Below are 71758 nucleotides of genomic sequence, written 5' to 3'. Positions count from 1 at the left end.
AACATTTATAGACTATCTATAAAAAATTTATACGTCACTCGTAGTAATTTTTGTAAAATCCAGTATTTAAAAAAAAATTAAAATTTAAAGTGTTGTGTGTAATTTTTCCCAAGAACTTTGTGACAAATAAAATAGGGCATTGGTGGAAAATAACCCTTAATGGTGTGTGAAAGTAAGTAAATGTCTATGTTTTTAATTTTGTAGTAAAATAGTTTAACCACTTTTTTAATATTATAAATTACCGCACATGACCTTTAGCAAATTACTATTTTATTTTAAATATTTTAATATTATGATATATGTATATTAGTTTTGTTTAATTAGTTTTTATTTTAAAGCTATTTGGATTTTTTTTTCATTTTTTATGGGTTGTTGAATGATATACCATACCACAAAATACATATACTGAGTTGAAAAATAATATACCAACAACATTTACAAAATTATTACTAAAAAATATATATACTACGCTAACAAAATTATATACTACTATTAAAATGTATATACCATGATTCAAAAGTATATACTATCATTATGTATGATAAGATAGAACCTAAATATCATAAAAAAAATACCATAAAAAACATGTACACTAGTTAGAAAATAATATACCAACGACCTATAAAAAACTTAAAAAATAAATATAACTTTAAAATAAAAACTAATTAAACAAAATTAATATACATATGTCACTATATTAAAGTCATACCCTCTTAAATAAATAAATAAAATTATAAAAAATAACAATTTAGGTAATAAAATAGTCATAAAAATGAGAACATTAGCTTCTTGGTGCTATTTTTTTTTTTTTTGGTCATTTCCCATAATTTTTCAATAAAATACTTGAAAATATATAAAAAATTTACTTTTTTTTTTGCTTTAAAAATATTTACATAATTTAGGTGAGGAGAGAGTGATATTCTATATTTTGGTGTAAGCATACTAAACATTGGTTTATAGAATAAAACTCACACTCTTTCATAATCAACCGATTCCTTTCTTCTATGCCAATTTGGCTACTTTTGAGGTTTGCCAAATCCCATCTTTATAAAAATATACACATAAATAGATAAATAAATAGAGCATTCTTAGGGATTAAAAATCGTGTACTAAGTATGATTAGCGGTTTAGGGATTAAAAATCTTGGTTAAGATGTAACGTTTCATTAGAACGTATAATATATATATTAGGATCCCAAAATTATAATTTCAGAGTCTACTACAAGAAAATATTTACAACAGGCCGTTCTATGCGGCAAAACAGGGTTTAACCCTAGTTCCTTCTCAACCTCGGCCGTGGTGGACGAGCAGCTGCATATGTACACCTTATCACCTAAGCTCTCCAACTCAAGGATGGTCCAACTTTCTTTTGCCTCTACCTGCACCACATAGCACCCGTGAGCCGAAGCCCAGCAAAAAAACACAATATAACATGATATAATATCAACAATGTTCATAACGGTCACTAAAGACTTTCAGTCTGAACAAATAGGTGACAATCTCAAAAGTCACTAATATGGGGACATCACCCTTTAGCCATGTGACGATAGGATCACCATGGCTTAACAGATAGGTGAGCATCTCACTAGATTTAGCAGGATAGGTGCATGGTGATTAGTCACCAACATAACCTTTCTCATGACTCTAGAGTCATAACTATAGAACATCGTTCCTTAGCCATGTGACAAGTAGTCACCTGGGCCATATGCCCTGGCTCTGAATAACTAGTCTTAGACTAGACAAGCGCTTATAATTTTCGTCGACCTTCTGGTCGGTCCAGCATTAATACCCCATATGAGTCATTCAACGCTGATATCGATTAGATCTAATCTTCATTTGGCTCGGCGTTCGTGACGCTATGCCATTTCTGACTCTTAGGTCAGTAAAACACGACCAGTGTTCAACTCATTGTGAACTTGACTAGTAAATCACAGCTTCACAGATGGATCTAACACTGTTGCCGATTCTGACTAATAAGTCAATGCCACACACAAGTAAGCCATGCCACCAAACATGTATCACATATCCAATATCCATAACAAGGTATTCAACATGCTTACTTAACAAGTACTAGTACAATTAGGACTATGCACGAACACAGAGGCTCAAGCTCTGAACAACATCATACTCAATGTGTAAAGTATGTCCTATTCACATGTTTCTTGTGCATCATATGCATTATATTCAACAATCCAACATGCATCAATAATAGCCATGCATGTCATACTTAATAATCAACCAACATGCATCAAGAATAGCCATGCATGTCACATATACACAGGGTGCAGTTTTCTTACCTCAGATTCGAGCTAAAACCAATATAAGAACGATCAACCTTTAAGCCCTTAGCGGTCATCTAGTCATAACCAAATATGGGACACCATCAATAAAATGATCAACATAGGTTACCAAACCAAAATCTAGCCTCCGGAACAACAATCCAAACTAATCCAAGTAGTAGGAACACTCCCGAGGCCTATAGCTAAGTTCCCGGGGTCAAAACAAGCAAACAGGGTGAAAACAGGGCAAGGACTGCGGCCCCCATAATTTTCTGAGCCAAGGGCCGCGGCGCCCACAGGTTCACTTCCTCCACCTACTTCTTCATGCAAGGGCTGCGGCACCCCAAGAACAGGGCCGCGGCCCCCAACCTTGGGCCATTCCCAAACTCGATTTTTAACACTCCAAATCCTCCAAAATCATACCTAAACATTCCCCAATCATCAAATCAAAGTTCCCAAGCTTCCCAATACTCCATAACCCTCAAAACCCAAGGTTCAAACTGTTGGGGTTTTATGCCCTAATTAAAACCCAAATTCTTTGTAATCTCATTTTATTATCAATAAAAGAATAGAAATCATTTTTTGACTTGTTCAATCATTTTGCTCACATGTTTTATTTTCATGATTATTTGTTTAATATGAACTTCTATTAAATCCCGAGCATATAGTGTTGACGCCGTTTTTCGTCAACAGATAAAAGAATAGAGCACGTAAACAATTTAAGACAATGGCCAAAAATAAACAAACGAATCAAACACGGTTTTTTACGTGGTTCAGCAGTTAAATCTGCCTAGTCCACGAGTCTCTGTTATTAATCTCAAGATTATCTCTAAACAATTCTTTAGCAAGAATTCTCCAGAGTTTTCTCTCAAGGATTAGGATTTCGGTCCTCTACAATGGTGCATGCCTTCTCTATTTATAGAGAAGGATGTAGAATACTATCCCACATATTTTGGGTAGTTACTCTTTTGTGAATACAAATAAATGGCTTTAAATGCCAATAATCAGATATTAAAGGAAACGTCCCCCAAAGATCAGGGGGCGTATAACTGTAGTAAATAATATCCCACAATTCTTGGGGATTTACATCAACTAATGAGGACTACATCTCATAGTTATTACACTTGTTGATACTCAAGGTGGTTATGGTGTATCTTCAAGTCTCCAGCATTTCTGGTCTCATGTCATTGTGCGAGCCACTGACATCTCCCGAGCTAACGTTTCTTTCGAGATGGGATATCGAGCTCAAGAACCATGCTCCGAAGTTCCTGAAGATGAAGGTGTTTTCGGAGCTACCTTTCGAGATCGAGGTCATTTCGAGATCACCGCATTCGAAATCATACATCATACTTTGCAGGCTCGACTTACAACCCTAGATCACTAATCCTCACGAGACCATTTGTTGCGAACTCAGCTTTCGAGGTCATATTTACTATGGCTCGAAATCTGGGTATAACATTGCCCCCTCAAAAGTATTTGTTCGAATCCTAAGAGAAGGAAACTTTTGAACTACTCTTTTCGGGAACCATACCGTCACACTCTTGAAAATGGACACGTTCCAGATGGGTATTGCTCACTTTAGGTACTTGAGTACCTTGGGAACACGCCCACGATCGTTCGTCTGACAACTTTTCGGCGCCATCATGTCACCGATTCCCATCCATTCGATCTGTTGAGGAATTTAATCAACGCTCCTGATTAGTTTAGTTTTCCCACCTATATATACAGGACTCCCTCTTCGTCTTCTTCACGTTTGTTCGTCACAAGCCAGAAAAAAGAAAAACACCCCCCCTAAACTTCTTTCCACAGTTTATCCTCATTGCATGTTTTCTAGGCCGAAAAAACAAAAGAATCCTGGTTTGTACGAGTCAGTGAGTTCTTTCTTGCAACCTCTTCTCCACTCGACGATTTCGCTGCAATCACCACCACTGTGTAAGTACGCCATTTTTGTTGTTCTTTTTATACTGTGTTTGCTGTGTATGTTAGTATATGTTCTTAGCATGATGCGATAGGAGGTTTTGAACCGATAGGTTTTTAGGCTTTCTGGACTTCCACTCTGGATGTTCGTCTCTGGTTTATACCCAGTTTCGACGTTTGAATGTGGTTCCCATTTTCTGGGTTTTGAAATTCTTAGGCAGCGTTTCTTGTACATTAAGCTTTCGGATAAAAACATGGGTTTTGACAAATACACGAAACCCAAAAACGCTTTTCCTGGCTAACCGCCACTCTCCTTTCCCTTGAATTTCGGGACTTTCAAAAAAAAAATCATCCACGCTCCTTTTCCTTTCCTGTGGAACACACGCTCTGACTCTTTAGTAAGGGTCTAAATACTTAGTTTCTTGTCCTTAGATCTCCGAGCTTATCCATCGAGCTCGTGATTCTTGCATGCATGGCCCTCACCATTTTTTCTTTCTCGTTAGATGTCACATAATCCGGAAAGACGGTGGGGGTCATTACGAGCAATTCCTTACGAGCCCAAATCTCCGAGCCTGGAATCGATCTTTGCCCGGAACCAGCGTCGGATTAAAGAATACGAGATCGCACGCGAGCAAGAAGACATTCGAGCCCACTATCGTCGCCAGATAGACGAGGTCATCGAAAAGAAGAGAAGGGTTCTTCGGGAAGCCATCTATCCGGAGCCTAACCCTGGACCTAGGCCAGTTCCCCTCGACCCCGCATTAAAAGTCACGGTAGCATACCACCCGGGGGAACTTCAGTTTTCCTTAATGGCGGAGCCTTCGTCTTCGCAGCCTAGGAGGGAGATGTTTGAAGCCGAATTCTACCAGAGCTCGGTTACCACCTCCGACCAGATAACTGACATCCTGGCCATTCATGGCCTTAGCTCGTTGGACACACTGAAGTGTCGAGCTCCAACAAGGCATGAACGGAGCTGTTTTGCTCCTGGGGGCCGCGATTCCAGTGTGAAATACGCGGCCTGGAGCCAGGAACATATAAGGGCAGGAGCTTTGCTGCCCCTGAAGTCCTTTTTCAGAGACTTTATCGATTTCGTTGGGTTGGCTCCATTCCAACTCAACACCAACTCATACAGGGTGCTGTCTGCCCTGAGGTCTTTATTCCACGAGCTGGGGTGGATAGGACCTTCACCCCAAGAGATTTTATATCTCTTTTGTTTGAAGAGTAATCCCTCCCGAGCTCGGGGAGGAGATGGTTTCTACTATCTTTCGAGCTACCCCAAAGAGACAAAGATCTTTGAAGACCTTCCGAACCACCCCCCTGATTTCAAGAAGGCTTTTTTCTGGACAGACGGTCTGTTCCCGTCTCGACATCGTTCGTTTAGGCGGATTCGTAAGTATTCTCGTTACTTTCTATTTTTGAGCTAGAATTTTTGGCCCTTGAATCCATGTTTAGTTGAAGTGTATCTCGCCTTTCAGCTAACTTTCAGCGTCCCACCCCTGCCGAGACAATGAAGGAGCACAGAGAGAGCCTGCTCCAACTCCCTTACGGCAGGAGGTCTCTCTCATTTCTGCTACATGAGGACAAGCTGCGAGCTTGTGGGTTGTTGGGACAGGGCCAGTCAACCTCTGACTGGTCCAGTAAAAAATATGAACGCTGGGAGGAAGTGCCTCTGCCCACAGGCATCCTTCCTCCGAGGAGAGAAAGGAAAGCATCTCTCCCAATTCGCTTGAGAAGTCCGCGGTCGGGAAATGAGGCCAATGACGAAGCCTCGAGCTCGGACTCCGGAGGAGGTAAAACCCTTCCTACTTCGCGAATGTGGTCCCCCACTCTGTTAAAACACAGGCCCAATAGACTAGTCTCGTGCCCACAGGATAGATACCACTTCTACATATGGAGTTAGGTAGATGACTGCGTCCATAGGTTTGATAGTGGGCTCGGGAAATATGATACCATGTACACCACGGACGAGGTGTGGAATGGGATAGCGGTGCAGTATGGGACCAATGTCTATAGGGACCTCTCGGGGTTGTCACCAACTTATAGGGAAGGCACTCCCCCCGCCTCTTCTGAAGACGGGGGAATTTCATGGTCCCCAAGCTCGAGCTCGGGGAAGAGTCTCAGTTAGGTTTTTTCTTTGACTGGTTTACATCTTTTCCCAAAGTTATTATCATTGTTTAACTCATTGTCATTATGCAGGTGCCATGAATCCCGACCTCGACGCCGTGCTCTTTAGTGATGGGGGAGCTGGCGCCCAGAAGAGCAAACGCCCGAGGATACCAAAGAGGCCCGACCGACAGTCCAAGGTGTCTAAACGTCACGAGACGACTCCCACGGCCCAGATCACTGCGGACACCTCCAAGGAACCGACTGCCCAGGTCGATGGGTCAGGCTCTACTACATTCATCTCGCAGCTTCCCACCGAGACCCGGTTAATAGTTGCTCGGCCTCCGAAGAAACCTTCTACCTCAACGGTTCAGCTGCCAACGGCCCGAACTCATACTGAGGAATATGTACTTGATGGCGCCGCTGGGGCAGAAGGGGCGCTTCTCAGCTCGGACGTCCTTTCTCGGGTGGGTCAGAGCTTTTCTGGCTTTGGTGCCGACCACTGGGACCTCGTGCGCAAGGCCTCGGACTGCAATACTCTTTATGAGAAGAGTATCGAACTCTCCGCCGTGGTAGCCTTCTCAATTCTGTTTAGAGTATTTATGTCTTAGAGTATTTATGTCTCTGATTATAATTCTGATTCATTCTTTGTGTTTCAGGCCCTTGTTGTTTCAGCGCAACTTAACTACAAGCTGACCAACGAGGTGCAAACGAGCTTATCTCTGGCTCAAAAGTCGAAGGATCTCGAGCTGAAGATGATTGACGAGCTCAAAGACTCGAAGTCTGAAATTGAAAGATTGAAGACCCGTCTCGAGGAGCTTGAAAAGTCAAACGCTGAGCTCGAGAAGGCCAAAGCCAAGCTCGAAGAGGAGAAGTCTGCCACCTTCGATTTCATGGAGAGCGAGAAGACCCGCCTCCTGAATGAGTCTAAGGAGCAGAGGGAGAAAGCGGTCGACCAGGCCATGTACAAACTTTGGGCCGACAATGACGATCTTGACACCAGCTTCCTGGGTCCTCTCGAAGCCACATATGTTGAGCGGTGGAATGCCCGTCTTTTGGCAAGTACAGCTGCTCGAGAGGTGGCCCAGCAGGATAGTCATGCTATTCGTCCTGGAGGGTCTGGTGATATTGATGCTGAGAAGGCCAAGGATACTCCTCTTCCTTAAATCCGATCTCGGAGAGATCAGTTATCGGAGCTGCGTCCCCTCATTCTTGTAACTATTTAAATTTGTGCCCACGGGGCTGACTCATTTTCTTTAACTTTTTCTATTATATGCTTTACATTTCTTGGCTCGAAATATTTTGCATTTTTCTTGCATTGATGAGTTATGTTTATTTAATTCATACAAACATAGTTTAGATTTAGGCTCGAAATTCGATGCATTCATGCATAGTTTATTCGAATTATCCGCTTCCAACCTCGTTATTTATCAAGGTCGGACATTACTTTAACCATGAACTGAAAAGTACTTATATGGCATGTAATATGAATGATTTGGTTATATCTCTTCCTCACTTTTCCTCATCCTCAGTATCTTGGCTCCGAGGTTATGAGTTCGAAACTATTTTTCTAAGATATCCCAGCCTCGATTTCGACATATTTCGCAATAGGTTTAGGCTCCCATTTATCATTGATCGATAATTTGGCTGGTTTGTTCCAAATCTGTTGTTTGCACATCTGGTTAACTCCAAATATTTAGGTTTTTTGATGGTTCGGTTATGTCCGAACTATCTAAGCTCGCTTATTTGGACATGTCCAAATACTTTATGTTTTTGATGGTTCGGTTATGTCCGAACTATCTAAACTCGCGTACTTGGTTATGTCCAAATACTTTATACGTTTCTGATAACTCGGTTATGTCCGAACTATCTAAGATCGCGTACTTGGTTATGTCCAAATACTTTGTACGTTTTTTATAACTCGGTTAAGTCCGAATTATCTGAGCTCGCGTATTTGGTTATATCCAAATACTTCATGTTTTATTTATTACTTTTTATTTTTTAAGCTGGTGGTATGTATGCCAATGATGCCCCCTTAATATCCTATGAGTGTGACCATAGGTTATTAACTTAAGAGAGATTGCAGAAATGAAAAAAAAAAAATTACATGCGGAACAAAGTAGACATGTCATTCAAAAATAAAGAAACATAGATAGAAAATCATGGTTACAGGCAACACTTTTCCTATATTATTGATAATAAGGTCTAAGGTGTTCGCCATTCCATACTCGTGGTATCAGGCTCCCATCTAATCTTGCCAGTTTGTATACGCCAGGTCGGATGACTGATTCTATCTGGTACGGTCCTTCCCAGTTCGGCCCGAGTACTCCAGCCGATTGATCTCGGGTTGCTAAGAATACGTGTCTCAATACCAGATCTCCTACTCCGAACTTTCGACTTCGAACCCTTTTATTGAAATATCTTGTTGTTCGTTGCTGGTAAGCAACATTTTTCAGCTGAGCCTCTTCCCTTTTTTCTTCGATCAAGTCTAGGGTTTCTTCGAGCTGAGTATGATTGGAACTTTGGTCGTAAATCTGAGTTCGAATCGTTGGAATTTCGACCTCAATGGGTAACATTGCCTCGCAGCCGTATGCCAGAGAAAATGGGGTATGTCCAGTTGATGTCCGAGCTGTAGTTCTATATCCCCAAAGGACTTGAGGTAACTCCTCAGGCCATCGTCCCTTTGCTTCTTCCAACTTTTTCTTCAAAGAACTTTTGAGAGTTTTATTAACGGCTTCGACCTGACCATTCGCCTGAGGGTGAGCCACTGACGAAAAGCTCTTTATTATACCGTTCTTGTTACAAAAGTTGGTAAATAAGTCGCAATCAAACTGGGTTCCGTTGTCAGACACAATCTTTCTTGGCACTCCATATCGGCACACGATGTTCTTTATCACGAAATCTAGGATCTTCTTCGAAGTTATGGTCGCCAGTGGTTCAGCCTCCGTCCATTTTGTGAAGTAATCAACCGCGACCACAGCATACTTTACTCCTCCTTTGCCAGTTGGGAGCGAGCCTATGAGGTCGATCCCCCACACTGCAAAAGGCCATGGGGATGTCAACATGGTTAGTTCGGAAGGTGGAGCTCGGGGTATCGTGGCGAATCTCTGGCATTTGTCGCACTTTTTCACGTACTCGAAAGAGTCCGTTTTAATGGTTGGCCAGAAATATCCTTGGCGTATTATCTTCTTGGATAGGCTATGCCCCCCGGTATGATCTCCGCAGAACCCTTCATGAATTTCTTCAATAATCTTCTTTGCTTCGGGGGGAGTCACACATCTGAGCAATGGCATGGAATACCCTCTTCTGTATAGCCTTCCATCCAGGATGGTGTAACGAGGAAGTTGATACATTAGTTTCCGAGCTTGATTTCGATCTTTTGGAAGAATTCCATTTTCGAGGTATTCAACGATCGGGCTCATCCAGGTCGGTTCTGTCTCGATCATACACACATCTTCCTTGTCTGGCTCAGTAATGCTGGGTGCTGACAGGTGTTCTACGGGTACAACATTCAGCTCCTCATTTTCGGCGGAAGTGGCGAGCCGAGCTAAGGCATCTGCATTTGAGTTTTGTTCTCAGGGAACCTGTTCGATCCCATAAAACTCGAAAAACTCCAACGCGGATTTTGCCTTCTCCAGATAAGCTGCCATTTTTGTGCCACGAGCCTGGTATTCTCCCAAGATTTGATTTACCACGAGCTGGGAGTCGCTGTAACAATGTATAGCTTTGGCCTTGAGCTCCTTTGCTATTCGCAGTCCCGCAAGTAAAGCCTCATACTCAGCTTCATTATTAGATGCTTTAAAGCCGAACTTTAAAGCAGAGTGAAATTTGCTCCCTGCAGGAGTGATCAGAATAACTCCTGCCCCTGCTCCATTTTCATTTGACGACCCGTCGACGTAAAGTTTCCACAGCTCGTGGGCCGTGGTTGTTACCTCGTCGTCGGCAGTACCGGTGCACTCCACTATAAAATCCGCCAACACTTGTGCCTTAATGGTTGTTCTCAGATGGTAGGTGATCTCGAACTGTCCGAGCTCAACAGCCCATTTAAGGAGTCGACCAGACGCCTCTGGTTTGGACAAGACTTGCCTTAGTGGTTGATCTGTTAGTACATGGATAGGATGCGCTTGAAAGTAAGGGCGGAGCTTGCGAGATGAGTGGATTAGGCTGAGGGCGAGCTTCTCCATCAGTGGATATCTTGACTCTGCCCCCAGTAATCTTTTACTGATGTAGTAGACGGGTTTCTGTATTCTCTCTTCTTCTCGAACTAGCACCGCGCTTATCGCGTGTTCAGTTGTTGAGAGGTATAGGAACAGTACTTCTCCCGTCTCAGGCTTCGAGAGGATGGGTGGTTTGGCTAAGTGCCTTTTGAGCTCCTGAAAGGCTAGTTCGCACTCATCTGTCCATTCGAACTTTTTACTTCCTTTCAATAAGTTGAAGAATGGGAGACCGCAGTCCGTTGACTTCGAAATGAACCTGCCCAGAGCTGCCATCCTGCCAGTCAAGCTTTGAACATCTTTATGCTTCCGAGGTGAAGGCATATCGATCAGGGCCTTTATTTTATCGGGATTAGCCTCGATTCCACGAGAGTTGACAATGAAACCCAGAAATTTCCCTGAAGACACCCCAAAAGTGCACTTCTGAGGATTCAACTTCATGTTGTACTTTCTGAGCACGCCAAAGCACTCTTCGAGGTCATCAACATGGTTTTTGTTAAGTTGAGACTTTACAAGCATGTCATCAACATAAACTTCCATCTTGTTCCCTATTTGCTCTGAGAACATCATGTTTACGAGCCGCTGGTACGTGGCTCCGGCATTCTTGAGTCCGAATGGCATGACATTGTAGCAGTATAGCCCTTTATCTGTGATGAAGCTCGTATGCTCTTGGTCGGGGGCATGCATGGGAATCTGGTTATATCCAGAATAAGCATCCATGAACGACATCAGACCATGCCCCGCCGTGGCGTCTACGAGCTGGTCAATTCTCGGCAGGGGAAAACAGTCTTTCGGGCAGGCCTTGTTAAGGTCTGAGTAGTCAATGCACGTTCTCCACGTCTCATTGGGTTTCGGGACTAACACTGGATTGGCCACCCAGTCCGGGTAAAAAGCGTCCCTTATGAAATTATTTGCTTTCAGCCTGTCCACCTCCTCCTTTAGTGCTTTCTTTCTGTCTTCATCCAGCTGCCTTCGCTTTTGCTGCTTCGGGGGAAAGCTCTTGTCTATATTCAATGCGTGGCTTGCTACATCAGGGCTTATTCCCACCATGTCAGAGTGTGACCACGCGAAGACATCCTGGTTTTTCTTCAGAAAGCAAATTAATTGCTATTTTGATTCGTCTTGGAGGTGTTTCCCGACCTTCACCTTCTTTGAGGGATCAGCTTCCTCGAGCTGAACCTCTTCGAGCTCTTCCAAAGGTTGGAGGTCAACCTTCTCCTCAATCCTCGGATCGATCTCCTCATCAATTTCTAAAACTGTCCCATCTTTATTCTGTATGACAACGAGTGCTTGGGCGCTCGTTTGTTTCTTTCCCCTTAAGGAAATGCTGTAGCACTCCCTTCCTGCCAATTGATCTCCCTTCAACGTTCCGACTCCGCTTGGAGTTGGGAACTTAAGGGCTAAATGCCTTACAGATGAAACTGCCCCCAGCCCGACCAGGGCGGGTCTCCCGAGCAATACATTGTAGGCAGATGGTAACTCTACTACCACGAACTCCATCATCTTGGTCACCGAGACTGGATAGTCTCCCAAGGTCACAGGGAGCTCGATGGACCCCATACAGGCGGTTCCTTCTCCAGAAAAGCCGTACAATGTGGTTGCACAAGCCTTCAGGTCGCGAAGGGAGAGTCCCATTTTTTCTAGTGTTGATTTATAAAGAATGTTAACTGATTCTATGAGAACTCGGCGCACTCTTTTGTTGGCAAGCTGTAGGGTGATGACGAGTGGATCATGATGAGGGAACTGGACATGGGAGGCATCCTCCTCGGTGAAGGTTATAGGCTGAGTCTCAACCCTTTGGCTTTTTGGTGCCCTTGGTTCGGGTTCATAAGGAGACCCGTCCCCTGTCTTCAGCTCATTCACATATCGTTTTTGAGCATTTCTGCCCCCTCCTGCGAGATGAGGACCTCCCGAGATGGTTATTACGTCCTCTCCATCTATCGGCGGAGGCCTGTCTTCATCCCGAGATCAAGAGTTATTATTCTGTGCTGCCGGAAGCGCGGCTACTCTCTGGCTGGCAGTAGCCTGTCCAGTATTCTGGTTTTTGACATACTGCCGGAAATAACCGCTCGAGATCAACCCTTCGATCTCGTCCTTCAGCTGTCGGCACTCATCAGTTGTGTGGCCGGTGTCCCTATGAAATCGACAATACTTGTTGGAATCCCTCTTGGACTTTTGATTCCTCATAGGGTCCGGACGCCTGAAGGGGACCTGGTTTTCATTAGCCAGGTATATGTTTTCCCGAGACTCGTTGAGCTCGGTGTGCACTTTATATACGGAGAAATACCTTTCTCCTTTTTTCTTCTTTCCTCCATCAGCCTCGGGATTATTTCCCTCGCTATTTTTCCTCTTGGAGGGATTCTCCGAGGTAGGCTGCGGAGCTACTGGGTCAGCCGAGGTTGAGGCGGAGTTAATGTTTATCGTTGTAGTTTTGGTCTGCGAGGTCGCCTTGAGTGTTGACCTCGCCTCCTCTACATTGACAAATCTCTGCGCCTGTCTGTTAAACTCGGTTATCGACCTCACCGGTTTCCCTTGCATGTCATCCCAAAAGGCACTCCCGGGTAAAACACCAGCTCGGATGGCCATCAAGTGCCCACTGTCATCCACGTCACGAGCTCGGGCGACCTCTAGATTAAATCTTGTCAGGTAGCTCTTCAGTGTTTCGCCCGGTTGTTGTCGGATGTTAGTCAAAGTGGATGCTTCGGGTCTGACTCCCATCATAGCCCGGAACTGCTTCTTGAAGTCTCTAGACAATTGATCCCACGAAGTTATAGAATGTCTCTTGTACTTCTCGAACCAACTCTTGGCAGGTCCGGCCAATGATGTCGGAAACAACATGCATCTGAGCTCGTAACCCACGTTACTAGCTCTCATGATAGTGTTGAATGTACTCAGGTGGCTGCATGGGTCGGTTTTTCCTTCAAACGCTGGGACGTGAGGAATCCGGAACCCTTGAGGGAACTGAGTGTTAGAAATATTGGGAGCAAACAGCTCGAGCTCCTCATCAGAGTCCTCATATCGACCGTTCCCTCGTTCATTCTTCAAAAGCCTAAAGGCTTTTTCGAGCTGATCAATCCTTTCTTGTACTGGGTCCTTAGGCGGTGTCTGGAATTGCCGATCATTAATCGCGATCCCAGGTTCGCGTCTCCGTGAGGGATCTCTACGCCCATTTAGGTGATTCCTTAGGTCCGGATTCGTCTGATCTCCCTTCCCCCTGCTCTGATTCAGATGATTCCGCAGGTCGGGATGGGTCTTGCGGCTTCCAGTATTTTTACGACCTTGGTCGCGTTTACTGACGGACCTGATTTCTCCGGACTCGTCACTGGTGAAACTTATTGATCGGTCATTTCGTGGTGAATCCTTTCTATGTCGCCTTGTCTCCGCAGTGCGAGACCGGGACGTCTGACTTCTCTCAGATTGTGCGCCTCTCCGCTCCTAGAAAGTCTCCCTGTGTCCTTGCCTATCCCCCGTACGCCCTTGATCCTGATTTTGAACAGGTTGAGCGTTTCTTCGGGGAGGTGAAGGATATCTTATGGGAGACGGTGGGAACCGTATAGGTGACGGTGGTTGTCTTCCTTGCTTCGGCCTAGAGGGCCCAGAATTTGCCCGAGATGGGCCAGTTGCGTTCGGTGCACTACCAGGAACCTGAGTCCGAGCCTCGGTAGGAGCTCGGTTATTCTCAGTTCCTGCAGGTGCTTCCGCAGGTGTATTAGGCGGGACCTGAGCCCGGGTATTCCTCTGAGGTCTAGAAGGGGCGGATGGCTCTGCTGGTGTTGGAGGTTGTGCCGGCCTCCTTGTGGCAGCATTTTTTCGTGGACGTCCACGGGGCCTCCGGGGAGGAACGTGCACGTCCCTTGGAGGAGGGACTTGGTCTTCGCGCGGAGGCGGGGGCTGAGCCACCTGCGCCTCTGCGGCTATCCTAGTCAACTCTTCGTTACGTTTGTTGGCTTCTGCCAACAACTGTTTCAGCTGCCGATTCTCCAATTCTACAATAGGGACATAACGTTCAGGGTTATAGTACATGTCCTCATCCCTTGGTTGTGGAGGTGGCCCCCGGGAATCGGAGGACCCACTCCTCTCATCAGCGTCCGGGTTCTCCATTGGCTGTTTTCCAGGACGCCTTGGGTAATTTTCTTCAGGAGTGTTCTGATTGTTTGCAGCCATGAATCTCTCAGGGATGAATGCTTAAGGCTCTCAATGAAAGCACCAAACTGTTGACGCCTGTTATCCCAAAAATTTGAAAAGAATGATGTGGCGGTGAAATGGACGCGTGGCATGAGTTAGTAGGGTGATCTGGCTTAGTAATGGCCTAATACATTAGTTAAGGAATGGGACAGAGGTCAAGCCAAATACGCCCAATCGAAGAGAGTATTTAGACTGGGGGTTTCTTGGCTCAGACCTCAGTTTAAAGACCCATATAATTAAATTGGTGCCAAGACCAAGAAAGTGAAGGGGAGGTATGAATTTTAGTTCAAGATATAAAAACAGTAGGTCCGATCGGACCTAAGCTTAGGAGACCTCTTGTTAAGCTTGGTTCGAATAAGGCTCAAGTTTTACTCAAGGGGAAAGCCACATAGTGGCCGATCGGGTATGATATGGAAGAAGTGAACTTGGGCTTGAATGAAGTGAGTAGAAATGGTGGTGTCCGATCGGACATGATGCGTGTGGATACTTTGGACCATTTTGGTCCAAAGGGATGACTATGACCGATCGAACATACACAAAGGAGGTACCTTGGACCATTCAGGTCAAGGAGAAGTAGATGGTGGCTCGGACCACCTTGGTCCGAGGAGAAAAGCCTAATGCCCGATCGAGCGTTTGGTTGAGCGAAGAGGTTCGAACCTTGTTGGCCCAAGGAGAAGGATGTGTGCCCGATCGGACGTGGTACTTATGAGTACCTTGGACCATTTTGATCCAAGGAGAGGTGGTGGCTCAGACCACCTAGGTCCGAAGAGAGAGGACCAAGGTCCGATCGGACCTTGGTTAAGCAAAGGAAGCTTGGACCGTTTAGGTCCAAGGGGCATTATGCCCGATCGCACAAGACCTCCCCCGATCGCACATGACCTCCCCCGATCGCGCAAGACGCCTGCAGGAGCGCTTGGACCATGTTGGTCCGAGGATATGCTAGGAAGAAGATGGCTCGGACCATCTTGGTCCGAGGAGCAAAGTGTAAGGTCATATTGGACCTTGATTGAAGGAGTCAAATAAGATGGTTTGAACCACCTTAAGCCAAAGAAGACAACCATTGTGTCCGATCGGACACAATGGAGGAGTATACCTCGAGTGTAGTTGGCCTTTGGTCCAAGGATATCCATGCGTATGCCACCTTTGACCTACGTAAAGCTTGAAGAATAGTCAACCTGCATGAGAAGCTACGTCAAACTGCCCGAAACTACTTCAGTGAGAATTGGTCCAAGCATCCGGGAATCACTCAATCCTCACTCGAAATTAGGGATCAGTTATATTTTGAATGTTTATTTTGTAATATAAATATTAGGTAAATAATAGAATATCCCTATCAAAAGGGGATATCAGTTGAGAACCCAGGTCTATAAATAGGGACTTGGGAGGATCGTAAAAGGACTTTTTGGCAAAATCGAGAGTGAATCTGTATTCTAGAGAGAGAAAGTGTGTTGTTCTTGAGAAAAACCCATTTTTGTGTTCTGGAATATCTCACACTGAAGAAACTCAGTTGACACGGTTCATCTGATCTTGAGTGCGAATACAGTAATAAAATCTCTAAGTGGATTAGGCTATTACCGATCATCGGGGCTGAACCACTATAAAAACCTCGTGTTATTTACTTTCGTTCATAAAAAACTGTCTGTTGTCGTTTATAATTCTCTTGAAGGTTGTCGTAGTTGACGTTCTCACGTCGTTGGCTAAATTCACAGTCAACATTTTGGTGCTTTCATTGAGAGCCTGAAGAGAAAACAGACAGTCCCTAAAGCGATATGGCGCCTAAGAACACCACTGCGGCCTCCAAGAGGGCAAGCACCTCCAGGGAGCATGCTAGATCGGAGAATCCTAACGTTCAGGATCGTGAGAATGAGCCTAGGGTCGTGCTTGAGGATGTAGCTCCTGAAGTTGAGGAGCTCCAGGAGACCATGAGCGCGTTCCAGGATGAGTTGGCCCAGTTCAATGCTAGGCAGGAGGCCTTTGCTGAGGAAATGGCCAAGCAGAGACAAGAGATGGACGCTAGGAGCGAGGAGATCCGTCGACAGCAGGAGGAGGCCGACAGGCTACACCGCGAAGCTGCACTTGCTCTGGAGGCAGCTGCGCAGTTGACCCGAGCCAATGCTCAAGCTGCGCCTGGAGTGATACCCACTCAAGAAGCAAGGACCACAGAGGCTGGTCAAAAGAAAGCTGATAGACCAGCAAGAGGTGGTGGTAACCCGCCTGGTCATGAGGAGGAGGGAGTACGATCACGCACTGCCTCTACCCAAAGGGGGAATTCTAAGACCCCCTCAAGGAGCCACAGATCAGAGACTTCCAGGTCAGGAAGTCATAAGTCTGGCAGTAAGAAAACACCTTCTGAGCAGGGGCACAACAAAGCCCCTCGTGGCAAGGAAACTTCACACTTCAAAGATGGACATGGGCGTGATGAAGGTGACAGTTACCACACCAACCAGTCGAAAGAGAAGAATAATAACCGACGAGGGGGAGATAATCAACCAGCTCAAACGGGGAAGCCACCACGACATCCCAACCAGCGTAATGGCAAGGAGCACGCTCCACCTAGTAGACCCTCCGAAAAGACTCGGAGTACGGTGTTCGACCGGTTGGGAAAGAACACTGCTCAGAAGGACCTAAGGGACATCATTGATGACAGAAGGAGGACCGCTCCGGTCGAAGGGCAGGAGCCAATCCGTCCTACTAGTCGAGTAGAAATACTTGACGTGGATACGCCGGATAGGAGTGCCCGACCAAGCGGTCCCGAAAGTGCATCCCCAGCAGGGGCCCCAGCCATCCAAGCCCAGCTTGATGCTTTGACGGCAGCAGTACAAGGTTTATCCAAACAACCAGTTATTGATCCAGTAGACCACAGAAGTGGTAGCCCTTTTTGTGCTAGAATAAGAGCAGCCCAACCACCAAGGAAATACAAGGCGCCGGTATTGCCAGTTTATACAGAAAAGGCAGACCCGGTGAGACACGTTGGAAAGTTCGAAGATCAGATGGAGCTGCTTGGGGTGAGTGACGATTACCGCTGTAGAGTCTTCCCCACCACCTTGTCAGACACTGCCCAAGAGTGGTACTGGAAGTTCAAACCCGACTCCATCACCTCTTGGGAGAGCTTTAGGAAGGAGTTCTGCAGGCAGTTCAGCACTGCCCGAACCCCTCCAGTTTATGCCAACCACTTGGTGGATATTAGGCAAGGCAAAGATGAATCTCTCAAGAACTACATACAGAGGTTTATGAGAGAAGCCAATCGGGCTACCGCTGTTGGAGATGAAGGGAAGATGGTTGCGATCTCCTCGGGTATTATTTATCGAAGTCCTTTATGGGACAGCATTCACCGCCATCCAATTTCGACTTTACAACAGTTCTTGGACCGTGCAGATAAGTACATGAAGTTGGACGATGCCATTGAGAAAGGAGAGAACGGGTTGAACAACCCAAGTGGATCGGGGGATACTCCAAAGGATAGCGGAAATGATCAAGGCGGTAGTAAGAAACGTGGGAATAACGGGTCTGACCACCGCAGTGAGAAGAAAGCTAAGTCTGGGTCGAATGACAAACCTACGAAGTATGAACCTCGATTCACCAACTACACTACTCTTTCGGCAACCCGAGCAGAGATCTATCTAGCCAGCCATTAGGAGGTCCCTTACCGAAGGCCCCCTCCAATCAAGAAGGAAATGAGTAAGAGGGATAAGAACAAGTTCTGTCGTTTCCATGGAGACTATGGTCATGACACGAACGAGTGTAACCACCTTAAGGATGAGATAGAGTTTCTCCTCCGTTCGAGGAAACTAAAAAAATATAAGGCAGAGAAGACCCAGGGAGAGGGAAGCAACAATAATCCTGGGTTCAAGCGACAACGGTCCCCACCTTTGCAACCTGAACCTGTGGACTTCACACTAGATACAATATGTGGAGGACCACATCTTGCGGGTGATAGCAGCAAGGCGAGGGAAAGATATGCTCGCACCCTTCGTCATGAGTTGGAGGCAGCGTCCACATCCGAGGTTATGACGGTGGAGGAGAGACCATCAAAGAGCCCAAGGTATGAAAGTGAGTCCCTCACCTTCACTGAGGAGGATGCCAAACACGTGAGGTATCCTCACAATGACCCTCTTGTAGTGACAGTTCAAATAGCTAACATGAAGGTGAAAAGATGTCTGGTTGATACGGGAAGTTCCGTAAACATTATTTATAAGTCCTCTTTTGAAAAAATGAAGCTATCCATCAATGACTTGAAGCCATGCTCTCACGTCATTTACGGGTTTACTGGAGAGGGACTATCACCAGCTGGAACAATAAAGTTACCAGTCACCACGGGGGAAGCTCCCAAGCATGAAACCGTGATGACTGAATTTTTGATTGTTGACTGCCCGTCTGCCTACAATGTGGTTATTGGTCGACCACTACTCACCAACTTGCATGCGGTAGTTTCAATTTGGCACCTCTCTATGAAGTTCCCGACCAGCGCTGGCGTAGGCTGCGTCCAAGGAGACCAAAGGTAAGCTAGAGAGTGTTATAATGCCTCCATAGCTAAGGCAAAGAAAGGTGCCAAGGAAAACAACATGATTGTGTGTGTTGAAGGAGGGGAAGTGGATGAGATGGACGTAGACCAGAGTCTTGTCGTAGTAAACGATGAAGAGGTGTTGAAGGAGTGTGACCAGGAGAGCACTCCCAGTTTGAAAGAGCAGAAGACCCCATCAGGTGATGAAGTCACCAAATAGGGCGTTGCCCAAAGCGAGGGAAGAGATATTGATCCTCGCTTTGGGGATTATGAGAGTGATGTGGGACCGTCCGAGGAGTTAGAGGAGGTCCCTATAGATGAGAATGACCCGACAAGAGGGGTCAAGATTGGGAAGAAGTTGAAAGCTGAGGTGAGAGCACAGCTGATAGAGTTCTTGCGAAGGAATCAGGATGTCTTCGCCTGGTCTCACAAGGATATGGTGGGTATCTCACCAACTGTGATCAGCCACGTGCTCAACGTAGATGAAAGGTATCCAGCGGTACAGCAGAAGAGGAGGTTACTCGACAAGGATCGAGCAAAGGCTCTTAAGGAGGAAGTAGAGCGGTTGAAGGAGAACGGGTTCATTAGAGAGGCATACTACCCAGCTTGGGTTTCAAACCCAGTCTTGGTGCCTAAACCCAATGGAAAGTGGAGGACTTGTGTAGATTTTACTGATCTAAACAAAGCATGCCTGAAGGATTGTTTCCCTTTACCGAGAATAGACCAGTTGGTGGATGCAACCTCTGGTCACGAGACCTTGTCCTTCATGGACGCATATTCGGGATACAACCAAATCAGCATGCATCCTCCTGATGAAGAACATACCAGCTTCTGAACGGATATAGGGCTCTATTGCTATAGAGTGATGCCCTTCGGGTTAAAGAATGCAGGAGCTACCTACCAGCGCTTGGTGAATGGCATGTTTCGTGACTTAATCGGCAAAAGCATGAAGGTATACGTAGATGATATGCTGGTGAAGTCGAAGGAAGCTGGGGGGCACGTGGGAGACTTAGAGGAGTGCTTTGCAGTCTTGAGGAAGTATAACATGAAATTAAACCCCCTCAAATGTTCGTTTGGAGTGGGTTCTGGGAAATTCCTTGGGTTTATTGTCAACTCCCGAGGAATAGAAGCAAACCCTGAAAAGATCAAGGCTCTCATGGAGATGAAGTCTCCCACAAGAATAAAGGATGTGCAAAGCTTGACTGGGCGGATTGCGGCTCTAAGCAGGTTCGTCTCAAAATCAACGGACAAGTGCGTCCCGTTTTTTAACCTGCTTAAAGGAGGCAAGAAGTTCGAGTGGACCGCAGAGTGTGAACAAGCTTTCCAGGCGATAAAGGAACATTTGGCTCAACCTCCTGTTCTTTCTAAACCAGTTGATGGAGAGGACCTACTTGTATATCTAGCAGTCACGGAACACGCTGTTAGTGCTGCTTTAGTACATGAGGAGGATAAGGTGCAGCACCCAGTGTATTACGTTAGCAAGCGTTTGATAGGAGCGGAGTCCCGATACCCCATGATTGAGAAGTTGGCTTACTGCTTGGTACTTGCATCACGAAAGTTGAGGCCGTATTTCCAAGCACACCCCATCAAGGTCCTCACTGACCAGCCTCTTCGCCAAGTTTTGCAAAAACCGGAGTCGTCTGGTCGGCTACTTAAATGGGCGGTCGAGCTAGGCCAGTTTGAAATCAAGTACCAACCAAGGACTGCTATTAAGGGTCAAGCCTTGGCGGATTTCATCGCTGAGTGTACCGGAATCGTTGAGGTCCCTAACCAACAGGAGAGTGTTACTGGGTTAAAGGAAGAAGTTCCTGCTTGGCAACTTTTCGTTGATGGATCGTCGAACGAGCACCATGCAGGAGCTGGGATTATACTAGTCACACCAGAGAAGCACCGAATTCATTGTGCACTGAGGTTCGGATTCAATGCTTCTAATAACGAAGCGGAGTATGAGGCCCTCTTAGCAGGCTTGCGACTGGCTAGAGATGTACGTGCCCGGTCGGTGGAGATAAACAGTGATTCCCAATTGGTGGTTTATCAAGTATTAGGGGAGTACCAGGCGAGGGGCCTACGCATGGTGGCATACTTAAACAAAACTAAAGATTTACTAGCCCAGTTCGAGGAGTGTACCATCAAGCTAGTACCAAGGGAGCAGAATTCCAATGCTGATGCTCTGGCAAAGCTTGCAAGTGCGAAAGATGCCGAAACACTGAATATAGTTCCAGTAGAGTACTTGGCAGAGCCAAGTATTGATAGAGAAGAGGCCATGCCGATTACGATAGTCGACACCTAGATGACTCCCATCATTGCTTACCTTGAACATGGGACACTCCCAGATGGTCGTAATGAAGCAAGGAAAGTTATGAGGCAAGCTGCTAGGTACACCATGGTGGATGGAGTGTTATATAGGAGAGGATACTCCTTACCTCTCCTCAGGTGCATAACCCCCGACCAGTCAAAGAGCTTATTAGCTGAAGTGCATGAGGGGTTTTGTGGAGATCATGCTGGGGGGCAGAGTTTATCTAAAAAGATCTTGAGGCAAGGATTTTTCTGGCCTACTATGAACGAAGACTCTATGGAATATGTGAAAAGGTGTGACAAATGCCAAAGATTTTCTAAGGTACCCAGAGCACCCCCAAATCTTTTGAAGCAAATGCAAAGTCCGTGGCCTTTTGCAATATGGGGCATTGATTTGATCGGGAAGTTACCCAAAGGAAAGGGAGGAGTGCAATTCGCTGTGGTTGCGGTAGATTATTTTACTAAATGGACTGAGGCCGAACCATTGGCCACGATTACATCGAAGAAAGTGTTGGACTTTGTTGTTAAAAATATAATATGTTGCTATGGTCTACCTAAAAAGATAGTGTCTGACAATGGCACCCAGTTTGACAGCGACATATTTACCGATTTTTGCACTCGGCATGGCATCACCAAAAGTTTCTCCTCGGTGGCCCATCCTCAGGCCAATGGGCAGGTTGAAGCAGTGAACAAAACATTGAAGGACACTTTGAAGAAGCGCCTGGAACAAGCTAAGGGTGCTTGGGCAGATGAGTTACCAGAGGTCCTTTGGTCGTATAGGACTACCGCTCGGACGGCAACTGGCCATACCCCATTCTCTTTAGCATATGGGTATGAAGCCATGTTACCTGTGGAGATAGATCCACCCTCTCATAGAAGGACCGTTTACAACCAAGAGGAAAACCATCAGTTGTTGGCAGAATCATTGGACTTCCTCGAAGAGAGAAGAGAGGAGGCAAGCCTCAGAGTAGCAGCTCATCAGCAAAAAGTGGCACGCTACTTCAATTCCAGAGTGCGAGATCGAAAGTTCCAGGTCGGAGATTTAGTCCTAAGGAAGGTGTTTGTTAGAGACCCAGCAGCTGGTGTGCTAGGACCGAACTGGGAAGGACCATATCAAATTGAACAGGTCTTACCGCCCGGCACTTACAAGCTTGCTCGATTGAATGGGGAGCTGATCAGAAACTACTGGAATGGCGAGCACTTGAGAAAATATTATCAATAAATACTACTTGCAGAGTAGTAGCTTTGTATCAAGTGCTTAACTTGTTATTTAAGTTTTTTGTTTGTGAACTGGTTATTTGCTACCCAGTCGCATTATTTTGAACAATGTTATTTTGTTTGGAACTCGTTGTTAGACACGTTTTGTCATTTATTATTACGAGTAATAAAAGAGACCACATGCATTGTGGTCGTACCTTGCTACAAACTTTGCATATGTGTTGATTATTTTTGTTGGGCAGTGTTCAACTGGCATAATGATTTAAACAAAACAGGTCTTTTAAAAACTAAGTGTAAATATATACTGGACAGTGTTCAACTGGTCGGTATCATAATATGGAGGACCAACGTTTAAATAATATTTATGTAGTGGTCAACTACTGATATATTTTCGTATATTTCATGTGTTTCACGAGTAGTAACTACTCGAACAAATCCGATCAAGTAGTAAGTGATCAAGGATTTATCCACCCTCAATCACTTGGGGGGAACATAGGGTATACTGGTATGTATTTCAACACAGGCAATAAGAGCACGAGCAAATATATTTGTTTTTGGGCTGACTTGTAAGTTTAGAAGTCTAAAATAGCCGTTAAGCTAACTTGTTTTACAAAGCTTAAGTAACTTAGAATTTTTCAAATTCTAAGTTAAAAACTGATATTCGTGTAACAAGACATTTACGCTCATAAAAGTTAGAGCAATAAGAGCATGAGGAAGTATATTTGGTGTGAACTTATGGAATGGTAAAAATTTCTAAGTTAAAAAACTAAATTCTCATGTGAAATTAAAGGCATCTAAAAACTTTGCTATGCACAATAAAAACGTAAAAGTTTGAAATTGTCAGCAAGGAAAGAGTAAAGTGCTAAATGTCAAAATAGCTCACTAGTTCGAGCAACAAAATACAAAGTAAAGTAGACTGTGATGAACTATGAGAGGGAGTCACAGGCGAGCTCCTCTAGAGGGTTGATCGACTCCCTCCTCTGCATCAGCTGCTCCTCTCGCTCGAAATGATATAGCAGAGCAGGTTGGGGCGAGTGCAGGAGGGTTGGCAGCTTCTTCAGCGGCTCTTGCTTCACATCTGGCAAGATCCTCTGCTTGGGCCTCCTTGGGGAAACAATCAAGATTAAGAGGCTTGTTCAGCTTCCAGACCTTATAGAAGCAGTCAAAACTGGCCTCCTCAAAGCGAATCAAGTCAAGCTCTTTTTCTTGCTTCAGCTCTTCGTTCTCGCTAATCAACCTCTCATTGTCTCGAACTAACTCTTTAATATCAAGGGATTGCTTCTCCAATTGAGTTGTCAAGGAAGCATTGTTTTGAGCCTGCTTTTTGAGAGACTCGTCCCGTTCAGCTATAGTTCTCTCTGCTTGCTCCAGCTTGGACCTGGCCTCCACCAGTTGATCGTCCTGCACCTTGATCAGCTCCTTGTAATCTACGGCTCGAAGCTGAGCATGACCAATGGTGACAAGTGACTGCATGGAAGACAAAAAGTTAATACAAGTAAAAATACTAATAACAAAGTATCTCGAGGAAAAATGCTTACCTTCATCAATTGAGGGAGTCCTCTCTTCAAGACAACTTCGACACTAAGTCGAGGGTAGGAGTCTAGGCTTTGAAGCGTCGATGCATCACGGCCAATATCCTCAAGAAGCCCCTTGCCCAGGTCGCTAACAGCACGAAAAAGCTCACTCGAACTACCCTGGTGAGTAGGAGTTAGGCTCGCAGAAGGAGGAAGGGAAGAGGGGGTCAATGGCGGAAGTGTAGTCGGTCCCCCAGGCTGCCTCCCTTGACTTGGCGGTACTACCTTCTGAATCTTCTGTGGAGGCATAGAGCCACTTCCATCACCAGTTTTCCTCTTTGAAGCAACGCAATCTCTGAACATGTCTGAATCTGCCAAGGATGAAAAAACAAGATTGTTAGAGAAATAAACATAATGAAACGTATGCAAGTGTATACTACAATTGTGATACTCTCTAATTACCAATTATAAAAAATATTCCTATTTTCACTAGGCATGTATTACCTGCGTTGAAGATCTTATCAAGGGACTCATCCTCGTCGTCCGAGGATGAGCTAAGTTCCCCTTCAACCTGGATAGCTTTTCCTTTCCCAGGTTGAGCGGGAATAGTAGATCTACGCTGAGGATCAGGCTCTCTAATGACTAGGTCGCCAGGTCTACGGGAAAGCGGAGAAGGCCCAGGAGAATGCCGATCAGTCATTTGCTCTGTGCCCTCGTTAGACTGACCAGGCGTGTCGTTCTCCCCGGTGGTACTTTCCACCACCAGATCCTACTCACATGGCACCAGACTCACCATCTGAAGAAGGTCCAGCGTGACCAACTTTTTTACACCCTTCTCTTTAAGACTCATGTTAGCCAATTTCTTGGCCCGCCTAAACATCCCTTCAGTAGGCAATGGTCGCTCAAACGGACCCGAGCGCGTAAAAGCCAAGTTGTTGGCCTCAATATCCAATGTGAGGAAGTATTCCTTATGATACTTCCCGGCGTTTGACTTATGGGAGATGCCATTGAGATATGTAACCCCCCTATGCCTGTGATAGAAATGGAAGAAACCTGAGTTGTTGTGAGAAGGGTTGGTCCGAAGATCAAACAGGTAATGCACCTCATGAGGGGTGGGCTCGTCCCAACCATTCAGAAAATAAAGAATATACAGCGCAGAGAGTGCCTGTATCCCATTCGGCGTGATCTGAAATGGGGAGATGTTGAAGTAGTCTGCTACGGACCGGAAATAGATGTGCAGCGGGAGTGTTGCTCCAGCTTGTACATGGTGCCTGGACCAGGCGCAGTACCTTCCACCGGGCCTATTGGCTCTTTGATGTGAGCCCGGACATGTCACGTTTGCCCCGCTCAAGCCTAAAGCTTCAAGATGTTTCTGGAATAGCGCGGGAGTAAGTTTGGAAGCTTCGGCAACGAACCAGGAGGGTTCTTCTTCTCCCTCATCACGTGGCTTCTGGACAGCCAAATCCTGAATCGCGGTAGCAAGTTTCAGGGACGGCTTTCTTGAAGCTGTGGTAGTGCGGGTTTGATTGCGCTGTACCACCTTCTGTACTGCTCTGCGGGCGACCTGCGGATCGTGTTCCTGAGGGAGCCTGTTAGATTGCTTCACCCTCATCGTCGACTCAGAAGTTTGTCGAAGGAACTGTTCCTCGTGGAGAAGATATAAGGCTGAGCGAGGGAGGATCTGTTTGAAGCGGCGAAGACGATCCTCTGGAGTGTAACCGGTAGACGAGCCTGGTGAGGAATCGCTATTCAAGGGAGTTTCGATTGTCTGCGGGGCAGATGATTCAGAGTCTGTATGATTGTCACCTCCCCTGTAGTCAGAGCGATTCATCTACAAAAATGAATAAAAAATGGGGAGGTGAGTAACCAAACAGCAAAAATTCATCAAAAATAAGATTTATTTTTATACTTAGAAAATTTTGTCTAAGTTATAAAAATATAGCGCATGTGGAAAAAATAATTTTAATGCTCAAAAGTGCCTAAAAGGCACTTAAAGTATTGAACTTATTAAACTTTGTAGAAGGAGGCATTTTTGGGATTTTCCTATAAGGCTAGGGTCCTTATGTACGCAGTTAACATACAGAGGTTGGTTACACGTTTGGAAGGAAAAAAGGCCAAAGCCTAAGAAAAGTATGTGTGGTCCGATCGGACCACATTTTGAGCTCAGGAGGGAGGTTCTATGCATCCGATCGTACATAGCTTGGCTGGGAGGGCATTCGACCTTACCTCCATGCGAGCCTAACCCCAAAGCGCCTGTGACACGCCCGATCGGACGAGGCATGACCAAAGAGATGTTCAGAGCCTATGGGTCAAAGAGTCGTGCATCCACGCGAGCCCAGAAAAAAAAAATACAATTGGTCCGATCGGACACATTCCAGCCAGGAGACGTCCTGCCTCGCCACCGCACGAGCCTCGCGCAAGCCTCCAGAACGTCCGATCAGGCGTAGCGTGCCCGAGGAGAGGTGTGCACCCAGGTCCCGAAAGTTCGCCTGGTGTGCCTCGTGCCTCCAAAGCTTCTAGCCAGCAGCAACAAGTTAGGTTCGATCGGGCATTGGTGTCTAGGGAGGTTCGGATTTAACTATTAAAAATATGGGCACTAAAAAGCAAGGGGAAGAGCGTGTGGTCCGATCGGACCACACACTTATCTGAAGTATTTCAGAGCCCGATCGGAGGTGGTTGTCTCACCTCGTTCAGAAGGGACGCGCACCTCGAGCTCGACCACACTCCAGCGTCCCCGATCGAGCATGGGCTCACGATGAAGACAAAGTGTGGTCCGATCGGACCACACGCTTATGCCCAGAATTTCTCGGCAAAACTAGGTAAAAAATGGTCCCTAAATGGCATACTTTGCCTACCCCGAGTCCTAACCAAAGAGACAGCCCTAAAAATCCCTAGCCTCAAACACATTCCATCATTTACACAAACAAAAAACAAGATCAAAACATGAAAATGAAAGGTTTTCTTCATGTTCTTAAAAACCCATTACAATATCAAAACCCTCAAAACCCATGTTCATGTTCATGTCAAAATAGCAAAAATGTCTTGAAATTCCTATGAAATTAAGGGAAAATTCGGGTTACCCATGCCACAAACCTCATCAAAACAATAAGCAAACACATTGGGCAAAACATATTCAAGAACTTCAAGAACATTCAAGGCACTCAAGCATTTCGGCCATGATTTTTTTTAGAATTTCTAAAAAAAAAAAATGTAACAATCTAAGAGGCATGGAGAAAGGAGGCTTACCCAAGGTTGGAGAACTTTGAGTTTGCTTGGAGGGTGCTTGAAGATGAAGGACTCCCTTTGAAGCTTGTGAAGTCGGCAAGGTGGGGAATTTCGGCCAAGAGAGAATATGGAGGGTTTTTAGAGTGATTTTGTATATGTGAAGAAAAGAGTGTAGAGTGGGGATATTTAAAGGAAAAAAAGTGGATTTTTCATTTACTTTTGGACCTTTGGTATTCTAGGATTATCTTTCCTCCACGATCATGGGTGGATTCTTGCAGTGATCGTGGGTCTGCTGCATGAAGATGAACAATTATTATTTTTTATAATGACGTCAGCCGGAGAAAAAGTTTATTACGTGAATAAATCATATAATAAACTTGGGGGGCAAATGTTATCCCAAAAATTTGAAAAGAATGACGTGGCGGTGAAATGGACGCGTGGCATGAGTTAGTAGGGTGATCTGGCTTAGTAATGGCCTAATACATTAGTTAAGGAATGGGACAGAGGTCAAGCCAAATACGCCCAATCGAAGAGAGTATTTAGACTGGGGGTTGCTTGGCTCAGACCTCAGTTTAAAGACCCATATAATTAAATTGGTGCCAAGACCAAGAAAGTGAAGGGGAGGTATGAATTTTAGTTCAAGATATAAAAACAGTAGGTCCGATCGGACCTAAGCTTAGGAGACCTCTTGTTAAGCTTGGTTCGAATAAGGCTCAAGTTTTACTCAAGGGGAAAGCCACATAGTGGCCGATCGGGTATGATATGGAAGAAGTGAACTTGGGCTTGAATGAAGTGAGTAGAAATGGTGGTGTCCGATCGGACATGATGCGTGTGGATACTTTGGACCATTTTGGTCCAAAGGGATGACTATGACCGATCGAACATACACAAAGGAGGTACCTTGGACCATTCAGGTCAAGGAGAAGTAGATGGTGGCTCGGACCACCTTGGTCCGAGGAGAAAAGCCTAATGCCCGATCGAGCGTTTGGTTGAGCGAAGAGGTTCGAACCTTGTTGGCCCAAGGAGAAGGATGTGTGCCCGATCGGACGTGGTACTTATGAGTACCTTGGACCATTTTGATCCAAGGAGAGGTGGTGGCTCAGACCACCTAGGTCCGAAGAGAGAGGACCAAGGTCCGATCGGACCTTGGTTAAGCAAAGGAAGCTTGGACCGTTTAGGTCCAAGGGGCATTATGCCCGATCGCACAAGACCTCCCCCGATCGCACATGACCTCCCCCGATCGCGCAAGACGCCTGCAGGAGCGCTTGGACCATGTTGGTCCGAGGATATGCTAGGAAGAAGATGGCTCGGACCATCTTGGTCCGAGGAGCAAAGTGTAAGGTCATATTGGACCTTGATTGAAGGAGTCAAATAAGATGGTTTGAACCACCTTAAGCCAAAGAAGACAACCATTGTGTCCGATCGGACACAATGGAGGAGTATACCTCGAGTGTAGTTGGCCTTTGGTCCAAGGATATCCATGCGTATGCCACCTTTGACCTACGTAAAGCTTGAAGAATAGTCAACCTGCATGAGAAGCTACGTCAAACTGCCCGAAACTACTTCAGTGAGAATTGGTCCAAGCATCCGGGAATCACTCAATCCTCACTCGAAATTAGGGATCAGTTATATTTTGAATGTTTATTTTGTAATATAAATATTAGGTAAATAATAGAATATCCCTATCAAAAGGGGATATCAGTTGAGAACCCAGGTCTATAAATAGGGACTTGGGAGGATCGTAAAAGGACTTTTTGGCAAAATCGAGAGTGAATCTGTATTCTAGAGAGAGAAAGTGTGTTGTTCTTGAGAAAAACCCATTTTTGTGTTCTGGAATATCTCACACTGAAGAAACTCAGTTGACACGGTTCATCTGATCTTGAGTGCGAATACAGTAATAAAATCTCTAAGTGGATTAGGCTATTACCGATCATCGGGGCTGAACCACTATAAAAACCTCGTGTTATTTACTTTCGTTCATAAAAAACTGTCTGTTGTCGTTTATAATTCTCTTGAAGGTTGTCGTAGTTGACGTTCTCACGTCGTTGGCTAAATTCACAGTCAACAACGCCGTTTTTCGTCAACAGATAAAAGAATAGAGCACGTAAACAATTTAAGACAATGGCCAAAAATAAACAAACGAATCAAACACGGTTTTTTACGTGGTTCAGCAGTTAAATCTGCCTAGTCCACGAGTCTCTGTTATTAATCTCAAGATTATCTCTAAACAATTCTTTAGCAAGAATTCTCCAGAGTTTTCTCTCAAGGATTAGGATTTCGGTCCTCTACAATGGTGCATGCCTTCTCTATTTATAGAGAAGGATGTAGAATACTATCCCACATATTTTGGGTAGTTACTCTTTTGTGAGTACAAATAAATGGCTTTAAATGCCAATAATCAGATATTAAAGGAAACGTCCCCCAAAGATCAGGGGGCGTATAACTGTAGTAAATAATATCCCACAATTCTTGGGGATTTACATCAACTAATGAGGACTACATCTCATAGTTATTACACTTGTTGATACTCAAGGTGGTTATGGTGTATCTTCAAGTCTCTAGCATTTCTGGTCTCATGTCATTGTGCGAGCCACTGACATCTCCCGAGCTAACGTTTCTTTCGAGATGGGATATCGAGCTCAAGAACCATGCTCCGAAGTTCCTGAAGATGAAGGTGTTTTCGGAGCTACCTTTCGAGATCGAGGTCATTTCGAGATCACCGCATTCGAAATCATACATCATACTTTGCAGGCTCGACTTACAGCCCTAGATCACTAATCCTCACGAGACCATTTGTTGCGAAATCAGCTTTCGAGGTCATATTTACTATGGCTCGAAATCTAGGTATAACATATAGCTAATCTTATTTATAGTGACGTAATCACAATGGAATATAAATATGATTATATGTTCAAAATAAGTTAGTCCTAAGATTAGTCAGTGCACCGGATTTACACTGACTTGCCAATCTACGATATGATCTACTTACACATTACAGTGTTATGTTCTTTCCAGAACATTAGCAAAGTAGATAAGATCAGATGTATTTGTTACATCGGACATGACCAATATTGACAGTTGATAAGATAAGTAAATATACCGTTATTATCTATTCTAGTCATATCATATAGTTGACCATATGTCAATTCAATCTCAATTCTGAGTGGTTAGTATTCTAACTGATTGTATTATTTGAGTTCTTTGACTTGTTCACTACCAGCTTACCCTACGGACTAGCCCATACTTACATCTTGGGAACTCGATAGTATAATTGAGTGGGAGTGTTAATCATAGATATGAACATCTATAGCTTCTGATGATGAAATGAAACGATGATTTCCTTTTAGTTTGGTTCAAGGTGATAAATGATAGAGATCTCATTTCAGTAATTAAATTAGTTTACTGAAATATCATTTACAAGGAATTAAGTGTTTTAAGGATAAAATACAATGAGGGGTAAAACGGTATTTTAGTCCTATCTCATTGTAGACCGTCTATAGAGGATTGAGTGACAATTATGGTTGTAACAATGGATAATTAATAGCGTATCTATATTTGTTATAGAGTGTTCTATGAATTCAAGAGTGCAATTCTGAGTCTATAATGGACTCACGCGGAATTAATAAGTTAGTAAATTTATTTGTTAGATTTATGATAACTTATTGGAGCTTGATTTCATAGGCTCATGGTCCCCATTGTACCTTGGATAAAATCATCTAGATAGTCTCAATTAATTGATTTAATTATCAATTAGAATTATCTAAGTTGACCAGGTCAATTTTGGATAGTTTCACAGAGTTGTGTAATTTTGAGAAGAAAAGATAAATTATGGCAGATATATTAATTAAGATAAATTGGTATCTAAATTAATAAATAAGTTTAAATCAAGGTTCAAATTATATATAATTAATTTGATAAAGGATTTAAATAATTATTTTATTAATTAAATCAATAGAAAATAATAGAGGCCTTGATTTTAAGTCCAATTGGCTTATAATCAAATGGGAAATTTCATGGGCCTATAGCCCATGATAATTTCTACCTAGGGCTTCAAAATGGCTGTTATTTTGTTGATTTTTTAATTAAATTAAATGGCCTAATTGAGTCTATAAAAGGAGTGCTTAGAGAGAAGATTTTAGAGACGACAGATAAGTCACAAGTCAGATTTTCTGATAGTTTTAGATTATCTCTAAACACAAGTCATTTTCTAAGCCACTTTGTTATTTTCTCTTATTCTCTCTATATCTATCTCATGTGTTGAGAATTGCCCACACTAGTCTAGGTGGTTCTAAGGATACATTGGAAGATCGTGAAGAAAATAGAAGATCGGTTCAGTTTCTTAATAATACTCTGTGACAGAGAGGATACAAGAGTTAAAGAAACTGAAGGAATGACTCTTTAATTCCGCTGCGTATACTGTAAGTATTATATTATTTGTTTATCTTTGAATTCAATTTTAGAAACATGTTTTAGGCTATCTTGTATTAATTTGTTTAATATTAGATATACATGAAAATAAATAAAGATCCTGTATAAGCTTTTACCAACACAAACCAACCAAAAACTCAACAATTTACAAAGTCCAATTCTAAGCTTAAAAACTTTAGAAACTCAAAACTTCAAACTTAGATTACCTTTAATTGGGTTGTTTTTCGTCAAATCCTTCGGTTAAGAAGCTTCTAATCTTTCCTATGATCGCTATGCCTCGACCCTCGCTTGATTCCGACTCCTAGAACTCGAAATTCCTTCAAGAAAGCTTCGAACTGTAAAATAAGCTATCGAGAAGGGAGAGAGAGATTTTCTAACGTACGTTCTTATTTGACAAGCTACTTCAAGCTTAAGTAACCTCAAATAAAACCTAGGGCTCGGGGTCCCGAAAACACCCACGGGGACATTATAGTCAAAACTTCCAGAATTCCATCCTGATCTCAAATACTCCAAATTTATCATCAAATAAACATTCTTATTACCCAATACTTGACCCCGTTATGACAAAACCGCTAACTCATAATCTATGATCGTCTCATGACGAATAGCTCGAATATATCTCCATAATAATAAAATCTCATTCACAAATTACAACATGCACCCAATTTACAAATATGCCCTCAACATGCCAAATTACCAAAATGCCCTTATCATTATAAATACACCCATATGCATGCATTTATCATCATATAATAATATAATTCACATTAACACGCATATGATCATTTAATGCCATGATAAATCAATTATGGCCCTCCCGGCCTCCTAATCAAGGTCCTAACCCTTATTAGGAAATTCGGGGCATTACGATAACCTACGTCCACTTAGTGATTTTATTGATGTAAAATCTCAAAAATCTGCGATCAGCGAACAATGGTTCACTAGGTTTCATAAGTCTCGAGGATAGCTACAAGTTCTGTGTATAAACTCACTATTTCTCTCTAAATACAAAATATTGCGTGTCTCATAAATGAATCCTATGAGTCATATTTATAGGCTCATAAATGTACATGTGGGCCTATTGGCCATGTTCAACTGACGTTACAATAGTAACAAAATAATAACATAAATAATGATATTTACATTTAAAATAGTCAAATACCTTTGGAATATCTAACTTATAACCGTCTCTGAGCGTTTTCCTCGGTCCTACGAGCAGATCTGGCCGTATTCTTTAGTATACCTCATTTTTCTACTGCTCAACATATTCGTGCGCCTATTGAGCAGCTTAATTTCTTTCATGACAATATGGTCATCAGTCGACCAGTCCTTCATTAATAGTTAGTCACATATTACTGTTCATGTGCCTCTTTAACATGCCATGTCATCATACCAATATTTAGGGAAACGTATACTTTCTTGGAGCTTGTGTTTTGATAAATTACTCTTTGGATCATGTGTTTTGTAAAATGGTTCAAATACACCCCTAAACTTGATTTTGATCAAAGTTGGCACAATTCTTAGAACACCATTATAGTGATATTTTTGCTAAATTGTGCCAAATATAACAATACACAACCTTTTTGGCACTCCATTTGAGACACTCTTATAAAAGAAAGTGTTATTCCACTTAATTAAAATAATTTTTTTTATCCAACAAAAAACTTTATTATCTAGCCAAAAGCACGTAAAATCATATCATACGTCGTTTTAAAAGTATTGATGCCACACGAGATAGAGATGTTTCTAAAAAAATAGACAATAAACCTTAACAAACATTCACCAAAGTGCACTTTTGTAAAAAAAAAAAAAATGAAAATGCACTAGAGAACTTGAGCCCACTAAAGTCTCACATATAGAACAAGAACTTGGGAAGTTTAAAAAAATGTCTAAAATATAAAAAAATTACAAAAATATAAAGTGACATAATCATAAATGCGAATTGTTTTTTTTCTATAAACAAAATTTACAAATTTGTAATAATATAATCTTTTTGTAACCAAAATTTATAAATTTGTAACAATATGTTACAACTTTGTATACAACATTTACAGACTGTCTAGAAAACTTTTACATGTCACTCATAGTAATTTTTGTAAAATCCAGTATTTTTCAAAAAATTTAAAATTTAAAGTGTCGTGTGTAATTTTTCCACTTTGTGACAAATAAAATACTTGAAAATATATATAAAAAATTACTTTCTTTTAGCTTTAAAAATATTTACATAATTTAGGTGAGGAGTGAGTGATATTCTATATTTTGGTGGAAGCATACTAAACATTGGTTTATAGAATAAAACTCACACTCTTTCATAATCAACCGATTCCTTTCTTCTATGCCAATTTGGCTACTTTTGAGGTTTGCCAAATCCCATCTTTATAAAAATATACACATAAATAGATAAATAAATAGAGCATTCTTATGTTCGATGGTTGCAAAACCTTAAATGGTGGAAAAATTAAAGAGACTCTGAGATAGAGAAAAGGAAAGTGAGCACTGAGCAATGCGTTTCGATGGTAGTATTAGGCTAATGGTGCTCCTGATAATCCTAGTGTGTGGGAGCGAGAGAGGTCTGTGCATAAGAAACCCAGATCGGATCTCTCAAACCAAAACTTCTCAATACCCGTCTCCCAATCACCCTTTGAAAACTGCCGTTTTTGCTCTTGGTAGCTTCTGGAGATCGGAAGCCATTTTCGGCTGCTTGAATGGGGTCGTACGAACCACCGCCGGTTACTCTGGTGGAACCAAGACCAACCCTGAGTACAGAAGTTTGGCCGACCATGCCGAATCTGTTCAGGTTCTCATCCATCTAAGGATCCCTCTCTTTGCTTATGAATTTTCTATAAAGGGTTTTTCATTTCGCTTTTCGTGATTTTGATTAATTGGGAAGAAAAAAAAGATTCGATTTTGACCGTCTAATGTGTGGTTCTTTAATTTCTTTGGAAATTGTTAACTTGTGATGGGTTTTTGAGGTAAAATGTTTGAGTGATTGAAGAGATATGAAAATGAATAGTATCTCAATTTGGCTAGTAAGATAGAACGAGCAAACTTTTGACTTGTTGGTGTCTTTTCATATTGCTTGATTATGTAATTTTGATTTACAATTTTGAATTTTAGATTATCAAATTTTGTATGTTTGAAACAACTTGAGTTTATTATATAGTTCTGCGAATCTTGCAGGTTGAGTATGATCCCAAGTTGATTAGTTTCAGACAAATTTTGGAGGTTTTTTGGTCTAGTCACGATTCTAGGCAAGCATTTGGGCAAGGTCCTGATGTAGGTAGTCAGTACAGGTATGGACCATGATTCTGAATGAGAACAGTTTTTCTTTTTTCAATTTTATTTTGTAAATATTTTAAGTGCTTTTAATAGGTCAGTTATTTTCACAAATGGAACTGAAGAGGCCAGATTGGCTGCCCTGAGCAAAGAGAAAGAGCAAGCTAAATCGAAAGCTAACATCGTTTTGACACAAATTCAACCTCTTGGGACATTTTATCCTGCAGAGCCTGAACATCAGGTCTGGTATTCTTGACGAAGGTGTTTTGCTGAACTTAATTAGTTGTCGAATTCGGTCAGGTGTCATTGGAATTCTGCCTGTTTGAACTCGGAGTTCGTTCGATCAGTTAGCAAGAAAAATAATAACTGATTAACTGGGGGTTATGCTTTGTGACTGCAACTTAATTTCTTTTAAGAAATTATTGCAGTCTTTTGTTAAAGCTCAGAAACCATGAAAATAAATTATCTTACCAAAATGTGAAATTAGTTCTATTATCCTTACAAGGTATCTGAACATGAGATAGTTTGTCTAACTCAGCTGAATGACTGACTCGTTCCTTTTTAAACTAAATTTGCAGAAGTTTGAACTCAAGCGAAATCCGTTTCTTCTCCAATTAATTGGTAACTTGCCTGAAGAGGAGCTTGAGGCTTCCAGTCTGGCAACTACAATGAATGGTTACGCAGCAGATCTTTGCCCTCTAAACATTCAGAAACAGATAGACGCGAAGATCGGTGACATTGTCAAGAAAGGTTGGCCTATGTTGAGAGAAATATAGCTTGTCATTTTCTTATAACTTCAAAATCAATAGGCTTTATCAAACGTCTGCAATTGTTGCACCATTTGATTTGCTGAGAACCACAAAGCTCACATATCACAAGCTCACAAATCACACAAGCTTTTGTTAAGCTGTGGATCAGCTCTGAGTGTTCCACAACTTTTGAAACTGTATTCAGATTTGTTGTAGATTTCTACCTGTGGTTTGATTAATTTGAACACAGAACTGCTGTAATACAAAAATTACAGATCCATATTCAATTTATATATATTTTTTTCAGGTGGGAAAGGATATCTTGAGGAACACAGATAAAGGGTATGCAAGAAAAGTCATAGCCCTTTTCAACATCCAGCCAAGGAAAAGAGGATTAAATGTCATATATCATTATATATGCATGAATGCTTTCATTATAGTGATTCTCAAAAAGCATTGTAAAATTATAAAATTAATGTAAATTCTTTTGAAAATGGCCTAAGAAATTAATGACATTTATAGTGTTTATACAGAGATTCAATATTGCTCATTAGTTCATGACAGAGTCAAGAGAGATATCATAATAATTGGAAAGCAAATTAATTCGGTAGAAAGATAGTAAATTTTGTAGTTGTTATTGGTTGAAGTTATTTTCCTCATAAATAGCAATTGGAACAAGATACTCTCAGACTCAGTAAAATCTCTTAGAAATTGGAGCAACACATTTTTTATGCATAGCTAAAATATAGCTCATTTAACAAAAAAATTGCACTAACAGTGTGTCAAAAGTCATGTCAACAATAAAATGTAAAGAAAAATTATTAATTTTTGTATATTTTCAATAAATATCAAATGGACACTAATGAAAGATTAGTTTTTGCATCAATTTTTACAATTGTGCATTGAGGTGTAATTGTAAAAGTTATGCAGTTTTTGTGCCAAATATAAGAGTATTTACATCTAATATGATTTTAAAATAATAACATAACTTCTAAACTAATTGTTCTCTGACATTTGTTTTCTTTCTATAAACCGAAGAAAAGTTTATTAGTATTTTAATCCCTTCGACTCTATAATACCACAGAATTAACCATGTTTATTGACAAAATGGCCATATTCTAGTGTGTTAATGTAATCTGTCAGCAAAACGTTTTCGAATTAAAATGAAAAATATAATCGAGAAAACTAAAACATGCATTAAGTGATGTATATTTTAATAAAATTTAAATTTTATATTATGTATTTTAAGTCAATAATATTTTATTAATTTAAAAAAAAGGTTTGTTCAGTGATATACATTTGTGTGTTTTGTCTATTTTAGAAAATAAACAAACTAATTTAAAAATTGTTTCATATTTTTCTCGACGGGCAATGACACATCAACGAACCTTGACACATAGCCAGCGTCCATCCTGAACGTTCTATTCCTCGAGAAGAGGGTCGCAAGGGTGTCAGTCCTCAATTACTCATGACCCGAGAACATGTTTTCAAGAGTCATTTATGAAGACTTCATAGAGTCTCTCGAGCACCTTATTGAGAGCCTACTCACTAGCCAACTTCTTGGAAGCCTGAGAAGTATCGCCAGGGGATAAACCAACAAATTTCTCGGAAGGTGGGACCCTTGATGAGTGTCTTTATTAAGTTTGTGTACCCACTTACTTCTGACATTTCAGTTCGCCACTTTCCCATACACAGTATCAGCAAAGTGGTAGCACTACCATCTCTTTGTCTTTTCACATTCCCCATGCATGCGGGGACTACTTCCTTTCCACAAAAATGAAGTTCGTAAGACCAACACAACCCAGCCAGCCTCGCCAAATCAAGCTCATATCCTTCCTGAATGGTGACAAGTGTCACGCATCCAATGCCTTGTCCACCACCTAATCAGAAGATCAACACTAATCATGCATTTAGATTAACTGTACTAATCCCCTCTTGTCGCCTATAAATAAGGCAAGAGAAGGTCACTTGAAAAGACAAAGACACTATTGGAGCAACACTATCCTTTGCCCATTTTTATGACCTAAGAAGCTTGTGGTTCTGGCAAGTTTTAAGTAATACAAGTGACTCGTGGACTACACCTCTTTAACGACTAAACTACTTAAAAATTATTATTTTCTCCAATCATTTTCTACAAATATTCTCTTTTTTCTTATTCTTAGTTTACAAAAAACAACGCGAACAAACTATATATGAGAATATAGTATTAAATGAAAAATAAGAAGGGAAAATGATATATTTACTCAATTGAAATGCACTATAAAGATTGTTCCCTGCAAAAAAAGGCCACATAAGGATATTTTTATTTGAGCTAAGAAAATAATGAGAACTTCCAACAAAAAAAAAAAAGAGCAAAGTAATAAAAAGATCATTCGATCAAGAAAAGAAAAAGATGACTACAATACAAAGATTAAAACTTTATTAAGATAAATAATGTAATTTAAACTCCATCCGCGTTAAAAATAATTAAATTGTATAAATTGAAAGTGTGTAACATTAATTATCATAATTATGACACCAAATAAAGAATAAAAAGTCATAATATCAATAAAACTGACCAAAAAAAGAGTAAAAATAAAAGAGAAAACCATCTCATTGGTAAGAGCACTCTCAACCTTTTTTATTCTACATCATTTACATTATACTATCTACTACTTTCTTAATTTCTTTTATATATTTTCTCTACATCAAGTAAATATTATTTTTTTTATAAAAATATGAAGAAAAAAATATATAATTAATATAAAAAAAGAAGGAAATAAAAAATAATAAAATAATTTTAACTCAATGTATAATTATATTTGAATGTAGAATAATACTATTCATTTAAAGTAAAAAATATGTAAAATAAATCAAATTTAATTTGAAAGTAACGGTCTAAATAATTAAGAGTTGCCTTTGATGGAGCTTACTGACAAGTGGGTTACTATGTGGACTTTTGGTGGCTTTTTAACAAAGATTGCCAAGTAAAGTTGCAAGGCAACTTTGCTTATTGTTTAAAAAAAGAAAAAAAAATTATGATTGGCTACTTTTAATAAAATATTAATATATAATTTTGAGAGGCAACTTCCATAGTTGCCTCATTGCCTCCGTTGGATATGCTTTAACTATACTTCTGATATATTTTTGTCCAAATTTGGTTGGATAGACCTCTTTTATATGCATAGGTCAATAATTATAATAGTAATAAAAAAATTAATAGCTAGAGTTAGTCACAATTTTTTTAATAAATAAGATTAATTAATTTACTAAAATATAATTATGGAAATTTCTATGGTAGTTGCTTAAAAAAAAGTCTTATCAGTGGAATTCTTTTGTGTTCTTAACTCCTAAATAATTTTCGGCGCGATTTTTTTTATGATTGTTTATATTGTAGTTATTTAGAGCATCTTGTAAATTTTTAAAAAATTCTGAATAATTTATTGCACGCGTGCCTAATTTTTTTTATGCTTATGAAAAATAACATATTTAAACTTAATTTTCGACGGTCTAATAAAATAAGTATTAATTGAAAAAAACAAGTATTAATGTTTATCTTCCTATAATTTTTATAGTAATAAAACAAGTGTTAATTGAAAAAAAAAAAAAGTAATTTTATTGAACGGTTGGGATGAGAAAGAAAGTGGTGCACTGTAATATAAAGACAAAGTTGTTCGACTTGTTCGATGAGACTCTTTTTTGATTTGATAAAATTGGATCAGTGGAGGAGTTTCTTTCTCCTTTTCTCTCTAACAAAATAGAGTCATCCGATCGTAAAAGGAAGAACCAAGAACCACCGCCGGCGGCGATCTCGTCGGCAGATCACCGGAAGATCAGAGACAGTAAAGACAGAGATAGAGAAAGGGAAAGAGACAGACCCAGAGGCTCTTCTTCTTCCTCTTCTTTGAACAAGAAAAAGCCCAAAATGTCCTCCTCTGGAAACCAGGTCAAGGCTTCTCACATACTCATCAAGCACCAGGGCTCCAGGAGAAAGGCCTCGTGGAAAGATCCAGAAGGCCGCGTTATCATAAACACCACCCGTGAAGCCGCCGTCTCCCAACTCAAGGCCATCCGCGAAGACATCGTTTCGGGCAAGTCCAAGTTCGAAGACATCGCTTCTCGCATCTCTGATTGCAGCTCCGCCAAGCGCGGTGGCGATCTTGGTATGTTATCTTAAACTTTTTTTTCTTTCTTTGAACATTATTTTAATCCGTATTGAAGTTATTTGTTTATTTCTCCATTTGGTTTTTGGATCATGTAAAACCCTAGCTTTTGGGATTTCTGACAGCTGGTTTTTGGGTTTCAGAATTTAGGTTACAAGTCTTTAGCCTGTATCTAAAGTCCATCTATATTAGAGAATGATAATTGATTTGCGATGATTCCAGTGAGAAAATTGGGTTTAGGTCCTTAGAATAGGGGTTGACAACAGTGATGGGTAGCTAAAATCTGAGGTTTTGCGGTTCAATTGAATTCTTTTGCTTTGTAAATCTGCGATTTCAATTGTCACTTTGTTCCTGTTGAAACCTTTTGTTAAGGGCTTAAGCCCCTCAGCCAAAGGGCTCAGTTGAGCTGCCAAAGGAAGCCAGGTGATTTCTGAATAGCGACTTTTATGAATAATTATGAGTTTTTGTAGTTTTCATTAATCATAAGCCTGGTGGGTTTGTTTCAAATTGAAGGTCGTGATTTAGGATTTAGGAATTGAAAATAAAAATCTCAAACCTCTTATAAAAGCGAGACTTTTATAAGTTATTGATGAAGTTTTCACCTTTGAAGTTGAGATTTGGACCATAAGTCTTAATATTTCTCTCACAGAATCTTAGGTTAGCATAGACTGTTGATCTTTTTTTCCTTTTTTTTTTCAATTCTAGATGCTAGAAAGCCCTTTGGACACTGAGAAATGATTGGCCAATAGACAATCAGGGAACTAGGGGGACTGGGCATGGCTGTAAAAATGCATACTGGCCCCTCTAAAACTGAAAAAAAATTATATCTGTGTATTTTCTATATATATATATTAGTATAATTTATTTTTGGCCCCCTCTATGTTTTAGTCCTGGCTCCGAGCTCTATACTTTATTATTTAATATATATCTCACGAAGCTAGGAGTTATGCTGATAAATTAGTTTCTTTTGGTGTGAAAATATGAACAAGATATGATTTTTGGTAGCCATTTCTCTGTGGCCTTCGATGAACAAAAGATATTATGGCTTTACTTAAAACCATCTTATAAATATTCTATTTTTGGTTCTTTTTATTATACTGTCCCGTCAAACGTTTGACCATTCAAAAGAAATGAAGCAAGAAGAAAAAATTGCTGTTTTGTTAAAACATTTGTAAATGGCAGATCGTCCTGCATTTTACATGCCTTACATAAATGTTATGTGAGGAACATAAAGAATCTTACAGTGATTTTTTTTCTTGCCTAAAAAAGAAAAAGGAGACGCTTTTGTTTTTTCATGTATTTGGGATATGTATTGGTTCTGTAACTTTCTTCAATCTTTTCATTGAACATCTTAAATTTTTTTATCTCTACATTTTTCTCTAATCCCAAGGAGTATTTGGTGGGTTAATTGTATCATCTGCTTATATATTTTTAATCCAAAAACTAATCATAATTGAAAGAGACCATTCGAACTACATATTGTTACTTGGAACATCCTTGATATCTTCGTCAACCTTTTGTTTTTCGGAAAAATGTCATTGGATCTCCAAACCATGTTTCGCTCAAACCAGTTCTAACCAAGTGTAAATTATCCATGCAGGTCCATTTGGTCGTGGTCAAATGCAGAAGCCTTTCGAAGAGGCGACCTTTGCTCTTAAGGTTGGGGAGATTAGCGATATTGTGGATACCGACAGTGGAGCTCACATCATTATGAGAACTGGTTGATTTTAGAGGGCAGGAGGAAGTTTTCAAGATATTTTTGAAAATAATTTTGAAATACCAATGACAGATCTTGCTTCATGCTTATTTAGTTGGTTTGATGGCACCTAAAAACTGATCTAATTATTTTTCAAATGACATTTTTGTTTTGGGAATATTTGCTATGGTTGTGTTTTGAATATTTGAGAGCTAATAGCTCGTAACGTTTCACAAAATTTTATGTTCAAAACGATCTTTATAAGCCAGTGTGCCATTAGATTTGTTGATTTCTATTTTTGGATTTGCATGGTCACTGTCTTTCAATATATCTGGTCATAAAAAAAAAGCATCAATTCTGAGTAAAGTTCGGGATTTTTGTCTTTCTAAAAATAATATATTGATCTGGTTCTGTATTGAAATCTTAGATCTGATTTTTATAGATAGTTTAGTTTGGTTAAGAATAAAAATCGGTTAGTTTTTAATATTTTCAAAACATTAATATAATCGTATTCAATTAAAATAATATATAACAATTGCATCATAAATTTCAAAAAAATTCTGGTACATTCACTTGTAGAATAAATTTTAATCTAAACTTATATATATTTTCTATATAAAAGGGAAATTTGACTTTTTATGCTTAAAAGTGTAGTGTAATACAAAATAATGCTAGGAATTTTTAACATTACAAAATAATGCCAAAATTTTTGCTAGTACCCAAAATACCCCTGTCACAATTCCCCCCAATCCCAGTTTTGATTCTCCCTCTCTCTCTCAAACTCTCGGTCACAAACTCCCAACCCCCCGACCATTGAACTACCCAGATCTCCCCGTCGGTTTCTCAAGCTTTCTCAAGCTTTCTCTCTCTCTCAAGCTTTCTCTCTCAAACTCTCGGTTCGAGTCCCCGTCGCGGCCCCCGTCGAAGTCGCGTTGCCCCCCGTCGAAGCCGCGCTGCCCCCCGTCGAGCCCCCGTCGAAACCCCGCGCCTCCGTCTTGCCTCTCGCCGTCTGTCATCCAAAACCCACGGTTCAAGTTTCTCCATACCCAAAACAAAGGTAAGCTTATTGTTTGTGTTTGTGTGTATGTGTATGGATTAGTGTGGAATTGTTTGTGTGTATGTGTATGGATTAGTGTGGAATTGTTTGTGTGTATGGATTAATCTGGTTTGTTTTGGGTATGGAATAGTGTGGGTATGTTTTAGTGAAGCCTGGGATTTTTGTGGGTCTGTAAGGTTGCTCGATGGGAGGTTCGATGCATGCTCGATGGGGGTTCGATGCATGCTCGATGGGGGTTCGATAGGTTAAGACGTTAAGGGTTCCAAGTTTAGGTTCGATGCTCGATGGGGGTTCGATGCATGCTCGATGGGGGTTCGATAGGTTAAGCCGTTAAGGGTTCCAAGTTTAGGTTCGATGCTCGATGGGGGGGTTCGATGGATGCTCGATGGGGGTTCGATAGGTTAAGCCGTTAAGGGTTCCAAGTTTAGGTTCGATGCTCGATGGGGGATCGATGCATGCTCGATGGGTTGTGTATTTGTTGGGTTCGATTCATGCTCGATGGGGTTCGATGCATGCTCGATGGGTTTGGTATTTGTTGGGTTCGATGCTTGTCGATGTTGGTTCGATAGGATAGGCCTTAGGGGTTCGATGGGGTAGGCCCATTATGGGTTCTGGGTTTAAAACTAAGAAATTAGATGCATGCTCGATGGGGGTTCGATGCATGCTCGATGGATTGGGTCTTATGTTGGGTTCGATGGTGGTTCGATGCATGCTCTAGGGGTTCGATAGGGGGTTCGATGGGTACTCGGGTTGGGGTTCGATGGGTGTTCGAGATGGGTTCGATGGTTGCATGTATGTTTATTTATGGATTTTTCATGCGACTTTATTTAACTGTATTATTGTTATCTTTATTTTTTGCAGATGCCGAAGTATCTTTTACCCTTGACAGATCACTTTCCTGGACGAGTCACATATAGGGGCAATGGTTACTTTAAAACAATCAAGGACAAGTTTGAGGAGCTCGGGTTGATAGAAAGGGTGAAGGAATCCCCATTCAAACAATTTTTCATGGCTGAGAAATTGGACTTCTCTGCATCTCTCATGCATCAATTAATGTTGCGCAAGATCCAGTGCTTCAAAGAGGATGAGTTGCATTTACATTTGGGATCTAGACCCTGCAGATTTGGTAGAGGCGAGTTTGCTTTGGTTACGGGGTTGAACTTTAGTTCCGGGCCATCTGAGACTGATTTGAAGAAACACTTGACTAGTGACCGCTTAATCAAGGAGTACTTTAATGATGAAGAAACAGTGAAGTTAATGCATTTGGAGGCTGCTTTAAAAAACTGCACTGTAGTTGAAGATGCCTACAAGTTGGGCCTATGTTTCTTTGTTGAGGGGGTTTTACTTGCACGAGAGGGCAAGTTAAATGTCTGGATAGATTCGCTGAAGATGGTGGAGGACACTGAGTACTTCTTTACTTACCCATGGGGGAAGGTGTCTTTTAACAAGCTTATGGATTCATGTAAGAAAGACATGCATCATCAGAAAAGGAACTATGAGAAGAAAAAGGAAGTTAAGGGGAAACAGAAAGAAGCAAAATACAGTTTGTATGGTTATGTCCCTGCATTGCAGTATTGGGCATATGAAGCCATCCAGCAGTTTGCACGTGAGTATGGTATTAACCATGGAAACCAGTTTCCGAGGATGCTTAGTTGGTCGAGCAATAAGGAGCGTCCTATTTCGAAGGCCGACCTTGCACCGGTGTTCAAGAAGACGAGTGCAAGTTCTGCTATATTATGTCAAAATAGAGTATTCTTTGGTGGTTTCAAACTGACTTAATGCTTTGTATTTGATGCAGTTGATTGTGTTGTCCATGTTGAAGCCCCGACCTTCGGAGATAGATTATTATAGCGCTCTGACGGAGGGTGATGCTCCCTTGTATCCCGGGTTGGGCCAAGAAGAAGAGGTAGAGACTCCCACTGATTTTGAGAAGGTGGCGGAGATAGCTGCTGAGGTTGCGAAGGCAGCAAATATTTTTGTTGATGGCCCTGATGATGAGGATACCCCAGTCCCCATCGACCCCACACCCTCGGCCCCAGCCCCATCGGTACACCCCAGTCCTGATCAACCTGATTTACGGGAGGTGTTGGAGAGGTTGGAGCGAGTCGAGAGTCGTCAGGATACCATCCTAGAGAACCAGGCGGTCATCATGGATGCTGTCAATAAGATCTTGACATTCGTACAAGATCTTCCAAATGATTCTGATTCTGATTCCGACTCACTTGACCTCCCAGATGATTTTGTCTCACATGACATAGGCACTCCTCCCCCGATAGTACTCACAGCAAATCCTGAGACCCCAGGTGTTGCTATTATAGAACCTGGGGATGTTGCTGGTGTAGAGTTTCAATTGGCCAAGAGGAAAAGACGCAAACCTAAGAAATTTGAAGACTACACCGACCCAACCAGAAAGAAAGCTCGTTTGGATGCGATTGATGACGTGCCATTAGTCCTAGACCCTCTAAAGAAGCCACTTGCTACACAGTACAGAACGGTCGGCAAGTGGTTGCTTGGAGATATTCCGAACAAGACGAAGAGGGATGTCCAATCTGGTGTGTATGGTTCGAGTTGGTTTCTGACGATGAAGACACCACAGTTTTGGATCGATGATGGGGTAAGTAATTTTATTAATATTTGTTATCTGGTATAAGCAGTGGGTTCAATAGGGGTTTCGATAGGCTGATTAATTACTTTCCAATCATTTTTGCAGCATATTGATGCGGCCATGCATATGCTACGTAGGCGTCGACAGTTCTATCCCGGGGCGTATCGGCAAGATGGTGTTGTGATGAATATTATGTTCTCATAAGTGGTACCGGCCCGTTATGATGCATATCAGAATGCCAAGGAAGCGGATAAGAAAAGGTTTTTGTGGGATTCAGATGTGATATCAATGATTACGGGAATTGACAATCAATTTCTGGCATCGTGGAAGGGAGTAGACACTGTATATTGGTGCCAGAACTACCTTCAAGCGCATTGGTTTGCAGTTGAAGCCTCCATTTCTACTTGGACTCTGAATGTTTATGATTCGGACGTGACCGTGATAAGTGATAAACAACTGCAATCTTTTATGAAGTCATGGTCTACTTTGTTCCCATCGTTGTTATTACAGTCACAACTTTTCAAGGACGACCCTCGGTTGACGATTCCACCTGGAGCTAAAAGATGCAAAGAGTTCAATGTGCACCGCATGCCAGTTGATTCAGTACCCCAAACCAAAGTCAGGTAAACAAAAGTCTAGTTTTTATTCAAGTTTTTTAAATTAAATTCCATGTTGATTTTGTTACTAATGCAATTTATGTTTTGGTTACAGTGGAGATTGTGGTGTGTACGCCATCAAGCACATCGAACACTTATTGGGTAGGCTACCACTTGACACGATTTGTGATGACAACATGGAGTTGTTCAGAAACAAATGGACAGTTGACTTATGGTATCAGAATGTTAGACATTGAACATTCTCATGTTATATTTATTTGCTTAAAATGTAGATTTTTAAGAAATTTTTTTGAGTCGAGTATCTTTTTATTAACGACAATTAACAACCAAAATTCATTAACGACAATAAAAAAAGAAAACGAAAAATAACCTTCAACTTCAAGTTTAAATAAAATACAACAAAAAATAAACTCAAAGCCGAGCTTTGCATGAGCAGCTTTTTCACCATATACTCAAAGTTATTCTTCATTGCAAATAGAGCAGCTTTGGTTTTTAAATCATTCTTGTCCTCAAAAGTCTTCCCAACATATATTTCTCCCATTGGTCCACCAGATGATGAGGAATGGGTTTTAGCAGATGCCTCAATATCTTCTTTTGTAAACATTGGGGCACTCCATCTGGTGTGATCTTCTCTTGATACAATTGTCTCCCTCCACCCAGTGTTATCTTCTGTCCTAGCAGGTTGATTACTGCTTCGAGCAGGTGCTCGGCGTCCTTGAGTTGGGAGAGGTGCCTATGCAAGAGGCAGTCCTGACTCTTCTTCTACTTGTTGGGCTTGGGAAATGTTTAACTCCTCATTTGAAACATCTGCACTATAATACGAGTCATCCTCGGAACCATCATCATTATCTTCAAAGCAATTACCAACTGGATCATCATTCACATAGGGATCGTACTCATATGCCTCAAGCACACCTGTGGGACCTCCTTGTGGTATATCAAGCTGAATAGTAGCCATCGGATCAGTAACTGGAACAAAAGTGCCCACCTCGCTAAGATGCTTGTAACTGCTACCTGCAAGAGATGGATCGATACTAGTCGTGTCTTTTTTGTTCACACTAGGAGAAGGATCTGATATGACATTCTTCTTAAGTGGAGTCACACATAAGACTACCCGTTCATTCAAGCTTATTCCTAAGAATACACGAACTTGACGATCATTCTTCAATTGAACCGGTGCAAATGGTTGCTCGCCGCATACGTATGGCACCTCGAGTTTCAATTCATACACCTCTCTATCCACCTGAAATGTCTCGTGCAGTATGTCAAGTAGTTGCAAGTAAGTGACATCATTCTCTACTGGTATCACTTCACCTTCAGCATCCTTAAAATACCATTTCCTACCATGCATTTCCCAAACACCGTTGTAAGAAACAAATACGTAAACAGTAGAACCTGAAATAAAAAAACACAAACACAAATGGTATTTTAATGATGTTGAAAAACATGGCCATCGAGCTTGCATCGAGTAGCTACCGAGTAACCATCGAGCACAACATGCAACGTAAAAAAATATGTGCAATCGAGCTTGCATCGAGCAGGCATCGAGCATCTATCGAGCATGCATGAAAAGTGAGAATGCACATTACCATCGAGTACCCATCGAGTAGGTATCGAGTACCCATCGAGTACAACATGCAACGTAAAAAATGATGTACCATCGAGCTTGCATCGAGCAGGCATCGAGCATTTATCGAGCATGCATGAAAAAGTGAGAATGCACATTACCATCAAGTACCCATCGAGTAGGTATCGAGTACCCATCGAGTACAACATGCAACGTAAAAAATGATGTGCCATCGAGCAGGCATCGAGCATTTATCGAGCATGCATGAAAAAGTGAGAATGAACATTACCATCGAGTACCCATCGAGTAGGTATCGAGTACCCATCGAGCAGAACATGCAACGCTAAAATTGGTGTGTCATCGAGCCTGCATCGAGCAGGCATCGAGCATCTATCGAGCATGCATGAAAAAGTGAGAATGAACATTACCATCGAGTACCCATCGAGCAGAACATGCAACGCTAAAATTGGTGTGTCATCGAGCCTGCATCGAGCAGGCATCGAGCACCCATCGAGCACAACACTAACCCAGAAAATTCCCAGAAAACGCAGATCGACAAAAAACCAGAAAAAACCCAAAAAAATGTACAAATATTGCTCAGATCTATACGAAATGCTCAAAAAGTTTAAAGGAAACATCACTAATCCAAGTATTTAAGAAAAAATTGCTTACCCATTAAATTTTTCTCCAAGATTTCTCAACCCTTACTTTAGTCTACAAATGGCTTTCTTAGTGGCAGTCCCAAGCTCTACCGTGGTGCTCTTAGTGGTGGTGTGAGGTGAGGTGAGGTGAGTGAGAGTGAGGAAGAAACAAGAAGAAGGAAGAGATGAGGAAGGAAGAGAGGGGGAGGGAAGAGATGAGATAGTTGTTTTTAGGGGTATTTTGGGTACTAGCAAAAAATTTGGCATTATTTTGTAATGTTAAAAATGCCTAGCATTATTTTGTATTACACCATGCTATTAAGCATAAAAAGTCAAATTTCCCATATAAAATGGGTAGATAATAATTTTTTTTATTTTAACAGTTATTTAATTAATTTTAACGGAATATTTAAAATATTTATTTCAGTATATTTTTAAAACTAACTTAAAAATAAATATTTATCAATTATATTAATATAAATTTAAATATTATAAAATATCATTATTATAATAATATTTAATATAAGACTATTCAAATGTTGTAAATATCATTATTATAATAATATATAATACATAATTATATATTTAATAGTTATATTAATATAAATTTAAATGTTATAAAATAGTATTATAATAATCCTAACTTTTTACTAATTATTTTAATATGAATTCAAATACTATAAAATATTATTATAATAACATTTAATACAAAATATTTAATACTTATATCAATATAAATTTAAATATTATAAAATATCATTATAATAATATATAATACATTATCTTTATTTTTATTAAAAAATTATCATTTATGTTTAAAAATGTTATCATATTATATATATGTTTAAAAATATTATAAGTAGTGTTTTGGTTTAATTTTTTATTTAATATGTTTATGTTATTTTTTTATATATAATATTGTTTATTTATTTAGAATTTATATGACAATAATACAAATTTAATAAATTCGTTAAATAAAACTAAATAAACATACATTATATGTTGCTTGTACGTAATATAAATAAAAACATTATTAAACACCAAAATCAAATATAATTTTAAACTAAAATTTTGATAGAAAAGTTTGTCAATAAAAAAAAATATATTGATACAAAAGACTTTACATATTATTTATTTTTTAAATAAAGAAACATTAAATTTTTATTTTTCACTTTATTTAATAATTTTTTTTAAAAGGATATTTTACACTTTATTGCATGTATATAAATATTATAAGCTTCTAAATTGAAATAAAGTCATTAATTAAGAAAGAACTAGCTTTAAATTGAAAAATACATGTATATTTAAAATGTTTCACGTCTCATTTGAATACTATCTTTTTGAATAAATTTCACTTGAACTCCAAATAAGAAAAAATCAAGCTTCGTCGAATTCATTTTGATAATTTAAAAAACTCAAATTTACCACTTATACCACTTAGTCTCTTATAAATTGTTTTGGATTCATTAGATTAGATGAACACTTAGATTCAATAAGTTGCCAATTTGTTAGATATGCCAAAGACCAGAATAAGATAAGCCACAAATAAAAAATAATACTTAATTTTTAAAAAAAATGTGTACTTAAACTTTTAGGCTCACGTTCAATTTCATTTTCTAGGAAAATTTCTTGAGAAACAACCACCATTTTTTCCAGATTCAGTAGTTCTTCCTATATTTCTAAAATTCTTTAGATGATTCTCATTAAGTTGGAAAACATAATTACCTTTTGAAGAGTTTTGTCTCGGGCAAACATATTTTTTGTCGCTTTATTAGCCACAAATGTATTATATATGATCGCATATAATGTATAATTTATTTATTTTAAACTTGTTAGAGCAACTTCAATACTGTTGCTTGATAGAGGCAACGTAGCTAACCTATTAGAGAGTTTGATTACCACAACAAAATTAAGGTACCGTTGCCTCGCAACGATGTTTTTTTTTTATCAAACACGTATAAATATAGATATATATAAGTATAACTTTTCACATATATAAAAAATATTTTAATTTATTACTGTTTTTTTATAACCGTTTGTCACACAATTTTTTTTAATTTTCTCTTTGAATACTTATTTATTTAATTTAATTTTCTCACCATTACATACACGCTTCTTCCTAGTTATCAATATCACAAAAATTTTCCTCTTACCAATGGATCCCAAAATTCATAAAATTCTTCAAATACCAACTCCCAAAATCTAAATTTTTAATATTTTCAAGTTTTTCAAAATTCATCATTTTCTCCACATATCAACCCCTAAATTCATCATTTTAATTATGTTAGATTGATTAATTATGATTATGTCATTTTATAAGTTTTTTAAAATTTCATCTAATTTAAATGTCATGTAATATTTATTTATATTAATATATGAATTTAAAAAATTTAGTATAACAATATTTATAATTACATTATAATATATTAAATAAAAATATGTAGTAACATAGTTGACAACTTTTGGGGTGGGTTAGCATTAATTATTTTTATGGAAAATGTTAACAAAAGTGACGTGGATAAGAGAGAAAATAAAAAATTATATTTTGGGAAAATTTGGACATTTTAAGCAACTTATGACGTTGCTCTTAGGGTTTTACAATTAATAAAGTAATTTTGTCATTAATTTAGTACTAAAAATGCATAGGCATTTGATTAAATGTGTGAAGTTTAATAATTTGAAAATATGAAAATAGTGCAACACAGTCAAACTAAATCAAATTATAATTTTGCCAAATACGCAAGTATAACTAAAAATTTGAGAAATTATACAATTTTTTTGTAAGAAAAAGATCTTTTTACGATTTTCGTAATGATTTTATAAATATAATATATTCCGTTCATGTATGTTTGATATAATGGAAATTATATTTTAGTTTTAAATCTTAAATTTTATAAGTAAAAATAAAAAAAAGTCATTTTAAAAAATATATCTACATAATGCTCCAATGTATAATTTTTTAAAATCACCTTATTAATTATCATTAAAAAGCATATAAATAGAAACGTCCCAACTTATTTTTACCATGCGTAAGTCATGGTTTGATTTAAATAAATAAATATTTCTAGAATAGATTCGTTTTTTTTTTATCTTTTAAAAGAATCTTAAACCCTTACTTTAGTATTTTTAATGATGAATAGTGATATTCAAATGTATTTTGAAATGGAAATAATAGTATTTTGAGAACTTTTCTATATACAATAATTCCCAACTAAAAAACAAATAGAATTCCAAAATAATGCCACCCATTTTTTATTCTCCCAACTAAGATCAAATCGTTAAAGTTCCCTATGGCAAACGTCATTTTAAGTCATGGCAGCTTTCAATTGACGACTTTTAACGATTTCAAGTCAACATAATTCCCTCTTACATTCAGTATTTAGTCTCATTGGCTTAGCATTATGAGTCTCTAAATCTTTGTTAACACGCCATTGCGTTGGAACATCATGCTGGTATGGGCAATTGGCCCCATTTCGGCAGCCCTTTGAGGTTTTATAAAAAGTACAGGGTTTCAAGTTCTTCAATGTCAAATCTCTTGGTTTATAATTTTTAACCAGTTTTGGATCTTCAAGGTAAGAATAACTTTCCCCATTTTGTGCATATCTTGGTTCCTTATGCTCAACTTTTTCACAACCATGTTGCCTAATGAGATTCTTATAGTAGTTCAAATCCTTCATGGGCGGCATTGGATTTGGTTGGTTGCAGGCAGCTATATTTGTGGCAGATTTCACCTGATTTGATGAAGTAAACAAGTGTTTACTTGAAAAACTAGGCAAACCAACCACTTGCTCAGAAATGGTACTACTGCTATCTTGTTGGGGAGACACTGAGTTCACATCTACATAACCCTGTTTTGTCTCAGGGACGGGTGCACTTCTGGTCGTACAGGCCGGTAGTGTCACTCCATTGTTTTTAAATTTCTCAATCATTTGTGGGTCGCTTAGGATTTTAAAGAGCAAATTGGTATCGATCAAGGAAGCATAAGCATCAGTAGATGGTTTGGTTGAAGAGGGTTGGTCACTAGGAACTTGGGACAAGGATGGTTGTTCGTGGGAGCTTGTGGTGGGGTTTAGTGGTGTAACTAGTGATGGTGATTCTTCTTCTTCTTCTTCGATGGGAGTTAAAGGGATGAGTGGAGTTTGGCCATCATCATAACATTCATTCTCCACTTCAGAACAAACACTAGAACTAAAGTAAAGAGACTAAGAGTCAGTAATGTAATGGTGTAAAGAAACTACAAATAGATGCAGCAAGAGAGAGTTTTTACCTAGAAGGAATAGAAGAAAGCCGTGGATAAACTGCTTCAAGCACTCTTGTCTCCCTCCACTTTTGATGCTTGGCTTCCTGACTCTCCTCACCAGAGACAACCCCCCAAGAAGGACTCAAAACAAACTATTTTGACACAAAAATATTAGAGCCATATCTACTAAACTAATTCTAAATCTACTTGATTAAAATCAGTGTGTGAATGGATGAATGCCTTTCAACACTCTTGCATACTTAAATTCAGCTTTATAAAACAAAATCTAACTGCCTACCATGGGAGGGAATTTCCATTGAGTCTGAGAAACATATGTAGGTTCTATTGGTGGTGACTTTCCTCGAACCTCTTCTTGAGATTTCATAATTGTTTTTGCAGGACAATCATCGGAGGTAAACAGCTTAACCTATTTAAAATGTGAATGAAAATAGTCAGCCAAGGCCAAAACTTTTGTGACATTACTTTAATGTGAATGAAAATCTTGAGTGGAAAAAGACTAAAACAAAGGGTTCTTTCACACCATATGTAGGTGAACATTAGTCATGAAAACAGGTCAGTCCAAAGAATACTTGCACAACACAATTGTAGAGCAGATTTCATTTAGTCTTTGCATAAAAGGCAGATATTGCGAGCAAAATCTTGAGTGGAAAAAGACTAATGAAAAAAGGGTTCTTTCACACCATATTAACAAAGCAAAACATCTGTGAATAATTTTTTTAAATTGTATTTTTCTCAACGGAATTTTACCATTTAATATAATTTATCAACTTGATTCATTATGTATATAGTTTATGGTATATATGTTCGGTGTTCTATCATAAGTTTATATTGATACATTTGGTCCATAGTATATACACACACACACACACACATATATATATAAATGCTGCACAATTCGTTTGTGAAAATACCACAACCAGAGCTAATGCACTGCGATTTTTCCTTTTAATAAAAAATTGGGTTTCATGATAATATCACAACTAAATTCTCTCGTTTCATATATGAGTCTCGAAATATCTAAATCAAAATGTAGATGATAAAGTGCAAGTTGATCATATAATCAAGATCTGGGGAAAAATATAATCAAGTTGATCATATAAAGTGCAAGTTTATAAGTACGCTGCAACGATGATCTTCAATCTTTTCCATGTTATTTTTTCAATCTTTATTTATAAATTCTTGATAAAAGTCTCACTGAAGTTCTATGGCATTTTTTTTAAACTTGGATCCATCAGATCTTAGAACAATGCTATAGATGATACTTAAATCACAACTAAAAAAAAAAGAAAACTGTCTAAAGATCCAAGAAAATTAGCTAAACTAAACGAACTTCCGATTAAAGATCCACTGTTATACCTGACAAAGATCCGTATCTGGAGCCCATGAGACCCGTTTCAAAGTCCTCGGCCGCTTCTTTTTCATTCTATCGAAAGTCCTTGCTCGCTTCATATTCATTACCGATAACAAAATCGCTGTTGCTTTTACAAAATTTTCAAATGAAAAGAAAAACGAAAGAAAATTGATCGCGTTAACCAGAATCCTAAGTGATTAAAAAACTCACTGTTAAACCCTACAACAAATCTAGCCGACCAAAATTAGAAAACCCTAGATTTCAAGAAGAAGAAACGGAAGTGTTTTCTTTCCTGGGAAGCGTTCGAAAGTCGAAACGCCGCTATATATATCTCTTCATATATAATATTTATTTATATATATATATTTATAGGTTTTTCGCATGGTTCACACGCCGCTGATTACAATTATTATTTATAATATTTACAATATGATATTAGTGGGAATTACCAAAATATCACGACATATAAAAACATAATTTTTTTTTGTATAAAAAAATTATATATTTTCTGAAATGAAGAATTATACTTTGCAATTCATAATCTATATCTATTCTGTATAAAAAGTGTATCCATAACGGAAATTCTTAATTTTAATAATTTTTTATTTATTTTTATTCTTAACTTAATATTTTTAAATTTAACAGAATATTTTTATATTTAACCGTAGGTAATAAACATGATTTAAATTTAAATAAAATTAAAATAAAATAAATTTAAATAAAATTAATTAAATAATTAAACAAATTAAAATAGAATAATTTTGAGATATTGACTTAAACTTAAATAAATAATGAAACAAATTAACAAATGATATTTTTGAGATATTTTACAATAATAATTATTTAAAAATAATAAAATCATATTTTTTATAACTTAAATTTAAACTTCACTTATTAGAATAATATCTATAACGCCCTACTACCTTAGAGTCGTTACTAAGTGGGTTTAAAATGTGCAATCAACTTGCTAAACGAGGTTTTTATAACAAAAGTGTGATTAAATAGAAGTCTAGGCTGTAATCTTTAAAAAGTACTCTATTTCATTAAAAGTTCAAGAGTTTAACATTCGGGATCCCAAAACTCGGTTTATAAAATATTTACAAGTCAAAACAAGTTTATAAGTAATTAACCATCAAAACTAGGGTTTGTACAGGCATTTCTCAAAAATATCCCCAACCAAAGCAGTTGAGCAGGCCAAACATGTACGCGCCGCCCCCACGCTCTTCGTACTCATGGCTGATTGACTTTCCCTTTGCCCTTACCTGCATCACAGAGCACCCGTGAGCCGAAGCCCAGCAAGAAAACTCATACAGCACACAACATATGCATATCATACAATCACTATAGCAGATAACTCATATTTAATCAGACAGTCCATAAGATTTAAACACATACACAGCCATGCCGTCCCAAACGCGTTACCAAAGCCTGGGATCTTGGTCTACACCGTAAGGATATCCCATGTATCCATTGGGGTCTCACCCTAACCACGAGCACTCCATGTGCTAGGTGGTATTCCCGGCCCCACTGCTGTTCTCGGCCCCTTTGTCGTTCACCCTGCTATTACCACATTTAGCATTCTCAAATAACAATCAAATATTTAATCATTCATTTAATGTTACATCCTAGCAATAATACAATCTAGGGCCGCGCCCTACAACAAAACTATGGGCCCAAGCCCTGCTCTACGGGTGCTACAGTTTTCTTACCTGTATCCCGAGCTTTCCGATGCACCAAGGCCGCGAGCACGGTCCTCTAACCCGAGCCTCTCCAAAGACCTAGTCACAACACATATAAACACCCTTTAATGCTAACCAATCCAAAACCACTTCCCGGGGCCAATCCCACACTCTCGGAATCCCCAAATTCCTAAAACAATACATCGGAAACATCCCCCGAACCCCCGGAGCAAAAGCTCAAAATTGCAAAATTCCATGTTCTGAAAATGGCCTAACGCCGCGGCGCTGCCCTAGAGGGTCGCGGCGCCCAGCAAGTTAGAGAGCCTTCCCCTGTCCTGAAGCAGCCTCGAGCCACAGCGCCCAAGAACAGAGCCGCGGCGCTCCTTCGCGAACCCAGAAATCTGGGTTTTCCCCTGCATTTTCCCCGAGCCAAAACACTCCCAATTCACTCCCAACACATACCCAAACCCCAAAATCAGTTTAAGACCCCAAACAAACCATTTAACAAGCTATAAACCTCAACAACAAGCTCAATTACTCACTTACACTCAAAATCTACACTTGAGTTTAAGATTTCAGAAATTTAACATTAGCTCTCCAAACTCAAACCAGAATTTGAGTAGGATGTAAATCAGACCTCCAAATTCCTAAACCTTATTAAATATGAAAATTCAAACATATTTAAAATCCTTACCTCAATCAAGAGTTCAACTTTGAGCTGCTCTTCCCAATCAAATCCCAAGCTTAAACCACAACCTCCTGCTGAACCTAACCTCAATTTATCCCAAAAGTTCCAAGCAAAGCACATAACTCAGTTCCAATTCCATGATACTCTTAGCTGAATCTCACAACACATACACAGAATTTTACTTACCTCAATTCACTGAGTAATCCTCCAAGTTCCCTTAGTTTAAGTTTTCTTCTTGATCCCAAGAGGTTTGCCCTTAGTTTTCCCTTTCCTCCTCTAGGTTTCCTTTCAATTTCAGCAAGAACAAGATAATGCCTAAGTGTAAATCGTGGATGACTCTTTTCCCTCAGCTGAAGGTTCTTTACCTTACCAAATTACTATCCTATCCTCCCATAGTTATCCTCTCCTAACTAAACCTCAAGGGCACTCTTGTCCTTTCCCCTATATTACAATTCTACCATTTCTTCCACCTAAACTTGTTACTCCCAGCAGTTACTAATGGTTACCCAGGTTACTCAATCACCAATAACCATTAACTACAAATCCTCAACTCAACTCACAAAATTCCCCAAAGTACCCCTAGGCTCCTCCCGAGCCGGGTATAAACTCCTGTTGTGACTTTTGAGTTATCTAGCTCTCTAGGACCGTCTCGGCACGTGCATCGCATTGATATCACCACACCCACGTGGTACAAACCACATAATACAATTATAACATTTATGCCCTCAACGGGCTAAAATTACCAATTTACCCCTATCATGCAAACGGGGCCCACATGCATATTTATACCACCTAAACATGCATTCTAATCACATATTCATTTAAATTCATATATTATCATATTAATTCACTTATTGCCCTCCAGGCACGCTAATCAAGGTCCTAAACCTTATTAGCAACTTGGGGTGTTACAATATCATATTAAACATATAATATAATATAATTCATTATCAACTAACAAACTTAAATTTAAAATCCACGTATAATATATAATCTCTTTTATCACTACCAAATTCAAAAAGTGGAACAAACATAAACTTAAACAAAAATTAATTAACTAATTAAAATAGTTGATGCATATATACTACTCTACCTATCACTTTTTATATTCTAATTTTATTTCTTTTTAAATATTATTGTAATTTATATACATATGTCATGTAGCCATATAAATATATATATGTCAATATTGTATTTAGATGTCATATATGTAGAGATTATTAATATAAATATTTATATATATATCTATGTTGTTATATTATATATATATTTTTAAAAAAGTGAGCTAATTTTTATTAAAATTATAGAAAATATTTTGCCTTAATTTTTTTAATACATTTATTGCAACGCCTCAAATTTCCTAATATGGCTTAGTGCCTGGATTAAGGGGCCGGGAGGCAATAATTTAATTAATTGAATGCTTATGTGTTATGAGCATGTTATTATGTGAATTATGTGAATTGTATTATGATATGATTATGCTTGCATGTTATAGTGTATTAAATATGCATGTGAGCTTGTTTCTTATTAGAAGAGTATTTTCGTAATTTTGACTCTTTGAGGGTATAATTGTAAATATGTGTGATATATGATTGTGACCACATTATTATGTGGATATAATTGAGTCACTCGGCACGAGGTGATCATAGGGAGCAAGTTAGCAGTTTAGTCATAACGGGGTTAAATACATGGCTCGGGATGAGCCTAGGGGTATTTTGGTAATTTAGCACATTACTGGGATTTGTCAGGTAATGAGAAATTATTTAGTAACTACTTGATGATATTGGAGATAACAGAAATTTGTGAGACGTTAATTATGATTAACGGGAAAAAGTGACAAATGACGGATTTTCCCTTGTGAGCATTAGAGAAAAGATAATGGGCTAAGGGGTAATTTGATCATTTCTAGCCTAAGTTGAGGATACGTACTCATATAGTCAAGAAGATAGTGGAATGGTTAGAATACTTTCAGCACCCTCAACTCTCTCTCTTTCCCTCTCGTTTTTCCCTCAATCTCTTAAAGCCCTCTTTGTTGAATTTTGAGGAGGAAATGCTCAAAACTTGGATGATTGAAGTTAGGGTTGAAGTGGAAAAACATAAAGGTCATGATTCTTCTTTAAGGTATGATATTGCTCTGTTTTCTTGGTAAATCCCTACTATGGTTTAAGTTTTAGTAGAGTTTTAAACCAATGATTGAGTTTTGATTTTGGTTAGATATTGAGTTTGGTTTTTGAGGTGTTTGTACTACTTACGATGTGTTGTTTGGAATTTTAAACTCATTTGGGACTTTATGGAAATTTTGGGACGAGATTTGGGAGCTTTAGCTCGGGAAAAATGGTGGAAAACCCAGTTTTTTTGGGTTCACGTAGGGGCACCGTGACGCTGTTCTTCCGAGCCGCACCACTGGGATGATCCAGGACAGGGGGCCCTGGCTATGTATCGCGACACCTGTAAGTCTGTGTCGCGACTGTTGACGTCGTTTTTCGTCAACTTAAGAAAGAAGAGCAATTAATCAATAATATACCAAAGGATGTGAATAAAAAGAATGAAGACAATATCTTTTTACGTGGTTCAGTAGTTACAATCTACCGAGTCCACGAGTCTATGTTATTAGTTCTTTAGAGTCTTTTGGAAACTTTCAGAAAATAGTTGCCTAGAGTTTTCTCCAGAGCTCAATGTTTTGTTTTTTTCCTCCCCTTTTTTCTTTTTACAAATGAAATTTACTTCTCTATTTATAGAGAAGATTTCAGAATTCGTTCCCACATATTTCGGGAAGATATTCAGTGAATCAAATAATATAATGCAAATAAATACATTATTTACTACGTACGTGGTAATATCCCATAAAATGTGAGATTTAATAACAATATCACATTAGATCCCTTAAACATTTGGAATTTATAACAATAAATACATTCACACACAGCTAACGTGTTCGGATGCTGGATCCATGTGTCTTTGAGACCATTTTCCCATTACGAGCTTGTCACATTGGTTCGCTGACGAAGCCATTATGTTCGAGCTTATCCTCTCGAGCTCGAACCATCTTGTCTTTGGGCAAGAGATGCATCAAAAACTTATACAAGTGTTGAACCCTTGATATCATGAGTTGCGAGTCCAACTTATAAGCCCAGAGCACTTTCAAGGTTACATACTCCTCGAGCTCGCGAGGTCGTCATTCACAGCGAAGCCGTCTCTGAATAATGGATCAAATGATGGTCGTGTTCATTTCGAGCTTACACCTAATGAGCGTGGATTTTGAGATCATGATTCCCATGTTCGAAATCTGGGTGTAACATTTTGCCCCCTCAAAAGTATTAGTTCGAATCCTATGAGAATGAAACTTTTGAACTGCCCTTCTCAGAAACTGAGCCACCTAATATACTCAAGTGTGGACACGCGTCAACCACAGGTTGCTCAACTAGAGTACTTGAGTACTTTTTCAACACACCCACATCCGTTCGCCTGCCAACTTTATGCCGCCATCACCACGTTTGTACCTGTCCGTCTGATCAGATACCGAATCTAGTCAATAGCTTAGATCAATTCGACCCTTGATCTCCTCTTGTGTAGTGCCCCAAATTTCCTAATAAGGTTTAGGACCTTGATTAGGAGGCTGGGAGGGCCATAATTGATTTAATATGTTATAAAATGAATATATGCATGTTAATGTGAATTATATTATTATATGATGATAAATGCATGCGTATGAGAGTATTTAAAATGATAAGGGCATTTTGGTAATTTGGCCTATTGAGGGCATATTTGTAAATTGGGTGCATATTGTAATATGTGAATGAGATCTCATTATTATGGAGATATAGTCGAGCTATGCGGCATGAGACGGTCATATATAATGAGTTAGCGGTTTTATCATAACGGGGTCAATTTTGGGGTAATAGAAATGTTATTTGGTGATAGATTGGGAATATTTGAGATCAGGGTGAAATTATGGAAGTTTTGACTATAGTGTCCCCGGGGGTGTTTTCGGGACCCCGAGCACTAGGTTTTATTTAAGGTTACTTAAGCTTGAAGTAGCTTGACAGATAAGAACATACGCTAGAAACTTCTCGTTCTCTCTCAAAACAGTCTGTTTTACCGTTTGAGCCTTTTTGAGGAAATCTTGAGTTCTAGGAGTCGGAATCAAGCGAGGTTCGAGGCATAGCGATCCTAGGAAAGATTAGAAACTTCTTAACCGAAGGATTTGATGAGAAACAACCCAATCGAAGGTAATCTAAGTTTGAAGTTTTAAGTTTTTAAAGTTTTGAAGCTTAGAATTGGACTTTGTTAATTGTTGAGTTTTTGGTCGGTTTGAGCTTTGGGTTTTGAAGGTTTTGGAGTATTGGGAAGCTTGGGAACTTTGATTTGATGATTGGGGAATGTTTGGGTATGTTTTTGGAGGATTTGGAGTGTTTAAAACGCGTTTGGGAATGGCCCAGGGTTGGGGGCCGCAGCCCTGTTCTTGTGCGCCGCGGCCCTAGTTCGAAGAAGCAGGTGTCAGGAAGTGAGCCTTGTTGGGTGCCACGGCCCTAGATGGAGGGCGCCGCGGCCCTTGCCTCAGAGAACCCTGGGGGCCGCGGCCCAAGGTGCTAGGGCCGCAGCCCTTGCCCTGTTTTCGCCCCGTTTGCTCGTTTTGACCCCGGGAACTTAGTTATGGGCCTCGGGAGTGTCCCTACTACTTGGATTAGTTTGGATTGATCTCTTGGGGGCTAGATATTGGTGTGGAACCTTTTATTATCATGTTATTAATGGTGTTCCATATATGGTTATGATTAGGTGACCGCTAAGGACTTAAAGGTTGATCGTTCTCAAGGATCGTTCTTATATTGGTACTAGCTCGAATCTGAGGTAAGAAAACTGCACCCTGTGTATATGTGACATGCATGGTTATTATGGATGCATGTTGGTTGATTATTGAGCATGACGTGCATGGCTATTATGATGCATGCTGATTGGCTACTGGATATGACATGCATGGCTATGATTGATGCATGTTGGGTGATTAAATGTAAACATTGTTAGCATAATGAATGCTTGGCAAATCTTGTCCATTTGCATATGATTATTATTGAGGCGTGCTGGATGATTAAGTGTGATGCATGAAATGCACGAGAAACATGTGATAGGGCATGCCATGAACGGTGAATATGAGATTGGTCAGAGCTTGAGTCTCTGAGTTTATGCATGATCATGACTGTGCTAGAAACTGTTTAGTAAGCATGCTGAATGCCCTATTATTGGATAATTGGCATATGATACATATTGATAGCATTGCTTACTTGTGTATGGACTGAATACAGAATCGACAAAAGTGTTAGTATCTGCTGTGAGGCTGTGACTTATTTGTCAGGCTCGGCAGTGTTACTGGACACAGGTCAGGAAGCGCTGACTTACTTGTCAAAACGGCCCTAGCGTGAATCACGCAAGCCAACAGAGATTAGATCTAATCGATTACTAGCATTGAATGACTCAAGGAGCATTAATGCCTGACCGACCCTGAGGGTCGATGAATAAACAGAGCCTGAAGGCTAGTGGCTTACCTATTAGCCACTCTCTTGCTAGAAAACAGAGCCTGAAGGCTAGTGGCTTACCTATCAGCCACTCTCTTGCTAGAAAACAGAGCTTGAAGGCTAGTGGCTTACCTATCAGCCACTCTCTTGCTAGAAAACAGAGCTTGGAGGCTAGTGGCTTACCTAACAGCCACTCTCCCGCTAGAAAAGAGAGCTTGGAGGCTAGTGGCTTATGTAACAGCCACTCTCCCGCTAGAATCATGTGATGTGCACCCATTGGTTTGAAAGCTTTATATTCAGTGTGGTTAAAATGATAATCATTTGATAATGTTTATGAAAAGTGTTATGTTTTCTTGCTGGGCTTCGGCTCACGGGTGCTATGTGGTGCAGGTAAAGGCAAGAGGAAGCTGGACCACCCTTGAGTTGGAGAGCTTAGGTGATGACGTGTACATATGCGGCTGCTCGACCGCCACGGTCGAGGTTTAAAGTGGAACTAGGGTTGAACCCTGTTTTGCCGCTTAGAACGGCCTGATGTAAATATTTTCTGTAATAAACTCTGAATTGTATTTTCGGGATCCCAATGTATATGTTAAACGTTCTAGTGAAACGTTATATCTTAACCAAAATGTTTAATCCCTAAACCGCTAATCATACTTAGATCACGATTTTGGCCAAATGTCTCGATTAACGAGTTTAGCACTATTTACAAGGCACACCGTAACGGTCCCAGGAGTTGGGGCGTTACATCTTGGGACACATATATATAACTGTGTCATCCCCTTCTTCTTCATTTTAACTTCTCAAGTTTCAGAAAGAAAAACCAGAGCCAACAAATCCTCTTTTCTCTGCATGTTCTCCAAACCGAGAAAACAAAACAATCTTGGCCTGTTCGACTCCGTGAGATCATTCTTGCTACCACTCCCCAGTCGTCGATTTAATTGTATCCGCAAGCTTCAGTGTGTAAGTCTCTGTTCTTGACCCCATATGTTCATATATTTGTTTTCGTGTTTCTGTTGCATCGTGAGCATATTTACTAGTTTTTCACTAATTTTATAAGAATATTTGTAGCAATTAGTAACCTCAATCACATTGTTTAGCTGATATTGCGTAGATTTTGGATTCAAAAAATTTATGATATCATGGGTTTCAAACCCAGATTTAGTATAAAGGATGCAAATGTATATTTTTTATTATTTTTTAGACTACGGGTAATATAACGTGTAGACCAAGAAATGGGGTACGGAATTAGGGTTTTAAATGTTAGGAAAATATTGTTTTGCCTCAATGGAAATGATTATAATATTACAACTCTATGCAATAATATTACAAGTAAATATAGATTGATTAAATAAGGTTACAACTCTATAGCTGAAAATACAAATAAACTAAAGAAAGGGAGAAGATGACGATGAAGAAGAGAATAGTAAGAATACAACTCTAAGCAAAAGATTACAAGTAAAATAAAGTGTTTAGACCAAATGAAAAGATTACAACTCTTAACAAAATATACAAGTAAATAGAATAAGAAAATAAGAAGAAAAGCAATAGAATAAAAAGAAGAACAGGAACACAATCAAACTCTCACTTACACAACCTAAGTGAAGAGGATTGGGGATCACCAACTTGAACAAGGTTTAAAACCTTTGTCCAAAAGCTTATTTCCCCCTAACTCAAGCACTAAGGGATCTCTCTCAGATATTGGAAAAGCTTTCTGGAATTATCAAGCCTCAAGGTGTTTCTAGCCAAGTGCTCTAGTGGATAGAAAAGTTGTGTCTTACAAGTGAGCTATAGGCTCCTATTTATAGAGTTTAGAGACACCCTTTGAATTTCAAATTCCACCAACCCACATGGCTGTTACCAATGTTTAATTGGATTAATATGGAATTAAAAAAGAGATTTGGGAGTTATTTGGGTTTTTTGAGCCGTTCAACAAATATTGAAAAAACTGAAAATTGGTCAGTTTTTTGGCCTGTGGCCGTGGCCAGAGACAATGGTGGCCGCAGCCACTGGTCTCTGTCCCACAGGCCGTGGTCACTGAATGTTGGTGGCCGCGGCCACTGACCAATTTCAGCACAAACAATTGTGCTGTTTTTCCAAACGGTTCCAAATCCTCCCAAATGATTTTGTAACTCCCAAAACACATTATTGGGGTTAAAATCATATCTCTAACATCCATATCACATATGACTTTATGAAATTCATCTCAATATTGTGTAACAATAATTTTACACAATAAAGGGTAATATTTGGAAGTTACAAATTTGTAACACCAAATATGTTACATTATTTGGATATATCTCATATATCTAAATATTGTAACTGTAATGCCCGAATTCTCCGATGTGGTTTAGTGGCGGTTTAGTTGGTCGGGAGGGCTGTAATTGTTTAATTGCGCCATTAAATGAATATATGCATGTTTATGTGAATTATATTATGATATAATGATATATGCATGCATGTGGTTCCACATTTGATATATTATGATGTCTTGATAATTTGGCCCATTGAGGGTAATTTATGTATTTGGGTGCATGATGTGATTTGTGAATGAGATTCCATTATTATGGAGATATATTCGAGCTATTTGGCATGAGACGGTCATTTTTAGTGGATTAGCGGTTTTGTCAACGGGGTCAATTTTGGGGTAATAGGAATGTTTATTTGATGATAAATTGGGAATATTTGAGATCAGGGTGAAATTCTAGAAGTTTTGACTATAATGTCCCAGGGGGTATTTTCGGGACCCCGAGCATTAAGTTTTATTTGAGGTTACTTAAGCTTGAAGTAGCTGTCAGATAGAACGTACGATAAGAAAACCTCTCGTTCTCCATCGTTAGTTCATTTTTGTCACCCGAAGCATATTTGAAGAAATCTTGAGTTCTAGGAGTCAGAATCAAGTGAGGATCGAGGCATAGCGATCCTAGGAAAGATTAGAAGCTTCTTGACCGAAGGATTTGATAGAAAATAACCTAATCGAAGGTAATCTAAGTTTAAAGTTTTGAGATTTTAGAGTTTCTAAGCTTTGAATTGGACTTTGTGAATTGTTGGGTTTTCGATTCATTTGAACCTTGGGTTTTGAGGGTTTTGATGCATTGGGAAGCTTGGGAACCTTGTTTTGATGATTGGGGAAGGTTTAGGGATGATTTTGGAGGTTTTGAGAAGTTAAAAATGCGTTTGAGAATGGCCCAGGGTTGGGGGCCGCGGCTCTGTTCTTGGGCGCCGCGGCGCTTGCCTCTGGAATTTCTGGGGGCCAGGGCCGTGGCTCAGGTGCAGGGTTGAGCCCATTTGCATGTTTTGACCTCGGGATCATGGTTTTAGGCCTTGGGATCACTCCTACTACCCGGATTAGTGAGGATTGAAGTCTCGGAGGCTAAATCTTGGTTTATGAACCCTTGATTATCATGTTATTGATGGTATCCCATGATATGTTGTGATTAGGTAACCGCTAAAGGACTAAAAGCTAAACCGTTCTCAAGGGTCGTTCTTTTGTTCATTCTAGCTCGAATCAGAGGTAAGAAAACTTCACCCCAAATGTGACATGCGTGGTTATTCATGAAGCATGTTGGTTGTATAAATGTGGACATGAATTGATTGTGGAACACTTAGCAAATGTTGCTCACTTGTGCATGGTGCTGACTCGTTAGTCAGATTTGGCAAAGGTGCTAGTATCAACTGTGCAGCTGTGACTTATTAGTCAGGTTCGGCAGTGGTACTGGGCACTGGTCACATTGTGCTGACTCATTAGTCAGGACGGCCTTAGCGTGTTCAACGCAAGCCAATAAAGATTAGATCTAATCGACTTTCCGCATTGAATGACTCAAAGAGCATTAATGCCGGGCCGACCTCAAGTTCTAGGAACATTATAAGCGCTTGAAGGCTAGCGGCTTACCCATCAGCCACTCTTCCAATTGAATAAGTGACTTGTTTGTTAGTCACTCAGTATGGTTTACCAGAACCTGTTGAAGGCTAGTGGCTTACCCATCAGCCACTCTTCCACTTGAATTAGTGACTTGCTTGTCAATCACTCAGTATGGTTTATCAGAACCTCAAGTGATATTCTCTCATCTGTTTGAAAGCTATGAGCTATGTGTGATTATAATGATAATCATTTGATGATGTTTACATATAATGTTATGTTTTCTTGCTGGGCTTTGGCTCATGGGTGCTATGTGGTGCAGGTAAAGGAAAAGAAATCACCTAGCCTTGAGTGGACAGCTTAGGTGGTGATGTGTACATATGCGGCCGCTTGACCATCACGGCCAAGGAGTTCTCAGAGGAACTAGGGGGTTTACCCTATTTTTGCTGCTTAGGTCGGCGGGGTTTGAAATTTTGGAACAGTAATGACCTTTTTGAGTTGTAAATAACTTGTAAATGTTCTTGTGGGCCCATGAACAGTTTTATGTATCAATAAAACACATCCTTTCCCTTTTTACTGGTTTTCCACCTTAACCTATTAATAACACTTAGATCACGTTTTTAACCAAAGGACTCAGGCAATGAGTCAAATTTCCGGTTCACCGTAACTGTTCTGGGGTAACCAGGGCATTACAACTTGGTATCAGAGCAATGCCAAGGTTAAGGTTCCTGTAGACTGGCTGGGCATGTACACACATCACTGAAGTCAAGCTCGACTCATGGTTTGGTAACTATTTATGTAGTTATGTGCATAACTGCCTAAATGTGGTGCATATGCTTTACCTGTGTGCATGAGACACTGTGTTGAACCTGTGCCCCTGAAATATTGTGAATTGTTAAGTGATACATGCTGAGTGCTGAGTGCCATAAACATGTATCTGCTTGTGAATATTGAATGACTGTGGAATATGATAATTGTCTGCTTTTTCTTGGACCGTGAGGCGGCAAAAGGTTTAGTTATTACTACCTGATTGGCCGTATTGATCAATGTTTCAGCAAGGTATCAGAAAAGAATGAATCCAGAACAGACAGATACTACAGCTGGCCATAGTGATCAGGGCCAGAATAACAATAACAGCCAGGGTCAGAAAAATGACCAGTCTTAGATTCCACAGCCAGCTCCTGCAAACTGACAACAATTGTTTAATGACTTACATGCAACACTGTTGAAACAAGGAGAGGAGCTTCGTCGCCTGAGACAGCAACAAGTGCCTGCAGTTGTTGGTGTATCAGAGGCACCTTCTGTGTCAGTGCCAGCAGCAGGGCAGCTGCCTGAGGTAGGAAACAAATGGGAACCTCTTTATGAAAGGTTCAGAAAGCAAAAACCTCCTGTTTTTTAGGGCAGTGCAGATCCTGCCAAGGCAGAACAATGGATGAGCATGATTACCACTATTCTTGACTTTATGAGGGTAGCTGGTAGTGAGAGGGTAGCCTGTGCTACCTATATGTTTCGGGATGATGCCCAGATTTGGTGGGAAGTGATTGCCCAGACCAAGAATGTGAATACCCTGAGCTGGGAGGAGTTTCAGACCTTGTTTAATGAAAAGTATTACAATGATGCCATCAGGGCAGCTAAAGCTGAGGAATTCATCAGGCTAGTTCAGGGAAGCTTATCAGTTACTGAATATGCCTTAAAATTTGACCGTTTGCAAATTTTTCCAAGGAACTGGTACCCACTAATGGGACCAGGAGAGAGAGATTCCTCCAGGGGCTACAGCCCAGACTAGCCCGTGAAGTACGTATCACCACTGTGGTGGGGGTTACTACCTACGCACAGGTGGTTGAGAAGGCACTCACAGCTGAGAGTGCAGAGATCAAGATCTGGCGTGACAGTGCAGCCAAAAAGGATTTCAGGAGGACAGTTCCTCCATTTGTGGGTTCTGGTAGGGGTGTTGGCCCCAGTGATCAAAAAAGGAAGGTTCCTGATACCTTCCCAGTTCCAGGTCCTGACAAGAGGCCCCGTGGTATTACAATGGGTCGTCCTGGGGGTAGTGAAGCCTGGAAGACTCGTCCTGAATGCCCTAGATGCAAGAGGCGCCATTTGGGAGAGTGTAGGGCAAAGGACTGCTACTTGTGTGGAGCAGTGGGTCATCTTAAGAAAGATTGCCCTCAGGTGGGGAAAAAAGAACCCAGGAAGGTGGACAGCTCAGCCCCAGCTCGAGTGTTCACGTTGACACAAGCAGAAGCTGAGGCTTCCCCCTCAGTTGTTACAGGTCAACTTCTTAGTGCTGGAATCCCTTATAATGTGCTGATTGATTCTGGTGCTACACATTCTTTTGTTGCTAGTAGCATTATTGATAGATTGTGTAGACCTTGTGATTTCTATGCTGTGGGATTTGGTACTTTGTTACCCACTGGAGAGTTAGTGGTATCCAGGAGGTGGGTCAGATCTTTGCCAGTGAGAGTGGAGGGCAGAGAGTTGTCAGTGGACTTGATAGAGTTAGTTATGATTGGCTTTGATATGATACTGGGTATGGATTGGTTGGCAAAGTATGGGCCAACTATTGATTGCAGAAGGAAGATGGTCACCTTTGAGCCTGAAGGTGAGGATCCTTTTGTGTTTGATGGTGATGTGCATGGACCTCGCATTCCTATGATTTATGTGTTGGGGGCCAGGGATCTATTGCAAAGAGGTTGCATTGGATTTTTAGCCAGTGTGGTTGATACCACCTAGGTCATGCCAGTGAGACCAGAGGATACCAGGTTAGTTTGTGAATTCCGGGAAGTGTTTCCAGAAGATTTGCCAGGATTGCCACCACACAGGGAAATTGAGTTTGTTATAGAACTGGCACCAGGGACGGAGCCAGTGTCTAGAGCACCATACAGAATGGCCCCAGCTGAATTGAAAGAATTGAAGGTGCAGTTGCAAGAGCTGTTAGACTTGGGTTTTATTAGACCTAGTTTCTCACCTTGGGGTGCGCCAGTTCTGTTTGTGAAAAAGAAGGATGGTTCTCTGAGAATGTGTATAGATTACAGAGAACTGAATAAGTTGACAATTAAGAATAAGTATCATTTGCCAAGGATAGATGATCTGTTCGATCAGTTGTAAGGTAAGAAGGTATTCTCAAAGATTGACCTTCGTTCTGGTTATCATTAGTTGAGGGTCAAGGAGGGAGACATACTGAAGACTGCCTTTCGTACCAGGTATGGGCATTATGAGTTTCTAGTTATGTCATTTGGATTGACTAATGCCCTTGCTGCTTTTATGGATCTGATGAACAGAGTGTTCAAGGATTACTTAGACCAGTTTGTGATCGTCTTCATCGATGATATTCTGGTATATTCTCAGACTGAGTTAGAGCATGAGCAGCATCTGAGGTTGGTTCTACAGAGACTGAGGGAACACAGGCTGTTTGCTAAATTCAAGAAATGTGAGTTCTGGTTGTCTCAGGTATCCTTTCTTGGACACATTGTCAGTAAGGAGGGGATTAAGGTAGATCCAACAAAGATCGAAGCGGTCAAAGATTGGCCGCGGCCAAAGAATGCTTCTAAGGTTAGAAGTTTCCTTGGATTGGCAGGTTATTACAGGCGTTTCGTGGAAGGGTTCTCGAAGATTGCTAGTGCCTGGCCCTCACCCTTTTCTTTCTTGCTAGATGTCGCGGAATTTTGAAAACGGTGGGGGTCAGTGGTTGCAGTTCCTTATTCTCCGACAACTCCAAGTCCAGAATCGCCCTTCACTCGAAACCAGTGGCTAATTCGCGAGTGCAAAGTGAGGCGCGAGCAGGAGGATATTCGAGCTCACTTCCAGCGCCAAATCGACGAGGTCGAGGAGAAGAAAAGGATAAAACTCTGAGTCACAATTTATCCAGACCAAGACCTTGAGCTTAGACTGGTCCCTCTTGACCCTACGCTCAAAGTAACAGTTGCCATGAAGCCTGGTGATCTTACATTCTCGCTGATGGAGGATTCATCAAATCGCCCATCCACTTCGCAACCGATTGCCATTCCTACCTCAAGGGAGGAATTTTTCGAGGCTGAGTACTATTGGAGCTCGGTTACTTCGTTAGGTCAGATCTCCGACATTCTGGCTCGCCACGGCCTGGGATTGTCAGGCTTGCTGAGGTGTCGAGCTTCTACCTCCAACGAACGAAGCTGCTATGCCCCAGGTGATGGTCGTCCTGACAATAAACTTAAGCTCTCGGCTTGGAGTCGCGAGCATATGAAGGCAGGGGCTCTACTGCCCTTAAAATCCTTTTCTAAGGATTTTCTGGATTTTGTTGGGCTCGCACCCTTCCAACTCCAGACCAACTCATACAGGGTCTTGTCAGCCCTGAGGTCGCTATACCACGAACTGAAGTGAGAAAGACCTTCACCGCGAGAGATCCTGTATCTCTTTTGCTTGAAAAGTAATGGCTTCTACTACTTGTCGAGCTATCCCAAGGAGAAGAAGATCTTTGAGTTCATGCCCAACCATCCCCCCAATTTCAAGCTGGCATTCTTTTGGACAGATGGCCTGCTCCTTCGAAGTTCTATTCGTTCCAACGAATTCGTAAGTATATATCCTCATTTCTTTCCATGCTCGATTAATGTTTAGGCTCGAACTAATTGAAATATATCTGATTCTTCAGCCAACTATCACCGTCCCACCCCCACGGACGCAATAAGGGAGCATAAGGAAGCCTTGCTCTAGCTGTCGTACGGTAGGCGTTCTTTATCCTATCTTCTTCACGAAGATAAGCTTTGAGCTGCGGCCTTCTGGAGCAGGATCAGTCGACGGATGATGCCACCTACCGAAAATAAACCATGTGGGATCACGTACCACTCCCTACTGATAAACTTCCTCCAAGGCAGAGGTCAACATGCTCGAGGGTCCGATCCCCAGCCCGTCGCCGCAGGAGTTCATGCTCAGGAAATGATGCGAACGACGAGGCTTCGAGCTTGAGTGATAGAGGTAAAGTCATTCTCAGCTCGGCCTTGTGGTCCCCTTCCCTACTAAAATATAAACCCGACACCCTGATCCTATTCTCGGATTCCAGGGATAATTTCCATGTATGGTCTTGGGTAGACGATAGGGTTCATATGTTCGATAGTTGGCTAGGGAAATACCAAACTATGTATAGTTTAAACGAAGTTTAGGATGGGGTAGCCGTTCAATACGGAACAAACGACTATAGGGACCTTTCGAGGTTAACTTCCATATATAGGGAAGGGACTCCGCCAGCCTCCTCTGAAGATAGGGGGATTACTTGGTCACCGAGCACGAGCTCGGGGGAGAGTTCCAGTTAGGTTTCTCGCTACTTGAATCTTTGTTTCCATTAAATGTTTGCTTTACATTTACTTTAGTATTTTGAGCTCGTATACTAATATATGACTTGGTTATGCAGGCGATATGGACTCTGACCTCGATAACGTGCTCAATCACTGCTCAGGAGCCAAACAAAGCAAACACCCGAGGGCGTCACAAAAAGCAGGACGGTCTGCCAAGGTCCCAAAAAGGACTGAGGTGACTCCTCCTCCTCCGGGCCCCCATGACCTGAGCCAGGTTGTGACCTCAGACTCCTAGGTCAGGGTTCCTATGAAAGCTGCTCCTTCTCTGCCTCAAGCCACGCAAATCCTTCAGAGGACCGCACCAGCTCCGAAGAAACCAATTCCCACTTAGGAGCGTTTGCTGTCGATTTCGACTCATTCTGATGAGTATGTTATCGGCAGTGTTGCGGGGACCCACGGAGTCACTCTTGGCTCGGACGTTCTGTCTCGAGTGGGTCAAAGCTTCAGCAATCTTGGGGCTCCTCAGTGGCAATTCTTGACCAAATCGCGAGATTCCCATGCCCTTTACGACAAGGGTATCGAGCTCATCTCCTCAGTAATTTTTTCTCTTACTCTTGTTGTTATGTATTTGGGTTTTACTTGGTATATGCTCTGACCCAATTTGTTTGTGTGTAGTCTCTTGCTGCATTTCCTCAACTGAATTACAAGCTGAACAATGAGGTTCATTCGAGCATGTCCTATGCTCAAGAGTCGAAGAATCTCTAGCTCAAGCTCGCTGGCGAGTTTAAAGTTGTCAAGTCGAAGCTAGAGGCCGAGCTCGAAGAGAAGAACTCGAGAATCAAAGTGCTCGAGGAGTCGAACTCAAGGGTTAAGGAGCTTGAAAAGTTAAATGCTAAGCTCGAGGAGGAGAAAAAGGCC

General features: G+C 40.4%; 4 protein-coding genes across 5 annotated transcripts; 3 read left to right on the top strand and 1 right to left on the bottom strand.

Moving 5' to 3' along the window:
- The first annotated feature begins 34192 nt into the window (after nucleotides 1–34192).
- Nucleotides 34193–36431, top strand: LOC133812755 (peptide methionine sulfoxide reductase A5). 2 transcript variants are annotated; one of them, XM_062246567.1, is made up of 5 exons: nucleotides 34193–34675; nucleotides 35059–35171; nucleotides 35251–35395; nucleotides 35733–35904; nucleotides 36211–36431. In XM_062246567.1, exons 1-5 carry the CDS (start codon nucleotides 34382–34384, stop codon nucleotides 36240–36242), a joined length of 756 nt encoding a protein of 251 aa, XP_062102551.1. In that variant the 5' UTR covers nucleotides 34193–34381; the 3' UTR covers nucleotides 36243–36431. The 2 variants fall into 2 exon arrangements, with proteins under 2 accessions (XP_062102551.1, XP_062102553.1); XM_062246569.1 differs by lacking the exon at nucleotides 36211–36431 and having other exon boundaries at nucleotides 34194–34675; nucleotides 35733–36209.
- Nucleotides 36432–39565: 3134 nt separating this feature from the next.
- LOC133812754 (peptidyl-prolyl cis-trans isomerase Pin1) lies at nucleotides 39566–42005 on the top strand. Its single transcript, XM_062246566.1, has 2 exons — nucleotides 39566–40045; nucleotides 41646–42005. Exons 1-2 carry the CDS (start codon nucleotides 39808–39810, stop codon nucleotides 41768–41770), a joined length of 363 nt encoding a protein of 120 aa, XP_062102550.1. The 5' UTR covers nucleotides 39566–39807; the 3' UTR covers nucleotides 41771–42005.
- Nucleotides 42006–42142: 137 nt separating this feature from the next.
- LOC133812753 (uncharacterized) lies at nucleotides 42143–46153 on the top strand. Its single transcript, XM_062246565.1, has 4 exons — nucleotides 42143–42798; nucleotides 43660–45412; nucleotides 45509–46026; nucleotides 46115–46153. The coding sequence occupies exons 2-3, from the start codon at nucleotides 44591–44593 to the stop codon at nucleotides 45605–45607; spliced, it is 921 nt and encodes a 306-aa protein (XP_062102549.1). The 5' UTR covers nucleotides 42143–42798; nucleotides 43660–44590; the 3' UTR covers nucleotides 45608–46026; nucleotides 46115–46153.
- Nucleotides 46154–51456: 5303 nt separating this feature from the next.
- On the bottom strand, nucleotides 51457–54166 carry LOC133812748 (zinc finger CCCH domain-containing protein 45-like). Its single transcript, XM_062246563.1, has 4 exons — nucleotides 53846–54166; nucleotides 52767–52895; nucleotides 52496–52620; nucleotides 51457–52416 (listed from the first exon to the last, which is right to left on the bottom strand). Exons 1-4 carry the CDS (start codon nucleotides 53942–53944, stop codon nucleotides 51579–51581), a joined length of 1191 nt encoding a protein of 396 aa, XP_062102547.1. The 5' UTR covers nucleotides 53945–54166; the 3' UTR covers nucleotides 51457–51578.
- Between the last annotated feature and the right edge of the window lie 17592 nt (nucleotides 54167–71758).

Source organism: Humulus lupulus, chromosome 1 (assembly GCF_963169125.1).
Source record: "Humulus lupulus chromosome 1, drHumLupu1.1, whole genome shotgun sequence".
Lineage (NCBI taxonomy): Eukaryota > Viridiplantae > Streptophyta > Magnoliopsida > Rosales > Cannabaceae > Humulus > Humulus lupulus.
The sequence above is the reverse complement of the archived record's forward strand: the minus strand, read 5'-3'. Positions and strand labels throughout refer to the sequence as shown.

What these genes read in the sequence shown, in the direction of transcription:
- LOC133812755 (XM_062246567.1), top strand. Translation starts at nt 34,382, where the DNA reads ATGCGTTTCGATGGTAGTATTAGGCTAATGGTGCTCCTGATAATCCTA. An exon ending in ACCATGCCGAATCTGTTCAG is followed by an intron (nt 34,676 to 35,058) that starts GTTCTCATCCAT and finishes CGAATCTTGCAG; the next exon opens with GTTGAGTATGATCCCAAGTT. An exon ending in GATGTAGGTAGTCAGTACAG is followed by an intron (nt 35,172 to 35,250) that starts GTATGGACCATG and finishes TGCTTTTAATAG; the next exon opens with GTCAGTTATTTTCACAAATG.
- LOC133812754 (XM_062246566.1), top strand. Translation starts at nt 39,808, where the DNA reads ATGTCCTCCTCTGGAAACCAGGTCAAGGCTTCTCACATACTCATCAAG. An exon ending in CAAGCGCGGTGGCGATCTTG is followed by an intron (nt 40,046 to 41,645) that starts GTATGTTATCTT and finishes TTATCCATGCAG; the next exon opens with GTCCATTTGGTCGTGGTCAA.
- LOC133812753 (XM_062246565.1), top strand. Translation starts at nt 44,591, where the DNA reads ATGCAGTTGATTGTGTTGTCCATGTTGAAGCCCCGACCTTCGGAGATA. An exon ending in AGTTTTGGATCGATGATGGG is followed by an intron (nt 45,413 to 45,508) that starts GTAAGTAATTTT and finishes TCATTTTTGCAG; the next exon opens with CATATTGATGCGGCCATGCA.
- LOC133812748 (XM_062246563.1), bottom strand. Translation starts at nt 53,944, where the DNA reads ATGAATATGAAGCGAGCAAGGACTTTCGATAGAATGAAAAAGAAGCGG. An exon ending in CAGATACGGATCTTTGTCAG is followed by an intron (nt 52,896 to 53,845) that starts GTATAACAGTGG and finishes CATTTTAAATAG; the next exon opens with GTTAAGCTGTTTACCTCCGA. An exon ending in CTTTCTTCTATTCCTTCTAG is followed by an intron (nt 52,417 to 52,495) that starts GTAAAAACTCTC and finishes TCTTTACTTTAG; the next exon opens with TTCTAGTGTTTGTTCTGAAG.